The sequence below is a fragment of the Helianthus annuus genome, chromosome 7 (assembly GCF_002127325.2).
Source record: "Helianthus annuus cultivar XRQ/B chromosome 7, HanXRQr2.0-SUNRISE, whole genome shotgun sequence".
Classification (NCBI taxonomy): domain Eukaryota; kingdom Viridiplantae; phylum Streptophyta; class Magnoliopsida; order Asterales; family Asteraceae; genus Helianthus; species Helianthus annuus.
Window position 1 is genome coordinate 120,900,113 of NC_035439.2, and position 72,089 is coordinate 120,972,201.

At 40.2% G+C, this 72,089-nt stretch overlaps 1 protein-coding gene across 1 annotated transcript; it reads left to right on the plus strand.

Moving 5' to 3' along the window:
- Positions 1 to 28,411: 28,411 nt before the first annotated feature.
- Positions 28,412 to 56,719, plus strand: LOC118480249 (ATP synthase subunit beta, chloroplastic-like). Its single transcript, XM_035974999.1, has 2 exons — positions 28,412 to 28,448; positions 56,111 to 56,719. The coding sequence occupies exons 1-2, from the start codon at positions 28,412 to 28,414 to the stop codon at positions 56,683 to 56,685; spliced, it is 612 nt and encodes a 203-aa protein (XP_035830892.1). The 3' UTR covers positions 56,686 to 56,719.
- The last annotated feature ends 15,370 nt before the right edge of the window (positions 56,720 to 72,089 follow it).

A 72,089-nucleotide genomic window follows, 5' to 3' on the forward strand; every position in this document is an offset into this window, starting at 1 on the left:
AGGGTTTGGTACGTCTTTCACTCTGTCCGTCCGTTTGGGAATGGTATGCAGTACTTAAATTGAGTCGGGTCCCCATTGCTTCTTGGAAACTTGTCCAAAAATGTGATGTGAAGCGACTATCCCTATCTGATACAATGGAGAGTGGGACTCCATGTAAGGATGCTACTTCGTCTACATATAACTTGGCTAATCTTTCCATGCTAAAGGTTTCCTTCATGGGTATAAAATGAGCGGATTTGGTTAATCGATCCACAATGATCCAAATCGCGTCGTTACCTCTTCTCGTTTTGGGCAACTTAGTCACGAAATCCATGGTTATTAGTTCCCATTTCCAAACAGGCATTTCTAACTGTTGGAGTAATCCTGAAGGTTTCTGGTGTTCTGCCTTTACTTGCGACCAAGTTAGACATTTAGACACATATCTAGCTATGTCCTTTTTCATTCCTATCCACCAGAAATCTTGGTACATCTTAATGTTTCCAGGATGCACGGTATACCTAGATTTTTGGGCTTCTTCTAAAATTTTATTCCTTAAATTTCCTTGCTTAGGTACCCAAATCCTTTTCTTGTGGAATCTCCAAATTCTATCTGTTCCCTGTTCTAATTTCTTTGTCCTTCCTTTCATTCCTTCAGCATCATCCTTGATTGTTGTTTCCTGAATGTTTTTCAGTTGTTCCATTAAATCTAATTGTAGATTTAACCTAAGAGCACGAACTCGCTTTTGCTTTTCATGATACTTACGACTTAGAGCATCAGTGACTACGTTTGCTTTTCCTTCGTGATTTTGAATATGACAGTCGAAGTCACTTAGAATTTCCATCCATCTCCTTTGCCTCATGTTTAATTCTTTTTACCCAGATATGTACTTTAAGCTTTTTTGGTCTGTATCAACAGTAAACTTACTTCCATATAGATAGTGCCTCTAAATCTTAAGGGCAAAAATTATCGATCCTAATTCTAAGTCATGTGTCGTATAGTTTTCCTCGTGCTTCTTCTATTTTGGAGGGATCTACGTGAATACCTTCGTGATTCACCATGTGCCCTAAAAATTGCACTTCCTGTAGCCAAAATTCACACTTTGAGAATTTGGCGTAAAGCTTCTATTTTCTTAACAAAGTTAAGAGTGCATGTAAATGTTCACAATGCTCGTCCTGGCTTTTGGAATAAATAAGTATGTCGTCGATGAAGACAATTACAAATTTATCCAAGTACGGTTTACAGATTCTGTTCATCATGTCCATAAAAGTTGCAGGAGCATTTGTTAGTCCAAATGGCATGACTGTAAACTCGTAATGACCATACCTAGTTCTGAAAGCAGTTTTAGGTATGTCTTCCTCTTGTACCTTCAACTGATGGTAACTGGAGCGCAAATCTATCTTAGAAAAGTATCTAGCTCCCTGAAGTTGATCAAAAAGATCATCAATCCTAGGTAATGGGTATCGATTCTTAATTGTAACTTTATTCAATTCCCTGTAATCAATACACGTTCGCATTGAACCATCTTTCTTCTTTACAAACAACACTGGTGATCCCCAAGGTGATGAACTAGGTTGTATAAATCCTTTGCTTAATAATTCATCTAACTGCTTTTTCAATTCTAACATTTCGGTGGGTGCTAACCGATAAGGTGCCTTGGCTATCGGTGTAGTTCCAGGAATTAGATGAATCCTAAATTCTACTTCTCTATCGGGTGGTAATCCAGGTAGTTCTTCTGGGAATATATCTGGATATTGTGATACTACTGGAATGTCCTTAAGTTCTTTATTTTTGGTATTGATAACTACCGAAACCATATATGTTATTCCTTGTTTTCTTGAATAACTGGCCACTTTCATTACTGAAATGAATTTCATTGGCTTTCTTGGCTTATCTCCCGTAACCATAATTATTCCTCCTCTGGGTGTATGAATTTCTATGGAATTCTTATAACAGAGGATTCGAGCATGGTTGGCTACCAACCAATCCATTCCTAACACAACATCGAATCCAGCTAACTTCATAGGTAACAGGTTTGCAGAAAATTTATGACCTGAAAGTTCTATCTTACCTTCCTGCAAAACTTGATCTATGCTAACAGAGTTACCGTCTACTGTTTCTACTATATAAATATGCCTAAGTTTGGTTAAAGGTAGCTTAAGAGCTTGGCAGAACGAAGTATTTATAAAACTTTGGTTTGCACCAGAGTCAAATAATACTTTCGCATAAATATTGTGAACTAGGAACGTACCCGCTATCACATCCGGAATCAGATCTGCTTCCTGTGTAGTCAACTTGAAGGCTCTTGCATTCTTCTTGGTAGTTCCTTCTGCAGGTTTAGCCTTGTTGTCAGCTGGTTTGGCCAGTTTAGGGCAGTCTGGTCTAAAATATCCAGCTTCTCCACAATTGAAGCAAATTGTTGATTTCTTTCTTCTGCAATCTTCTTCTTGGTGCCCCGGGATTTTGCAGAAGTTACAGTACCCCTTACATTTTCCAAAGTGCTTCCTTTTACAGGTGCTGCAAAATGGAACAGTGGAGGATTGCCCAGTTCCTCTTTTCTTGAAGTTGTTACTAGCACTACCCCCTCGGAATCCTTGGGTAATCTTCTGAGCCAATTCCTTCTTTCTATTTTCTTCTCGCGTGCGTACCAGTCCGTCGGTCAAGGTGTTGGCTAACTCAACCGCATCGTCAATCGTGCGGGGTCTTGCAGCTTTGAAGATATCACGGATCTCGCTAATCAAACCCCAAATGTAGCGAGAAATAAGTACTGGTTCTGGCGAAGCCAGAGTTGGCACAATTCTGGCATACTCGAAGAATTTCGAAGTATACCCTCGACAGTCAACATCAACCATTCGCTGGCTCAGGAACTTGTTTGCCATTTGTTCCTTCTCATATTCGGGACATAATTTTCCTTCCACCAATTGTCTAAATTCTTCCCAATTCATGGCATAAGCCATGTCACTTCCCTTGGCTTGTAATACCGTATTCCACCATTCTAATGCCTCTTCCTTGAAAAGGTGAGAAGCATACATAACTTTGTCTTCCTCGTCACATTTACTTATTTTAATTACTGCTTCAGTTTTCTCTAACCAACGTAGTGCAGCAGTCGCCCCTTCATTGCCAGCAAATTCGACTGGTTTACAGGCAAGAAATTCCTTATAAGTGCAACCAGGTGTTGCAGCTTTCATTCTCTTGAGTATTGGGGCCTGAATTAAGTTGTCGTTATTGCCGCCTCCGTTAACACTATTACTGAAATTATCGTCGCGCGTGTGTTTACTGGGGTGAGCTTGTGAAGGCTCGACAGGACTTTTAACAACAGCGACGATTGTCGGGATAGCATTGGCTATTCCCTGAGCAACTATTTCTATATCCTGCCGATTTAGAAAGTGATTCTCATTATTGTGTTCCGATTGATTAACTTCATTAACTGGTTCATTAACAGCGTGTTCCATCTGATAATTAACAATCTATGTAAGTTATTGGCACAAATAAATACAACCAAACGCAATAAAATAATCGCACAAAATCATGCACACACGTATAGCCAAAATTGTCGACTTTGCGACTTTTATATTTTATATATTTTAGTATGCATCCGTACACACTAGTAATCTTACAAAGGTTTTATTTTAATTTATTTCACATGATTATATTTTTATTATTTATTATTATTTTATTATTATTAAACACATAACCACACCACACACAACCACAGTTAACCGGCAATTTAGAAACGACGCTCCCTCTCGTCGTATTTCCATGAAATCTGTTCTCCCACTTCCCGGATTCGATTTCCTGCGTCCACCAGTTCCTCGCCATAATGGCGGAGTTCAGCCAAGTTCTTAGTGCTCATAGGTGGGTTTAGTGCAGGCTCGGGATCAAACTGGGGGAAATAGGTGTTAAGGTTATTCAAGAGGTTCTGAAATTGCCAGTTAGTGGTCCACCATTCTTCCAGCTCTCCTTGTAGAGGTCGGTGGTTGATAATGGGATCTGGGATAGTAGGCTCTAGATTAACTGGAAGTTGTGATTCAACTGGATAATTGAAGAGGTTTTCATCGGCAGGTCCGATGAGGTCGCTAAGTGCCAGTTTACGATCCAGTTCCTCCGATGATGGCATTTCCTGGGCTTACCCGGAACTTTCCCCAATCTCTTTTCCTTTCCCCTTATCCTTCGGATCCTTAGTCTTTATAACTTTCTATACTGCAGTTGGGCCTGGAACACCATTGGCTCTTCTGTATCAGCCTGGTAGCCAGATGGGTTTCCTGTGATATCCATATCGGTGGTATGGATAGTGAAATTTCGGAGTGCCTCTGATAGTTCGTTCATGTTGTTTAGCACACATGAAGACACACACAATTTTAAGTTAAAATTTTGTTATTATAAATTAAGTTTCCACAAAATCACAGAATGGCAATCAGAAAATTAAGTATTTCTAAATACTTAATTGGCTTAAATCAGTGGCTCTCATAGCACCTTTTTCTGTCACGGCCCCCGTCCCGGTTTAACCCGGTTCCGGAATCGCGGGACAGAAACCCGTGGTATTTATTATTTGATTTGACAGCGGAAGTTTAACAGGATCTTTAAAACTTGAAAATGCTTCATGTATTTTATTTCACAATTTGGGAGATATCCCCATAATTTACAGTAAAGGGAATTTCACGAGGAAATCCCTTATTTTATAAAACATGTTTATTTATTTTACTGAGCCACTACTTCAAGCTTGTTAGTGCTCCGTAGCACTTTTCTTTGAATTCACAGTAAGTCACCTGAAACATGTTTAAAAAGATTTTATCAGCGGGGAAATACTGGCGAGTCACTCAGGTTACATAAACGACACCTTAGTTATAAATTACAGCAAAAGAGCGATTATAGTGGCTTCTATCTTATTTTTATCTGGCGCCGTGTCACACCCTGGTGACGATGGTCATACCACTATTGAGTCCTTTCACCCAAGTAGTGATGATTATCACTCTTAGGTTGGTGAACCTAACCGTGAGAGATTAGTAATGTGCACAATACCCCACTTGCCAGTGATTCAAGATAACCAAGACTTAATCTCTGTAATTATAAATTTTGAAAATAATTTGAGTACTGTAAAACATTGTTGATAAAAAGAGAATGACTCACATTGCAAGTTTAACCGGACAGAACCTTGCCTACTGGTTTAGCCTTGTAACCTAGTTTAAATAACAATGCACATGAAACTAGGTAAGTAACTTAATACAACATTTATGATAAGCTCACGAAATCAAAACCCTCACGACGAATGACAAAGTATAGCCCAAGTACGGGAAGCACTTAAACATCCATCGGATTGGTTTCAATCGATCGGACATTGTATCATAGCAGTGATCGAGTTAATACCCTGTATCCGCGGCAGCACCTTGACACTTTAAAACTCGTTTTTGGCAGAATTTGGACGTTTGAAACTAAAATTTCGAACACAGAACCAAGTTCCATGCACAGGCAATTTATAGCAACATTTTAGGTTTTACATGGCCCGCGTAAACCTTAACATGAGCTTACGCGGCCCGCGAGGGCCCCCTAGTCTACGTGTAGGGCTAGGGTGTCATCGGTAGGTCCGCCACGTGGTTGACACGTGGCCTGGAATGCTTATCCGGTGAATTTCAATCTGTCGCGGCCCGCGTAGACTACCCTTATGTCTTACGCGGCCCGCGTGAAAACCAAAAATTCAATTTTCTTGATTTTTCCTGAACATTAGGGTTTCAGGAGTCCGGATTTTCACTTACGGGTTGTTTTGGGACATTTTTGCAGGTCTTTACATCCTCCCCACCTTATTTAAAATCTCGTCCTCGAGATTTATTGGAACAAGTGAGGATACTTTTGCTTCATTTCCGATTCCAGCTCCCAGGTGTATTCAGGTCCTCTTTTTGAATGCCACTTGACCTTGACCAGTACTAGTCTTTTGTGCTTAAGAAACTTGACCTTCCTGTCTTCTATTTGAAGTGGTTCCTCAACAAATTTTTGCTTTTCATTTACTTTTATGTCTTGAAGAGGTATTACCAGGGATTCGTCAGATAAACATTTCTTGAGGTTGGATACATGAAACACGCCATGTACTCCAGCTAGCTCTTCCGGTAGTTGTGGGCGATAGGCAACTAGTCCTATGCGCTGAATTACTAGGAATGGTCCTACGTATCTTGGACTTAGCTTTCCTTTCTTACCAAGGCGGACTACCCCTTTCCAAGGAGAAACTTTTAAGAGTACCTTGTCTCCAACTTGAAATTCTAATGGCTTACGTCGATTGTCTGCATAACTCTTCTGACGATCTCGAGCCGTCTTTAGTCTTTCCTTGATTTGAGTTGTCTTGCCAGTGGTTTCTTGTACGATTTCAGGACCTGATAATTGGTTTTCTCCTATTTCTGCCCAGCAAACTGGAATTCTACACTTTCGTCCATACAGTGCTTCGAACGGGGCAACTTTAATGCTTGCATGATAACTATTGTTATAAGAGAATTCAATTAAGGGTAGGTGGTCGTCCCAGTTTCCACCAAAATCTATTACACATGCTCTGAGCATGTCTTCTAGGGTTTGGCACGTCTTTCACTCTGTCCTTCCGTTTGGGAATGGTATGCAGTACTTAAATTGAGTCGGGTCCCCAATGCTTCTTGGAAACTTGTCCAAAAATGTGATGTGAAGCGACTATCCCTATCTGATACAATGGAGAGTGGGACTCCATGTAAGGATACTACTTCGTCTACATATAACTTGGCTAATCTTTCCATACTAAAGGTTTCCTTCATGGGTAAGAAATGAGCGGATTTGGTTAATCGATCCACAATTATCCAAATTGCGTCGTTACCTCTTCTGGTTTTGGGCAACATAGTCACGAAATCCATGGTTATTAGTTCCCATTTCCAAACAGGCATTTCTAACTGTTGGAGTAATCCTGAAGGTTTCTGGTGTTCTGCCTTTACTTGCGACTAAGTTAGACATTTAGACACATATCTAGCTATGTCCTTTTTCATTCCTATCCACCAGAAATTGTTTCTTAAATCTTGGTATGTAGGACCGGTTTTGACGCCGTTCGATTGCGCAACGAACGTTCGACGTGCGGAATCCGTGAACGTGCGTGACCGAACACACAACAACGTACTAGAAACGTGAATCCATTGCAAGATATGACAAATATAGTACAAGAATCACGTGTACAATGACTTTCTCTCTCTAGACTTTCTCTCTCTAGACTTTCTCTCTCTAAACTTGGATCACCAAAAGTACAAATGTGAGAGCTAAAGTCTTCAAAGTCTTCCAAAAGTTCTTAACTCTAATCCTAACTCTCCTATTTATAGGCCAAGGTTTTAATGAAACTTTACATTAATTACAAGATTGCCACCTTGCCTTTACTAACTAATGACATCATCAAGTCTAGATTTCTTCGGTTTCGTGCTACTGCTCGGATTGACGAAGGCGATAGACATTCGTGCACTAACAATCTCCCCCTTGGATATTGCCGCAGTCAATCCGTAGTGAAACTCGTAGCGACTTGTCTTTCTCTTTCTCGAACAGAATCCCCGTGGATCTGTCTTCGATCTTCCGTTGCTCTTCCTATCGATCTGACTTCTTTTCTTCAGGCTCCCCCTTTCGTCAAGCTTCCGTGCTTTGGGATCGACGCCTGGCTTTCCGTAGCAACAGAATTAGAAACCTACACATCTCAAACACACAATTATAACAAACAATATTGTGATTCAACTTAATGAATCAACTACACATTTGAGACTTTTCACATTTAAAACTTTTCAACAAAATTTGAAACATTCCAAATTCTGATTCAACTTACTGAATCATTTTAAACATTTCAAACCATTTAACCAACCTGTTTGTTCATCATGCTTAGCCTTTGAGATTTTGAATATCAGCTTTTCACCATCAGTTGTCGAAAATCTTTTTGGATTTTTCAAAATAAGAAACATAAATGCAATAGCAGAAATTAAATGCAGAAATGAAATATGTACAAACATATTTTTGTGAGTTTGTGCAAGAGGATCATATCAGTTTTTGAGACATATCACCAACACCGTTAAGCTTTTAAACATTTCAAGTTTTAAACAATTTACCTAGATTGTCAGTATATTGGTCCACTTTAAATTTTCACACAAATTTCAATTGATTCGAGATACGATATTAATGTTTTAGAAACTTGAACTTAAATGTGTATCACTCCACTTGAATATACTCCCGTATCCAGATCCTAATGTTCAGTCTTACAGGTGAGTATACCACAGCTGATATCTGTTAAGGAGTAAATTGCGAGGGCCGTGAGAGCTCAGGTCGATACTTCCGTATACGCAGAGAGATGACGGCTTCGACTTTTGGTGGGTCCCCTTTAGAGGATCTTTTGTTACAACAGCAGCGACTATCAATTTTATTATTTCATCAGCATGCTGAGGGCGAGCTTATATTTCAAAGCTTTTGCAGAAAGTATTATCCGGGGACTAGGTCAGTACTTCCATACAGCAGAAGTCCTGGGATAATACCCCAGATATCACTGAGCATAAAGACCTAGTATCTCAGAAAGAGGGACCTTTCAAACAAGATTTCGGGGGTTACCCATATATCCAAGAATAGTTACCCACGAATTAAGCAAGTTTGAATTTAGGTTTATATCTCATTTCAATTTACTAAGTGTGCAAAAATCTACCAACACATCCATAGTAAGATTGTTTATCACTTTTAAACATTACATATCTTTAGCGTGTTGTGATAGACCACTGATGTACTATCATTTCCTCTTCTTTGCAACAAAAACTCATTTTTGATTTTTCCATGTTTTTGACATTTTCAAATTTTTTAATTTTTTTAAAATTTTTCTCCCCCTAAAATCAAAGTATGTTTCAATTTTGATTTTCTGAGAAAATTTGAAACAAAATTGTACAAACTTGACAACTTGATGAGAATCACTTCAATTCTCTATCCACCTGGCATAAACAATCAGAACTCCCCCTGACAACAAACTATTTTCCCATTTAGATTTCAAAACACTTAAGTTTGTTTTAATCAAAATGGTTTTTCCGGAAAATTAGTTTTGGGTGTCATTTCATAAACTCGGGGTTATTTCATCACATTGTTTTCCTTTAATCACTTGTCGGAAAGATGAATCAAGTACAACTTAATGTCCTTAATTTATCTTTTGAAAGTCGAAATATCACCGAAGTGAATTTCTCAAGAAAGATGCCGATTCCTACTCCCCAATTACCAACCTGGGAGTTCCGGCAAGTCAGGATTTTAAGCAACGAATGCAGGCACCCAAGCCTGACCAGCCTTGGGTGTATTTGAGTTATTTTCACTCGGGGTTTGAACATTACTTTTTGTTTCATAAAATTCTTTAACCCCTTTAATCTTTCCCTCAACCATTTTTCCAAAAAATATTTTTCACTTTTCCATTAAAAGCCTTTTCGACATCAAATTCTTTCTTTTCAGAGTAGAATTGATTCAAAATTTTCACTTTACCATCTTTTTGTTTAAAATTTTCAGTTCGCAATGGAGGAAAGTTTGTGTCATCCATTGGCAGAACTGAATTTTCACTTTTGAGCTCAACTTGTGGCTCCTCTGATTTTGACGAATCAGAATCATCGCCTGAAGGTGGCTTGTCTGACTTTGACATGTCAGATTCATCGCCGACCATTTTCTTCTTCTTCCCTTCTTCTTTTGTCCTCAGATTTGTATCCGATGAATTCGTCTTGCTTGATTTTGCAGTCGAGGGAGTCGATTCATCAGAACTCTTATTATTACCAACAGATGAACCCGAGGACAAAATCTTCTCGAGATACTCTCTCGCCTTCTTCCTCTTCTTTCGCAGTCTGTCTTTCTGCCCTTGAGAAAGCTTCACTTTCGTTTCTTGAACTTTAGGTTTTTGAACCTTCTGTTCTTTGGGCTTGACGTTGACTGGAATCTTTTTCATCTGCTTCTGAGATTCAGCTCCTAATATTCTCATTGATCTCATTGAGCAATCTCTAGCAATGTGACCTATGATATGACAATTATAACATCTTCTCGTTTCAAAATTCCTTCTCTGGCAGTTAACAGCAATGTGTCCTTGATAACCGCATCGGTAACACACTCTGTTATCGGTACCAATCACCATTGTCATATCAAACGCTCAGATCAAAGCAATGTTTGGCTTGGTGATACTCTTTTCTCCTCTTGATTGCTGGATTTGACTTTTGAGCACTGTGGTCCGACCTGCACCACTTATTACCAACAATTTTTGAGTTTTCATTTTTCAATTTTTGTGATTTTTCATTGCGATTGGATGATTGATCTGATGAGCTTTTATTTTTGTTTTGAACATTTTTCGGCTTTTTAACAATTTGTTTTTGTTCTACAATCTTCTTAACAGGTTTTTGCTTTGAGCATTCACCTATTTCAGTAGATTGCAAAACAATATTTTTGAATTTTTCTTTTAATTCTAAAAATATTTTTCTTTTCTCATTTTTCTCATTTTCATCATCAGATTTCTCATCACAATCTTCAACTACGACTTTGTCATAGTTTGTGACATCGTCACTTATTGGAATTGAATTGATCGGTTTTGGGCATGAAATATTCACATACGCTGAAGAAATCACAAAACCTTTCAATTTATTTTCAAGCTCGTTGATTTTCTTTCGAGCTTGCTCACCTTCTTTTTCAAGTTGAATAATCTTCTGAAGATGAGAGTTTATTATTTTTTTGTTTTTCGATGTTATTTTTGCTAAACACATCTCTCCCATCTTCAATAATTTTTATTTGACTTTGAAAATCTTTTTCAATTTTTACTTTTTCATTTTCTAAATTTTTTATTTGATTTTTCAAAACATTTTCTGAATTTTTAAGATTTTCGTTTTCTAATGTCAAACTCTCAAAATCCCTCAAGAGTTTGGCATTTTCAGATTTCATATTTTCAAAGTTTGAACACTTCTCTGTCACCTTTTCAACTTCAGCTTTCTTCTCCACCTTGATAGCTGAAATTTCTTTAACCTGCTCCTCTTCCTCTCGAACAATTTCCTCAGATTTGAATTTTGTTTCATCAGTTTCTGCGTTACTAATCTTTTGGAGTTCACGTTCTCGCGCTTCGATCTTCTCGATAAACAAGCTCAAATTCACGTTTAAATATATCTTCTTCAAATCTGACAAATATGTTCTCCACCTATCACCCGATAAAACATTTCCCAACTTGTCAACCCATTCCTCATTAGTCTTGGTTATCTTTAATCTCTCCATCTCCCAATACAACTCGACATACCTTTTGATCAACTCTTCAATTGATTCTCCCTTGATACCTATAAAATTATTGAACTTGTTCAGTGCAATATAAATTTCAGAATCCATCTTCGGTATTAAAAGATTCACAATGACGAATTTTCAATCAAAGATTAGGCGACAGTGGATCGAGTGAGGATTCTCTCAGGTGAGGATCCTATTCTTGACGAATCACCTTGGATTTCATATTAGTGGGTCGGTCATCACATGTAATCAAACAATGATTGGGCCGATTACTTTTAGTGGGCGGTAATGTAGACTTCTTGTAGGAATGCTATAGGGCCACAAAAAGGTTAATGGGTCGGTGCAAATATAGAGACTTAAACTATGATTGGGCCTTCAATTATAAAATGTTCTGATTGGGCCGCTGTAACACTTCACGTGATATCAATAACAACAACCAGCCGACAAACAATCGATTGTAATTGGGCCCTTGTATATAGTGGGACGGTGCAGTATGGGCTAAACAATTTACACAACAGATAGCTCAGCTCAACTTTTGATTTCCGACAATTCAAACCAACTTTTGCGATTGGACCGTTTTTAATGTTCAATTGTGTGTGGCCGACAACCTTTAATGTTCACACGCAATAACCTTGATTGGACCTTAACTAATGATATCACATAAGCATGTGATACAGCCGACCACTATGAACAATCTGAACCACGTGAAGAAGATGACACAAAAGCGAACCACTATCGAAACTTATAAGCGGACCACTGATGTATAATGAGCGGATCTGTTTGTCAAATAAGCGGACCAAACACGTAATTTGGAGCGGATCTGTATGAGCTATAAGCGAACCATCTCAAATCTCAAAAACCTATGAGCGAATCTCCTAGTCATATGAGCGAACCTGTTGTTTAACCGAATAAGCGAACCTCAATAATACCAAATAAGCGAACCTGTTTGATTTTTGACGCAAATTCGAACCGAAAAACCTTGATTTCTCCTAAACGGCTAGGAGATTTGAACTGAAACTTGGTAGGGTTGCAATTCAAGTATTTTCGCACAACATGTTAGAAATTCAGACGAATCGGACCGTGAAATCACGTTCAATTTGACGAATTTCCGTAAAAACCGTGAGAAATAGGTAGAAGATGAAGAAATAGATGGAATCGGATCTGAATCGGCTGAAATCTGGTACAAAAACGATGTGTTTGATCGTGCAATCGAGCTCCTAGCTCTGATACCACTTGTAGGACCGGTTTTGACGCCGTTCGATTGCGTAACGAACGTTCGACGTGCGGAATCCGTGAACGTGCGTGACCGAACACACAACAACGTACTAGAAACGTGAATCCATTGCAAGATATGAAAAATATAGAACAAGAATCACGTGTACAATGACTTTCTCTCTCTAGGCTTGGATCACCAAAAGTACAAATGTGAGAGCTAAAGTCTTCAAAGTCTTCCAAAAGTTCTTAACTCTAATCCTAACTCTCCTATTTATAGGCCAAGGTTTTAATGAAACTTTACATTAATTACAAGATTGTCACCTTGCCTTTACTAACTAATGACATCATCAAGTCTAGATTTCTTCGGCTTCGTGCTACTGCTCGGATTGACGAAGGCGATAGACATTCGTGCACTAACATGGTACATCTTAATATTTCCAGGATGCATGGTATACCTAGATTTATGGGCTTCTTAATATTTCCGTGTTTTCACTTACGGGTTGTTCTGGGACATTTTTGCAGGTCTTTACATAAGAGCTCTACAGTAACCGTGGGGTCCTCCTCTGACCCTATTTTGTACGTCCGGTGCAGTCGTCTCCAAATGATCCGGTGCTAATTCCAGGGTTGGATAATCGGCTGCAGCATAGAATATTTTGTTCTTCTTTTCTAAGTTTCAATCACACCCGGTATTGTAACACCTCGAAATTTTGTCCAATAATGTGTTAACACGTGTCATGAGTTTACACGTGGCATTAAATATTAAATAAAGGACTAAAGTTGACAAACCTTGAATGTATGTAAATTCGAGGGTTATAAATGTCAACGAAGGGTAAATATACTGTATAGTAACCCTAAATGATGCTCGTACCTTCAAACGAATAAATCATGGATCGTACGGAGCGAAACGCGGGAGAAAGTGAGAGATTACGAGCTGCAGGGGTTAATCGTGTCAACATGTTTAATTTATACCTCTGAGTGACCCTTTGACGAACCCGAGGCTTTGTAACAGTAAAATATGCTCACTAGAATATACTATATAAATCTCGCGAAGTTCCGTTTTAAAACGAGAAAGTTATGATCAAATTCGTATGCGAGGGGTTAAAAGCGTAAACAATAAAAGTTAAGGCTTTTAGGATAGTAATTAAACTAACCGGGGACTTAACTATGCAGGTAAAAGTCACGAGGCCCTTAATTGTAAATAATCAAGGGCCAAATCGCAAAGTTACCCCTTCGAAACCGAAAGGTCAGGTTAATCATGACAAAAGATTTGAAAATCTTGAAATTCAGGCCTCAGGCGGCCCGCGTGGGTGAAACCAGCAAGTTAATGCGGGCCGCGAGCCACCTGTTGATTCGTTTACTGACATGAAGATTCAGGCGGCCCGCGTCCATGATGCCTGAATCCTAATGCGGGCCGCGTAAGGACCCCAGATGCAGAAACTTTGGACAGACTTGCTGTTTGAGCTTGTGAACGATCAATGAGGCAATTAATGAAGCATGGGCGCCCTCGACACTACCCCTAGCACCCAGGGCCACCTGCTGAACATCCATGATCCATTGTAGGGTGAGTTGTAATGATCCTAAGCCCAATTTTTCACTATAAAAGGCACTACATTGCACACAATTGAATCACACCTCAAACCTGCATTCCAATTCACTTCTGGAGCTCTCAAGCACTCTTCTAACATCCTAAGTCGTGCACCAAGCTTCTGTAAGTGTGTCTACCCTTTTGTGGCTTAGTTTTTGCTTAGTTTAGCTTAAAAGTCAATCCGTCGTAATTAACGATTGACTTTGCGATAAATCACAAATGGTCCAGTGGTTTGTAGGTCCCTCGGAGGTTGAGGATAAACCTATTCCTTGTTATGTTTAACACTCTAGCAAGTGCGGAATCCAAGCTAGAGTGCAAACCGTAGTTTAGATGAAAGCAAAGATTACAAAGAGAAAGAGTAGATAAGCAATATATCAAAGTTTTCTCTTGTATTTCAGTGGACCCGGTTACAGCCCTTGACCAAACTGAAATGCTCTCTTACAAGACCTTGGGTTCACTCACAAATGCTCTCAATATGAACTTGAACAACTGCTAAAGAACTTGCTGTGAAGTGAAACCTACATGGGATATATATACCCACATCAGTTAACATGCACGAAGGATAGGGATTTCTGGTCGAAGGATCATCTATCGACCAGAATGTCCATCGAAAGATATCGAAGGATCCATATGTACCTCGAAGGATGATATATCCTTCGAGGTCCATAAGTATCCAACGAAAGATCATCTTTCGAGGTCATCGAAGGATACAATCCATCCTTCGATGACATCCTTCGAAGCATACATATTAAACACAATGTGTTGACTGTTTGGCCAAGTCAAACCAGGAGGATGGTTGACTTGGTCAAACATACATTCCAACACTTAAACAAATACAACAAAAGACGTAAACACAACAGACAAAAGACATCGTTTTATACATTACAAAATACAGACAAAGTACAGACACAAGTGCACCAACAAACTCCCCCTTGGCTGTAGCTTTGTCTCGGTCTTCGTGTCTTAAGTCTCGGACGTCCTTTCCACTGTCAGATGATGTGATGACCATGCACTTCCTGCGTTGACCAGCAGATTGAAGCAGTATCGGGCCATCCTTTGAAACTTCATAGCTTGATCTCGATCCTGAACTAAATAGTTTATCTCATGATCCTTCAGAACAATAATATCCGATCTGGACATGTTAGTAATCCACATCGGATCTATTATCCTGAAGTTCTCCTGACTATCTCTGAAGAGGATCACCGCTTCTCCAGTATCAGCATCGTAAACCCAGCAACGAAAGTTTCCAAGAAAGTCGGTCTTCATCTTCAGCAAGGGTATCTTCTTCATCACCTTGGGAGGATCATATACCAAATGATAACGAGCTGTGTTTGTTTCTGGATCAAGTGTAAACCTGATCTGCTCGTATCTGGGAAACTGTGGCTTGTACAGAGGATCCTTCCAACCCAATCTCCTTTCCAACCTGATTTTCTTAGCGAACAGATCCACCATCTTTTCTTCGCTCCGATTGATGACATCTAGTTGGGCTAACACTGCAACATCATAATATGGAAGTGTGAGAATACTGAGGAGAGTTCTGAAATACTGAAGACCCGTTTCTCTTTTCACGACCATGCAGTGAAGATCTTTGACAAACATCCAACTAATAATGCGACCCCGAGCCCGATTCTTCTCCAGCATCATATAGTTAGCCTGTTCCAGAGGAGCGAGCGGAGTAGGATTCCTAGCAAGGAAATCCGCTCGCCATTCATTCACGGTTTTCTCACGGTTTTCTTGAGCTGATGGCGAGTCAGAAGAAAGATTGGCGAACTCTGCAGTCTTTTCAGCCACAAAATCATCATCAAGGGCATTCACCTCCGCATTGTCCTTTCCAACATATACAGGACGATCAGGATCCGAACCGATGAAGATTTCATCTATTGAAGAGAAATCGGTTTGATCCTGAACTAACGGAGTGTTATCAATCATGCTTACTGCAACATCATCCAATTCCGTCAGAGCCAGTATCTGTTCATCCGACATTTCAGAAACATATTCTCCCTCTTCTAACATTTCACCCGTAACTGGATGAAACTTCTGAGCACCTGAGGATTCAGGGAGATCTGTAAACGTTTCTGCTTCAATACTAATATGTTCAGGCCCTGTAGATGTTTCCAGTGTCTCTGTCTGCTCAGATGGCCCAGTGGTAGCTGTTGGAGGAGCAGAAGGAGTGTCTTGAGGTGTACCAGATCCACCTGCAGCACCGGATGCAGTTGCACCGGAACCTGAGGCAGTTGTTTGATCTGGATTAGCAGCATCATCATCTTGATCATCCTCACGCCTTGAGGGAACTATCCCTAAGGTTTTACACCTTTCACTCCACAGTGTACCAACCCTCGAATGAACCTTATTGAAGTTTGTATACATGGGTTTGAAGGCTTCCATCAGTCTATCATCACGACTACTTACCTTCTCCCTCAATGCTTTCGCCTGAGTCTCCAAATTAGTACTATGCCTTTTCATAATTTCGACTTCCCTATCTCTTTCCTTGTTTGCCTGTTTTAACCTTTCAATTTCCTCGGCCTGTTCCTTGATCTTGATATTCTGAGCTTCAACAATTGAACACAGCTGGTTGTGTGCCATTACATCTTGTTTTCGCTGGACACGATATTCTTCCATTGTTCTTGTGTGTCGACCAACTATAGAACCCAATTCACTGACTTGTTCAATCAGGAATTGTATCTTGTCAGCTTCAGAAAATCCAGACAAGGTTTCTGCCAGAGTTGGCCTTGAAGGCTCAGGTCTTGAAGAACCAGACTGACCAGCCTGACCCGAGGCACCTGTAGGACCAGTAATAGTGAGAGGGGGTCGAGCATGTGTACCTGAGGTGGGAGTTGCAGACGGCTGTTGATCAACAGTCACCGTGCGTGTCCCAGAAGACCTCTGAGGAGAAGACATTAGCTCCAACGTCTCTTTTTCAGTAAATTGATCACCAGAGGAAGGAAACTGCTGCTCAGGAGCAGATGAAGGCTGGACAGAGACAGGAACAGAGGAATCACCAGCAGCTTTCTTTGACGCACGAGTACCTTGTCGTTTAGCTTTCCTCTTTCTGATAAAACCCGGAGAAGTAAGGACATAATCCTCATCCCTGTCAGATTCTCCAGTTCTAGCTGTCTTCTCTATTCACTCAAACCGGGGATTCCCGCGTCTATCAAATACTTTCATCATCCCTGGAGGAGGAGGATTATCATCCTCAGACGATGAACCACCATCACCCGAACCTCCTTCCTCTTCAGAAGATGAACTGCTTTCATCAACTAGCTTCCTCGTCTCATCTACTTTGCCTTTTCCCTTGTCAGTCGCAACAGTACCAGACTGACCAGCAACACCACCAGCATCACCAGCACTACCACCCGTTTCAACAACTACAGCACCACCATCACCACCAGTACTAACACGAGCATCAGGATCTACAGACATTTCCTGAACCTCTTCAGCAGCAACATTTACGTCAACCTCAACATGTGCTGCAGCACTAGAACTGCCAGCAGACCTTCTAGTTACCTTGATTCCATGTTTAGCCCCAAGCTGCGTGTCAGCCAAAGCAATCAACCTTGGTTCTTCATCGTCGGAATCACTTGCGTCATGTCGCCATTTGTTGTGCTGCGGTGCCTCATAGTTAGGAATATTAAGATGACCAAACAGTTTCCTAATTGGGTCTGATTCCTTATAGGCGGCCATAGACTTGAATATCAGCAGAGTGCGTTCGATCATCGGATTCACAGGAAGAACATCTGCCTCGGCTTTAGCAAGTTCAGGAATCTGATCATCTATCATCATCTGCAGAAACCTGGGATATAACCAGAACTTGGTGGATGTTCGCTGTGTTGCAGACGGAAGTGGCCTTCGAGCGTTTTCCTTTAGGTTGTCGAAGATATAGCGAGATATGTTAAACGGCTTGTTCAGAATCAACGCCGTAAACAATCCAGTCAAATCGATCGGTGACAAGTCATACCCAGAACGCTTGTTGCTCAGGCAATGAATAAGAATATGCAGCAAGAACTTATACCGAAGTGGCATATACTTCTTGTTGATTTGATTAGCCAGAACATTGTCGCTGTACTTAATCCTCATCAGTAACCCCCGCTGACATTGTAGATCTATAGAAGTAGGATCTTCCGGTTGATCTCCAAGCTGTAGACGTTCTCTGATAGTGTTTTCAGTAATAACCACAGGTTTTTCAGCAACAGTAGCCCTGATCACTTCCTTATTCTCCATCGTTTCTGTTAGGGCTGGATTTTACTGTAGGTAATCCTTACACATGATCCTAACCAGTGATCCTTGTTTCTGTGGCAGACAGTGATCCTCAGCAGAACTTCAGGATCAGGATCATGGGACATTATGGTGATCCTCATACTAACGGCTACTTCCACTCAATACAATATTGTTTTGCAGGAACATCTAGCAGGATATGCTCTAGACATCATGATCCAGGAACGCGTCTTCACAAATATGGCAAGAGCTTAATCGAAGAAAGACGTTGCACAGGATATGGAAACTAGGCTTGATTTATGGGCAGCAATTTAGGCTAGATTGTCTTTATTTCTAAAGGGGTAATGAGCTGATATTTAGTCATTTTACCTAAAATAAGTCACCCACACATGTATAAATACCCATCTTCCTCATTCGGAAGAACACACACGACATACGACACAACTTTCAAACACTTAGACACTCAGTGATCCTTGTACTCAGCTCATTACTATCCGAAGTTGTAATCATATTCTTGTTATATTGAAGTTGGTGATCGGTAGTTGCCATCACCCGAGGTTTTTTATGCCGGAGATCATTCATTGATCAAGGGCTTTTTCCTCGTATAAATCATTGTGTCTTTGCATCTTTTATCACAGAAGTGATCCTTTATTTTCATAATTAACCAAGCATCATACCCCGTTTACATAAAGTTTGGTTACATTATCCTTGTGTGATTTTTGACCAAAACAGTTTGGCGCCCACCGTGGGGCAATTGGTGCTTCATTCATAAGAAAATCTTTTGTTCGAAATCATCTCAGAGAGTAACATGGCTTCATCATTGAAGAACACGTCCACAACGATGTCGGCGGTCACTTCATCACAGATCACCTTGCCTCCTCCACCGGCAGGATCTCAGGGAAATACTGAGAAGAGATCAACTCCCACTTCCTCTAAACCTCTATCTTCTTCTGCTATGAATTCTTCTATTCCCAGTACTAGTGATGTATTTGCTTTAATTTTGCAGATGAAGGATCGTATGCAGCGGCAAGATGAAACTAACGAAAGGATCCTCAGGGAAATTGGAGATCTCAAAAGACAAAAGAAAGCGGCAGAGGATCATTCTCCACTGATGCCCAAATCCTTGAGCTTTGATACTCCAATGATCACTTCCCAGCCATCGGGGATCCCGGACGTGCAAATTATAGGGGAGTCAAGAGGATCACATCTCAACTCGGCAGCAATGACTCAGACATCAGGCTCACATTTTCAGCCCGTAGGATCCTATCCTCAGTACATGGGATCCTTCAGGAATTCGGGAGCCTATCCGGAGACACAGCAGTTTCCAGGATCCTACTTTGTTCCAGGATCATCCCAGGTTCAAGGATCCTACTTTGTTCCAGGATCATCCCAGGTTCAAGGATCCTCCTTTGTTCCAGGATCATCCCAGGTTCAAGGATCCTCCTTTGTTCCAGGATCATCCCAGGTTCAAGGATCCTCCTTCGTTCCAGGATCATCCCAGGTTCAAGGATCCTCCTTCGTTCCAGGATCATCCCAGATACCAGGATCCTTACAGATGCCAGGATCCCTAAAAAGTTTGCAAACAGGGAGTCTAGATGTCCATCAAGGGGACTTCATTCCAATGCAGACCATTGCTTCCACTGGTCCCTCGGTTGTTCCAGAATCCCAGCAATATGGATTCCCTAACTTGAACCCAATGGGAGGTAACACTTTAAATAATTATCCTACTACTAACCTTGGATTCATGCAGGATACAGGTACCAATCATGCTATGGCCAGGGAATTACAGAAACTAAAGGACATGATCTCAAGTGTTCCAGGGGTAGTCAAGCCTATCCCAGAGATTGCGGATGGAAGCCACAAGGTATCCCGTTTTGCACCACCAATTTGTGATGCAGAGGTACCCAAAAGGTTCCATATCCCTACCATGAAGCTGTATGATGGCACAACGGATCCAGAGGAGCATATAGCACAATACAGGGAGAGGATGGAGATCAATCCTATCCCAGAAAAATTGAAGGAAGCATGCCTATGTAAAGGATTTGGATCCACTCTTACTGGATCAGCTCTTAAGTGGCTGCTAAGTCTTCCCCCTTACTCTATTACTTCATTTGCCAATTTAGTTAATTTATTCAATAACCAATTCTCTTGTAGTAGAAAATTTGAAAAATTAACTAGTGATCTGTACAGGATAACTCAAAATCATAACGAATCATTAAGGGATTATATAACTAAATTTAGTAAAGAATCCTTGGACATTCCCAACTTGGATATGGCTACGGCTGTTGAAGCCTTCAAAATGGGACTGCTTAAGGATTCATTATTCTATGATGATCTTGTTATGACACCATGCAGGAATTTAGATGAAGTAAGAACTCGAGCACTCAGGTTTATCCGGTTAGAGGACGACAAGAGGATCCAGGAAAGACAAGTAGGATCCTCAAAACAAGATAAGCAAGGATCCTCCTTCAAAAGCAACAAGTTCAAATCCTACCATAGAAATGAGAACAAGAATGTGCATGCTGTTGACCAAGAAGAGGATGATGAAGAATATCCTCCAATCTCAGAATATTGTTTTTCCGTTGATAATCATGAACTGATCCTTGCAATGCAGAATCTAGGTGAAAAAGCTAGATGGCCCAGGAAGAATGATAAACCATCCGGGACTAAAGATAAGTCCAAATGGTGTGCATACCATGAGGATTTCGGGCATCTAACTAAAGATTGCATAGCCTTAAGAAAAGAAATTGGATACCTACTAAGCAAAGGGCATCTAAAAGAATTGTTGGGGAGAAAAAAGCAAAGGACCCAGGATCCTGAAAGGATCCCTGAAAAAGCTCCGGCACCTCCAGCAAACGCACAAGTGATTAACTTTATATCCGGAGGATCAGACATTTGTGGTACATCCTTTTCAGCGGCCAAAAGACATGCAAAAGAATCAAAAATGGATAATGGAGAAAGGCCTATTAGAACCTCAAGTGTCTCAGAAGGGAAGATGATAACATTTGATGAGGACGATCGCATTAACATTCAGGATCCTCACCATGATAGTTTAGTTATCACTCTCTTTATCTCTAACCATTTTGTCCGCAGGATCCTTATTGACGGAGGGAGCTCAGTGAACATTATCCAGCTTGATGTCTTGAAGAAGATGGGAATCCCAGAATCAGACATCACACCAAGATCCTCCGTGCTTATAGGATTCAGTGGGGAAACAAAGAAAACTCTGGGGGACATCAAACTCCCAATCTACGTGGAAGGATTACATAATTATCAGAAATTTTGTGTTATTGACTGTTTATCTTGTTGCAACGTTATCCTTGGCAGGCCTTGGATACATGATATGAAAGCAGTCCCATCTACCTACCATCAATGTGTGAAGCTCCCTAGCCCATGGGGAATAATCAAGATCGATAGTGACCAGCAGGAGGCTAAGGATTGTTATACCTCATCTATGAAGCCAACCTCGAAGCCAAGGGAGCAATAGCAATTACAGTATCCTCCAAGGAATGTCTTGGAGGCAAGGGAACAAGATGTAGATGAAATCCTCTTGGATTCTAGTGATCCTGAATCAAAAATCTATATCGGATCAGGGATCCTTGGCGAGATGAAAGAAGACATGATATCCTTCCTCAAGAGAAGAAAATCTACCTTTGCTTGGAAACATGAAGATATGACAGGTATATCTAAGGATATTATTACTCACAAACTTGGCATTGACAGGTCTATCAAGCCAATCCATCAAAAAAGGAGGAAGTTTGCACCAGAAAGGAATGCCATTATCCAAGAAGAAGTAGAGAGACTACTTCGAGCAGGTATGATCAGAGAGGTAAAGTATCCAAAATGGTTAGCCAATGTGGTTGTTGTCCAAAAGAAAAACGGAAAGTGGAGGGTATGTGTCGATTTCACTGATTTGAATAAGGCATGTCCCAAGGATCCTTTCCCATTACCCCACATTGACTCTATGGTGGATGCAACAGCGGGGCATGAACTGTTAACTTTTATGGATGCATCATCTGGATTCCAACAAATCCAGATGGAACCATCTGACCAAGAGGATACAGCCTTTATGACCCCAACCGGTTTATATTGTTATATTGCCATGCCTTTTGGACTAAGAAATGCAGGTGCAACATATCAAAGGCTGGTAAATATGATGTTCAAAGATCAAATTGGAAAAACTATGGAGGTGTACATAGATGATATGGTGGTCAAGTCGAAGAAAGCTGAGGATCACCTAAGGGACTTGGAAGAAGCATTCGATATCCTTGATAGTTACAACATGAAACTTAATCTGTCACACCCCCAAAAATCCACCTGCGGAGTATCACCGCTTGGGAGCGTGACTGACCAGGATCAAGCCACCAATCATACAGAACATTGTATAAAGTAAAAGTAATCACATTATAATCCAAACCATTTCCATATGAAAGGTGTTTCCAAAACATAAGTAAGTTAACATTGTTTAGCGGAAGCGTATTATTGTAAAACCCATAGCAAATAAGTATCAGACATCAAAAGTGTTTAACAAGGTGATCACGATCCAAGCCCCACAACGACCAGCTCCTCCGTGTGCAAGCTCCAAGTACCTAACGATCTGCAAGGCATGTAACAGAATGATCAACAAACTAGTTGAGCGAGTTCACATAAAGGAAATGCGTAATAGTAAGTTCGTTTGTAATAGGTGGCTCTACTGGGCCGTTTGTATATTTTACTGTGGTGGTGTTCCACGTTTTCCTGTGGTGGTGTTCCACGTTTTCCTGTGGTGGTGTTCCACGTTTTCCTGTGGTGGTGTTCCACGTTTTCCTGTGGTGGTGTTCCACGTTTTCCTGTGGTGGTGTTCCACGTTTTCCTGTGGTGGTGTTCCACGTTTTCCTGTGGTGGTGTTCCACGTTGTATAACCACTAGACTACTCGTAACTATAGGTATCCTTCACAACCGAGGATAGTAAAGTGGTAGTCTAGGCATAGTGTCAATAATGTATCTAATCAACCTTTCAATCCCATTCCCAACACCCCGGGAACCCCATGCCTTGGTAAGAGTGTGAACTCACCTTGGTTTGCTCGGTATGCTAAATAAGTACACGCGCTCACAGTTAATCAATCACGTCCTATTGTATACACGTATAGCAAATCAGTTCATGGTCGGAATATTACGCATGCAATTAATTGTTCACACAGCAGTCAGTTTGCATATCAGCACAACACGTAGTATTACACAAACATGTTCATCACCAAGCATGGCATGTCAATTAATTCAACATATGTTCAATTGTTCAAGACATTATGCAAAACCCTAGTATCTTTCGATCACAATTATCCTAATTATCTATCGAGTCCAACACTTAACTTTCGGACCGAAATGCTTTGTTTCGAACCATTGTTATCTTTCGACCAAAACCATCTTTCGGTCAAGGGTATGGTTCGGTCAATGCTATCTGTCGGTCAAACATCTGTCGGTCAATCTATCCTTCGGTCACTAACGCTATGGTTCGAAGGATAGGTATCTTTCGGTCCAACAATGGTTCGATCAATAAGTATCCTTCGGCAAATAACAGTTACGTTGATCCGATTAACCATTAACACAATTTTCACAAATCTGTTAACATCAACAAGATCAAACAAGCATGCATCTCATGTTTATCAAGAACCCTAATCTTGAAACAAGGTCATTCAAACTATTCGATTAACACACATAAGCCGATTACATAAGCGTGTCCGATTACAATATCTTAAATCACAAGTTATCATCGAATCGTATCACCAATCATCCATTAAACAACATAAATTTCCTATCCGATCGATCACCCTGACTGGATTAACTAACCGATTAACAACACGATTCGAAATCATGAAATCATTTAACCATAATCACAACATATCCAATGTGCATACAAATTCGATTAATACCCATACGCAATCATCATACAAATCAGTTAATATACAACCAGCCTATTTACATACGATTTGATAATTCCAGAAATCATGTATTGTGGACACTAACCGGGGTAGAAAATAAGAGAATCGATCAGCAAAAATCTTCGTATGAGTTGTGGTTGCCGTCACAGATCAAAAGTGTTCTAGGGTTTTTCTTAGAATAATAACTATCAGTTTACATGCATCCTTATATATACGTATCACAGTAATGGGCCAAGCCCAACAGAACAACTGGGCCGAAACATATCGAAGGATATGTTTCGTGATCCTTCGGACCGAAACAAGGTCGAAGGATATGTTTCGGAGTCTTCGAGTCGAAGGTTATCCTTCGAGGTCCTTCAAGTCCTTCGACTGTATTTTATCTTTCGGACAAAATGTTATTATGATATTTATGATAATAACAATAATAATAATTCTAATATTATTATCTATCACAGCAAATAATCACATATAGGCAAAAATGACAATACATTTCAGTAACACACAATTCGTACAATTTAAGTCTACAATCCAAACAACTAAACAGTCAAAGTCAATGCGCATTTAATGTGAAGGTGAAAGTCAAAAACTCGAGTTGTCACATTATCCCCAACTTAAAAGAAATTTCGTCCCGAAATTTGGTATGCACTCACTGAGGAAGCTAGGTAAGCTGTATCGTTTACTGGTTTTCCTGGGGTGTCACATCATCCCCCCGTTGATTTGGAATTTCGTCCCGAAATTCAGTAGTAGTAGCTTCAGCCTCAGTAGTGGTTGCATTGGTTCCGAATAACTGGGGGTACTTTTCTGTCATCCTATCTTCGCGTTCCCAGGTGTACACTGGGCCACGTTTGGAGTTCCAACGAACTCGAACAAGAGGGATTCTCTTGTTTTTGAGGACCTTCACATCCCGGTCCGTGATTTCTACTGGTTCCTTGACGAACTGTAACCGCTCGTCGATAGTGGGTTCCTTACAAGGAAAGATAAGGTTTTCATCTGATAGGCACTTCTGTAAGTTCGATACATGAAAGACATTGTGAACTGCCCCGAGTTCAGTTGGTAGATTCAATCTATAGGCTACCCTGCCTATTCGTTCTATGATCTAGAATGGTCCGACATACCGTGAATTTAGTTTGCCCCGTTTGCCAAAACGTACTACACCCTTCCAGGGTGAAACTTTTAGTAAAACCCGGTCCCCGACCCGAAATTCCAATGGCTTTCTACGCTGGTCCGCGTAGGCTTTCAGACGGTCGCGTGCTGCCGCCATGCGTTGTATCTGTGAAATCTTTTCTGTGGCGTCCACTACAATCTCTGGACCCGTGATTTGACTATCCCCCACCTCTGCCCAACAGAGAGGTGACTGGCATTTACGCCCGTACAATGCCTCGAATGGAGCGGCTTGAATGCTGGTGTGATAACTATTATTGTACGAGAACTCCACCAAAGGGAGGTGCTTTTCCCAGCCGTTGCCGAAATCGATAACATACGCTCGAAGCGTGTCTTCTAGAGTTTGAATAGTTCGCTCAGACTGCCCATCCGTCTGAGGGTGATATACTGTGCTCATGTCTAATTCTGAACCGAAGGATTTGTGCATCGCTTGCCAAAGCTCTGTCGTGAATCGTGCATCGCGATCCGAAATAATAGAAATGGGCACCCCGTGCCTCGAAACAACTTCCTTGAGGTAGATATCTGCGAGAGTGGAGAACTTATCCGTTTCCTTAATAGCCAGGAAGTGTGCAGACTTGGTGAGTCGATCCACGATCACCCATATTGTGTCGTTCCCACGCTGAGATCTCGGTAGGCCTGTAACAAAGTCCATGGAAATTTCTTCCCATTTCCACTGTGGTATCGTAGACTGTTGAAGTAGGCCAGCTGGTTTCTGATATTTGACCCTGACTCTCGCACAGGTCAAGCATTTTCCAACGTACGTAGCAATGTGGGCCTTCATACTAGGCCACCAATATGCAGTGCTGATGTCGTGGTACATTTTATCCGACCCTGGATGTACCGAGTAACGAGACTTGTGTGCTTCGTCTATTACGAGTTCGCGTAAACCGCCATAGAAAGGGACCCAACTCCGGCCCGTGACATAGTAGGCGCCGTCCGCCTTTTGTTCCATTTGTTGTCGTGAGCCGCGTAAGGCTTCAGCCTTGACGTTTTCGGGCTTCAGGGCTTCTGTCTGAGCAGCTCGTATCTGAGCAGGAAGGCTAGACTGAATCGTAAGCTGTAGCGCTCGCACGCGCCGTGGTAAAGTGTCCTTTCGACTAAGGGCATCCGCCACAACATAGCGCATTCGTAATCGTTAAGTAACTCGACCCATCGTCGTTGACGCATATTCAAATCCTTCTGCTTAAGGATATGCTCGAGACTCCTGTGATCGGTGTAAATCGTGCACCTGGTACCGTACAGGTAGTGTCGCCATATCTTAAGCGCGAAAACAACAGCTCCCAGCTCTAAATCGTGCGTCGTGTAGTTGCGCTCGTGAACCTTGAGTTGACGAGAGGCGTAAGCGATAACCTTGTCGCGCTGCATTAACACACATCCCAGTCCCCGAATGGATGCATCACAATAAACCACGAAGTCGTCTGTGCCCTCTGGCAATGAGAGGATAGGTGCACTGCAAAGTCTATCCTTTAGGTGCTGAAAAGCAGTCTCCTGGGGCTCTCCCCAGCGATAGGTAACACCCTTCTGTGTCAGTAGCGTAAGTGGTTGCGTGATCTTTGAAAAGTCCTTAATAAACCGTCTGTAGTAACCTGCCAGACCCAAGAATTGACGTATTTCTGTCGGTGTACGCGGTGCAGGCCAGTTTCTGATCGAATCTACCTTGGATGGATCGACATGTATCCCATCCTTGTTCACTACGTGGCCTAAGAAGTGGACTTCACGAAGCCAGAAGTCGCATTTTGAAAACTTTGCGTACAGTTGCTCCTTTCGAATAAGTTCCAAGATAAGACGTAAGTGTTGCTCGTGCTCCTCCTGACTCTTGGAGTAGATCAGAATGTCGTCGATAAAGACAATAACGAACTTGTCAAGATAAGGTTTGCGCACCCTGTTCGTAAAGTCCGTAAATACGGCAGGTGTGTTCAATAATATCAACCCATCCATCACATCAAACATAAAATATAGTAGTTAAAATAATTCATAAAACCCAAGACATTTGATGTTCAAACCAAACTTTGTTCGAATAGCGGAAACATAATAATGAAAAAAAAACCCAAAAAGAAGTTATAAGTTCAAATATCGTTCATTGCGTCTCCCTGACCAATCATGTACACGCTGCCCCGGCGTCATGGTTTCCATTGCTTCCCCCAACACTTTCCCCGTTGTCATCCCTGTTTCCATGGTCGTGGTTTTGAGTCTGATCCTGGTTTAATTGAGGGCAATCGCGTTTAAAATGACCTTCAGCCCCACACTGGAAACATCCCCCGTTTCCACGCTGTGGCTGCTGCTGTGTGCTCTGTGGAGCTGGTAGTTGCAGTTGCTGGTTCTGTGAAGGTTGAGGCAGTCGTTGTTGTTCTTGGGTTACAGGACGTGAGTTTCGACAATCCTTTGCTTCATGACCAATCTTGAGACACCGCTGGCAACGACCCCTGTTGCACTGGCCACCGTGGTGTCTGTTACATTTGTTGCACCATGGGTGAATTCCTCGATATCTTTTCTGCCCATGACTACTAGAAAACTGCTGTTTGGGGCTCTGGTAGTCATCTATCTCTTGCTGCTGCGTCAGAGGTTGGACCAAAATTAATCCCGTGCTCAGGTTTTCATCCCACTTGCGTTTGTTATCTCTAGAAGCACATGCAGTATCAGTCTTAGCTCGTTTCGGTAGTTTGTTCTGTTCTACAGCCTGGTCTGTGAGACGATGAGCCAATCGAGTGGCTTGCTGGATAGTGCCAAGGTTAGCTGTGGTCATATGATTCTGAATTTCGGGCACCAGACCCTTGAGATACAGTTCGATGCGTTTGGTGGGAGGGTCTACCATAGTAGGACAAAATGTGGCTAATTCATTCGATCTCCTCGTATAAGCTTCAATTTCAGACCCCACCATCTGTAGGTTGAGGAACTCTACCTCTAGTTTGTGGATGTCTTCACGACTACAAAACTCTTCCTTAATCAGTTCCTTGAACTCGTTCCAGGGGGTGGCATTAGCAGCTGCCAGCCCTAACATCTGAACCTGTGCTTTCCACCAGGTAAATGCAGCACCTTCGAGTGCTCCAGCAGCAAACTTTACCCTACGTGACTCAGGGCAATCATGCACCTCGAAGTCAGTTTCGAGTCTCTCGAACCAATGGAGGAGGCCTTCAACCCCCTCAGTTCCGCTGAAGGTACAAAGCTGGCAATCCTTGAGATTTTTGAAGGTGTAAACAGGGGACTGAGCGTGTTGACCTCCCGCTTGTATGGCTGCAAGTGCCGCAGCAATTCGTTCGTTAATGAGAGCCGTCAACTGGGCTTGTGTCATGTTGATATATTCGGCCATGACCTTTATGGCAAATGTAACGTAAGTGAGAATGGTTCGCGAGTAGGGCGATGACAGAAAAGTGTAAGCACATAAGTATTCTCATGCAATGACAAGTTGTGAGCAAAGTAATGTAAGCATACTACGAGCAAAGTTCTATGCAATTCTAGCATGTAGGCAATAAACATAAACCTTATTACCTAGGATGTCGAGTCTTGCACGTGGAGCGAAGCGTCGTTGTGGATCGTTGAGAGCACTGTTCTGGTTATAGTCTGGTTTTAATAAAAACGTTTTCCCATATTAAAACCAAGTTCTCTATAACCAATGGCTCTGATACCAATCTGTCACACCCCCAAAAATCCACCTGCGGAGTATCACCGCTTGGGAGCGTGACTGACCAGGATCAAGCCACCAATCATACAGAACATTGTATAAAGTAAAAGTAATCACATTATAATCCAAACCATTTCCATATGAAAGGTGTTTCCAAAACATAAGTAAGTTAACATTGTTTAGCGGAAGCGTATTATTGTAAAACCCATAGCAAATAAGTATCAGACATCAAAAGTGTTTAACAAGGTGATCACGATCCAAGCCCCACAACGACCAGCTCCTCCGTGTGCAAGCTCCAAGTACCTAACGATCTGCAAGGCATGTAACAGAATGATCAACAAACTAGTTGAGCGAGTTCACATAAAGGAAATGCGTAATAGTAAGTTCGTTTGTAATAGGTGGCTCTACTGGGCCGTTTGTATATTTTACTGTGGTGGTGTTCCACGTTTTCCTGTGGTGGTGTTCCACGTTTTCCTGTGGTGGTGTTCCACGTTTTCCTGTGGTGGTGTTCCACGTTTTCCTGTGGTGGTGTTCCACGTTTTCCTGTGGTGGTGTTCCACGTTTTCCTGTGGTGGTGTTCCACGTTTTCCTGTGGTGGTGTTCCACGTTGTATAACCACTAGACTACTCGTAACTATAGGTATCCTTCACAACCGAGGATAGTAAAGTGGTAGTCTAGGCATAGTGTCAATAATGTATCTAATCAACCTTTCAATCCCATTCCCAACACCCCGGGAACCCCATGCCTTGGTAAGAGTGTGAACTCACCTTGGTTTGCTCGGTATGCTAAATAAGTACACGCGCTCACAGTTAATCAATCACGTCCTATTGTATACACGTATAGCAAATCAGTTCATGGTCGGAATATTACGCATGCAATTAATTGTTCACACAGCAGTCAGTTTGCATATCAGCACAACACGTAGTATTACACAAACATGTTCATCACCAAGCATGGCATGTCAATTAATTCAACATATGTTCAATTGTTCAAGACATTATGCAAAACCCTAGTATCTTTCGATCACAATTATCCTAATTATCTATCGAGTCCAACACTTAACTTTCGGACCGAAATGCTTTGTTTCGAACCATTGTTATCTTTCGACCAAAACCATCTTTCGGTCAAGGGTATGGTTCGGTCAATGCTATCTGTCGGTCAAACATCTGTCGGTCAATCTATCCTTCGGTCACTAACGCTATGGTTCGAAGGATAGGTATCTTTCGGTCCAACAATGGTTCGATCAATAAGTATCCTTCGGCAAATAACAGTTACGTTGATCCGATTAACCATTAACACAATTTTCACAAATCTGTTAACATCAACAAGATCAAACAAGCATGCATCTCATGTTTATCAAGAACCCTAATCTTGAAACAAGGTCATTCAAACTATTCGATTAACACACATAAGCCGATTACATAAGCGTGTCCGATTACAATATCTTAAATCACAAGTTATCATCGAATCGTATCACCAATCATCCATTAAACAACATAAATTTCCTATCCGATCGATCACCCTGACTGGATTAACTAACCGATTAACAACACGATTCGAAATCATGAAATCATTTAACCATAATCACAACATATCCAATGTGCATACAAATTCGATTAATACCCATACGCAATCATCATACAAATCAGTTAATATACAACCAGCCTATTTACATACGATTTGATAATTCCAGAAATCATGTATTGTGGACACTAACCGGGGTAGAAAATAAGAGAATCGATCAGCAAAAATCTTCGTATGAGTTGTGGTTGCCGTCACAGATCAAAAGTGTTCTAGGGTTTTTCTTAGAATAATAACTATCAGTTTACATGCATCCTTATATATACGTATCACAGTAATGGGCCAAGCCCAACAGAACAACTGGGCCGAAACATATCGAAGGATATGTTTCGTGATCCTTCGGACCGAAACAAGGTCGAAGGATATGTTTCGGAGTCTTCGAGTCGAAGGTTATCCTTCGAGGTCCTTCAAGTCCTTCGACTGTATTTTATCTTTCGGACAAAATGTTATTATGATATTTATGATAATAACAATAATAATAATTCTAATATTATTATCTATCACAGCAAATAATCACATATAGGCAAAAATGACAATACATTTCAGTAACACACAATTCGTACAATTTAAGTCTACAATCCAAACAACTAAACAGTCAAAGTCAATGCGCATTTAATGTGAAGGTGAAAGTCAAAAACTCGAGTTGTCACATAATCCTTCAAAATGCCATTTTGGTGTTAAGGCAGGAAAGTTCTTAGGATACATGGTAACCCAGAGGGGCATTGAAGCAAGCCCGGAACAAATCAAAGCATTAATAAATATCAAATCTCCTGCCAATGCCAAGGATGTCCAAAGACTGACAGGCAGGATAGCAGCTTTGAACAGGTTCATATCGAAATCCTCAGAAAAATGTAAAGAATTCTACGATATCCTAAGGAAGAATAAGAAGTTTGAATGGACTGAGAAACATGAGAACGCTCTACAAGCCCTCAAAGAATATATGTCCTCAGCACCAGCACTAGCAAAACCGGAAAAAGGAGATGTGTTATCCTTGTACCTGGCGGTATCCTCAACCGCTGTAAGTGCAGTCCTTGTCAAGGATCATGAAGGTACACAATATCCTATCTACTATGTAAGTAAAAGTTTACTTGATGCCGAATCCAGGTACTCACACCTCGAAAAACTTATCCTTGCATTAATCATGGCATCCACTAAGTTAAGACATTATTTTGAAACCCATACTATTATTGTTAAAACTAATTTTCCAATTAAGAATGTCCTCAGGAAACCAGATATGTCAGGGAGAATGGCTAAGTGGGCAGTAAAGCTTAGTGCCCATGATATAAGATACGAACCAAGAACAGCTATTAAATCTCAGGCACTAGCTGACTTTGTGGCTGATTTCAGTAGTGATCTACAAAAAGAAGCAGAATTGGAGGTTCAGCAGTTGGATGAGACCAAGGATCCTTGGATACTACACACTGACGGATCCTCAAATATCAAAGGCACAGGGCTAGGGATCCTACTAAAATCGCCACAGGGGGACATAATACCCCACTCCATAGCCTGTGAGTTCCAAGCAACTAACAATGAGGCTGAGTATGAAGCCTTAATTGCTGGCTTACAAATTGCTAAGGATATGGGGATAAAGTATCTCAAAGTATATGTAGACTCATTATTGATCACTAATCACTTTAACGGATCCTATGCTGTTAAAGGTGAAAAACTAACCAAATATTTAGAGATAGTCAAAAAATTGGCACTCTCTTTTGTTTCTTTTAGCTTAACACAGGTACCAAGGGAGGATAACACGGAAGCTGATGCATTGGCCAACCTAGGATCATCCTTGAAGATTCCAGAAGATATAAGTATCCCTATCATCCATATCCTGGCTCCTGCTATTGAAAATCAGGTGGCCATGGAAATAGAAGAGGATACTGCAATGATCCCTAGTGAAGAAGCCCAATCTTATTCAGGATCATGGATCTCACCAATCATGAGATACTTGCAACATGGGGAGATTCCAACGGGAGAAAATCCTAGAGCTTTCAGGATTAAGGTATCTCAATTTGCAATCTTAAATAATGTGCTATATAAACGATCCCTTGCAGGACCATATTTAAGATGTATTGAAGATCCTGAAATTGAAGAAGTGTTGAGAGACTTCCACGAAGGAGATTGTGGAAACCACACTGGGGGCAGGGCATTATTCTCAAGGATCCTTAGAACAGGATACTACTGGCCAACCATGAAAAGGGATGCTATAGAGTATGCTAAGAAATGTGATCCTTGCCAAAGACATAGCAATATCCTCCACCAACCAGCTGAATTACTACACCCCATACCATCCTCTTGGCCATTCATGAGATGGGGAATGGATATAGTTGGCAAGCTCCCTAAAGCACCTGGTGGAAAAGTATTTATGCTTGCCATGACTGACTATTTTTCCAAGTGGATAGAAGCTGAAGCCTTCGCTCAAGTCAGAGAAAAGGAAGTCATATCCTTCATTAAAAGAAACATTATAACTAGATTTGGCATTCCCTCTGAAATTGTATGTGATAATGGCTCCCAATTCATTGGAAGCAGAACCACTAACTTTTGTGACAGTTGGGGAATCAAGATGATCACATCAACACCAGTTCACCCACAAGCCAATGGTCAAGCAGAATCATCCAACAAGATCATCATCAACAATCTGAAAAAGAAGCTAGGATCCAAGAAAGGGAAATGGGCAGAAGAGTTACCTTATGTCCTATGGGCTGATAGGACAACTCCCAAGAATGCCACCGGTCAAACACCCTTCTCTTTAGTATTTGGGGCAGAAGCAGTGATCCCAACAGAGATGGTGATCCCAACTGCTAGAACAAGTGCTCGTGATCCTGAAGAAAATGCTACAATCCTAGCTCAGGATTTGGATACTATTGAGGAAAACAGGGATCTAGCTAGGATAAGGATGGCAAGCTACCAACAAAGGATGGCTGGTGCCTACAACAAGAATGTCAGGATAAGGAAGTTCCAAGTTGGAGATATGGTGTTGAGAAAAGCATTTCAAAATACTATCAATCCTGCTGACGGGAAGCTAGCACCAAAATGGGAAGGTCCCTACTTGATTGAAGCTGAAGCAGGAAAGGGGGCATACAGGTTGCTAACCATGGAAGGAAACTTGTTACCAAGAGCCTGGAATGCTGTTCACTTAAAGAAATATTTCATGTGAACATGATCCTTCCTGCATGTGAAGTATCCTTGAAGGATCCTGGAGATATCGGTGATCCTTATTCTGGTAATATGCTTATCCTAAAACTATTGCATTTTCTTACTTTTTGCCTAAGGATAAGGATCATGTATCCTTCATCCTCTACTCACAAACCATTTGAGTTATGATAGTTCAGGTATCTTCCGCAAATCGTCAAAGATCTCCAAAAGCACCACAGATCCTTGGGTACAACCCCAGTTATCCTTGGGATTATCCCCAGTTTCCGCCAGCAGCGCACGATGATCCTGGTATAGTTCACGTCTTTGGGACCAGTACCCACTTTCGGGGCTGACAACCTCATCGTACTGGCTATATTTAGGATCCTACGTATAATGGTGGACGCACCATACATCCGTTCCTAAGGTTTCTAACGTTTTCATGTTAGCTAAGGTTTTGACATTTTCATGTCACTAAGTTTGGATAGTTGCCAGAAAGGGCCATACTCCAGTTTACATACGATCCTTTGGGCTTGTCCCCAGTTATCCTTTGGGCTTGTCCCCAGTTATCCTATGGGCTTGTCCCCAGTGATCCTCTGGGATCATTCTCAGTTATACTTTGGGCATGTCCCCAGTTACTAATTTATCTTTTACATTGGCTTAGTCCCAAGTTATATCTCACTTTTCAGGTTTTGGAAGTCTAAACATATAAGGGTCCTTAATCCTTATTAACTATCAAAGTCTTATCTATGATTGTCTTGATTGAAGGTTTGGATCCTAACGTGGATCCTCAGGTATGATCCTTGACTATTTTTGATTATACTCTTTATCCTAACCAACCCTTATACTTTGACAACCGAACCTATGATCCTTGAACTAAAACACTTTGAGAATTTTCAATATAAGGATATTTGATCCAGGATCATATCCTAAGTTTATTAAACACTTTGTCAACTCTTGTTATTTTAACAAATATAGCAATTGAGAAATAAGAGGATTATTGAAGGATAACAACACAAGATAAGCCAGAAAAAGTTAAGTTATATTATTAAACAAAAGGATCATTAACCCTTTCAAAAAGTTGTCAAAATTGCCAACCCACATTTCTACCAGCAAAACGTGGCCCGTCCACATGGGTTGGCAAAGGGTGTCCATTGTCTATGCGGTCTTAGCATTTTGCAGGAAATAAAGGCGGCAGGATCACAAAGGCTTCATCCCCCAAACAGAGGATCCCTCCACCTTTTGTAATCCTACCTATTGTTCAAAGGATCCAGGATCCTTAACCCTAAGAAACTATTGTTCAGAGATTACAGACCATAATTGTTTCAAACATCAACAACCACAAAAAAACACTACCAATCCTAAAAAATTGGGCTCCGGCCTAGTCTCGAAATATCCATCATCGCCCAATCATGCAGCCTACACCTTCGCTGCTTCATCACCACCAGCATCTCCACCTTGATCCTTCTCAGCATCACCACCTTCCAGCATGGGGATCTCCTCAGCCTCATCCTCGTCCTCCAGGTCTGCCAGCCTTGCCTTCCAACCTTCAACATCCCACGAGCTTTTGTCAAAGGTAGGATCCTGAGCCTCCTCGGCCATCTGAAGTTGTATCTTATACATAGCAATTGCCGCGGAGACCTTAGCATCTTGGGTGATCTCCTGCTTCTCGTTATCCATATCAATCAACCTCTGAGCAGCCTCAGCCTTCATGACCCAGAGTTCTTTCTCAAGATCTCCTATCTTGAGATCCTTAAGCACGCCCATTTGTTGAAGGTCAGCAATCTGGCTCTCTTGGTCCTCAACATGGCCAAGATAGGTCTCAATCTCGGCAAGTTTCTGCAACAGGAGAAGAAAAAGATAAGCATAGGATCAAATGATCCTCAAGAAAAGCAGAATACACAAACAGGATATGTGAAACGGATAACCAACAGGGGCAGTGATCCTTACCTCATTCACGTAGTCGAGGAATTGCTGACGGAGGAGGGGAAATCCTTGGGGATCTTCAGAGGTTTTCCTCTTTTTTCCCTTGCCCCGGATAGATGCTTTGGGAGCTGATGCTGAAGGACTAGCAGCAGGAGCCTTCTTCTTCTTTGAAGATGTGACATTGGCAAGATCACTTATCCCAAATATGGAGGCAGATTTAACAGATCTGGCAGATTTTCCAGCACCTACACAATTCAAAAACAAATAAGTTCCCTTATTAAATTAAATACTTTTACATAAAACTTACTTTTTATGAGGATACTTACTTGACATTGTGGCAGATGCAGAAGATATCTCTTGAGAATCTTGGATAGTGATTTGGAAGCTTCTAACTTCAGGATCAAGCTTTTTAAAAGCTAACACTCTTTCTCTTGCAGCAGGGGTCAATTTTAGGTGAGCAACGGAAATAGCTGCATAAAAGACAAAGGAAAAAAGGCATTAGTGATCCTCATCATATGAGACGGGACTGATGGTGATCCTTCGAGGATCCTCTACCCTACCATGAGTGGCCCATTCCTTGGGCAGATCCTTCCCATCCGGGATGGAATCCCTCTTAACAAAGAAAAACCGACGTTTCCAGTTTGTATCATTCTTGGTAACTTTGAAGATAGGGTGATCCTCCCCAACTTTCCGTTTCAGCAGATACCGATGTGATCCAAACGTAGTAAGATCATAGAGCTCAGCTAGCTCCGCCATCCCCAGGTCAATTCCTTCCTGCTCAATGATCCTCTCGAAGGTATAAAGAACCCTCCAGATCATCGGCATAGCTTGAATGTAAGAGATGCCGGTTAAGGAAAAGAAAGACTGGGTAAAGTCTGGAAAAGGATATGAGTAACCTATAGCAAACGGAGTAGCAGGAAAAGCCACCCAGACATCTGAGACAAAGTCGCTCAAAGCAGTAGGATCAAAGGATTTAAAAACAACATTCGCCGGAAAGCAATGGCGAATCTTGTCTACGTGAGCATCACTAAAGCAACACCTCTCCGTAGGAGAATCCTTGATAATCCCCTGGCTTTTTAAAGGACTATCCTTCTTGGAATCCTTGTGTGGGGAGCTCCGGAGCAGCATGATTGTGATCGAGTAAAAAGAAACAGAGCAAAGAAGAATAGAGAGAAGAAGAAAGAGGAGAATACCTGATCGATCTTCGGTGTAGAATATGAAGGAAGTGTATCTCGAATTTAAATACAAACTGATCCTCACCCTATCTCCTATTTATAATCATGATCTGCAGGATTGTCACATCTCTGACGTAATGATCATAACGGCTAGTCCGAGCATAACGGCTAGTTTCTTGGAGTCGCCCGTTAGAGATAAGATCAAAACAAAATATAACTCGTCTATTTACAATTAACTCCTTATATTTTGGGGGCAATTGTTAGGGCTGGATTTTACTGTAGGTAATCCTTACACATGATCCTAACCAGTGATCCTTGTTTCTGTGGCAGACAGTGATCCTCAGCAGAACTTCAGGATCAGGATCATGGGACATTATGGTGATCCTCATACTAACGGCTACTTCCACTCAATACAATATTGTTTTGCAGGAACATCTAGCAGGATATGCTCTAGACATCATGATCCAGGAACGCGTCTTCACAAATATGGCAAGAGCTTAATCGAAGAAAGACGTTGCACAGGATATGGAAACTAGGCTTGATTTATGGGCAGCAATTTAGGCTAGATTGTCTTTATTTCTAAAGGGGTAATGAGCTGATATTTAGTCATTTTACCTAAAATAAGTCACCCACACATGTATAAATACCCATCTTCCTCATTCGGAAGAACACACACGACATACGACACAACTTTCAAACACTTAGACACTCAGTGATCCTTGTACTCAGCTCATTACTATCCGAAGTTGTAATCATATTCTTGTTATATTGAAGTTGGTGATCGGTAGTTGCCATCACCCGAGGTTTTTTATGCCGGAGATCATTCATTGATCAAGGGCTTTTTCCTCGTATAAATCATTGTGTCTTTGCATCTTTTATCACAGAAGTGATCCTTTATTTTCATAATTAACCAAGCATCATACCCCGTTTACATAAAGTTTGGTTACATTATCCTTGTGTGATTTTTGACCAAAACAGTTTCAATCCCAGCTGAACTCCAAAATGCCTTGATGTGCGACTGATAGGCAATGTATTGCGTTGTGATAGCATAGTTGATACGCGAGCGGTGAAGGTACTCCATGATGCCAGTGAACTCCGGACTGATACTGCCTACCGGTTGTAAATATGCAGCCATATTATGTCTAGATTCAGACATAGCTTCAAGCTCCGATTTCACCTTCTTTGTTGGCTTTGCCCGCTCCTTTTTCACTTTCAATGCCATTTCTGCACATCACATTGACACGTAATAAGAAAAGGTCAAACAGTCAACAATGGAATTCCACACTTAGAAAATTTCCAATTTCTTGAAAAATTCCAAGTGTTGAACTCTTCGAAGGATCCATATATCCATCGAAAGATTGAATCATGGCACGAAGGATGGCAATCTGTTCGAAAGATGTTAGTCAAGCTCGAAAGATGTCACTTATCTTGAAGGATGTCAACCTTATCGAAGAGTTTTGAAAGATATCTTGATCATTCGAAGGATTGATCAATCGAAGGATGATCCTTCGAGATATCTAACATCTTTCGAGACTCACCTCGAAGGATGTTGTTCAGCACATCTATCGAGGTGATGAGTCATCATCTTTCGTTTTGACTACCGGCATCACTGTTCAACGGCAAGTTTTCCGGTGGGTTTTAAGTGTTTTCTGGTGATGTTTTAAATTTTGTTCAAGTGTGTTTTATGCCAAAACAAGAACAAAACTACGAACCATCATTTCAAACCATCAACAATTTGACCCAACCCGGATATGAACACAGACACATGCATCAATTTTGATCATGAACCCTAACCATTCCCCTGTTTAACCCAAACCAAACATTTAGACAACAAGATTCAAACAAAAACCTGTTATAAACATTACAATCATAAGAATCTTATAACTATCATGCTTATAACATCTGTTCATTACATTCACCATATATCATTCAGATTTTCACAAACTGAAAATAAGAACACTAATGTATAAAGTAACATGATCAATGAAATGTTCATGATGTTGTTTGTTTTGATGTTTGTTAAAGGATTAAAACATGATCATCCTACCAAGTGTTGTTTAAGAAATCCTGATACTTTAACAAATTTTGAAAATTTGGGCAGAGGTTCGAGAGGGTGAGAGGTTTTTGAGATGAATTTTTGAAACTGATAATGATGAATGAAGAAGAAGACCCTTTATATACCCTGACCTCGAAAGTCCAACCGCCTCGAAGGACCCAAAACCATTCGAAAGATGTAAGACTGTCTCGAAGGATGACCTTTGGGTTCGAAGGATCCATATATGGTTCGAAGGATCCAGATATTTGAAAGATCTGGATCGAAAGATACCAGATATTTTGGAATCCTTCGAAAGGTATCTTTCGACCTAAACAATCGTTCAAAGGATCTGGTCAACTCGAAAGATCAATTGGTCAAAACTTTCGTTGACCAGAACATCTTTCGACTGAGACAGTTGACTTTCATTGACTTTCTTGACCATCTGATCTTTCGAGGGCCATTGCTTCCTCGAAGGATCAGATTTCCCACCAACACTTTGGATTTTTGGGAATTTCAATTTAAACCCTTCAAATTTTGGAGGTTTTCAGAAATGACCATTTTGAAAAGTTGTTCGTTATGAAGTTCTGCAAGGTTATTTTTATGAAGTATTTCGGCTTGTCAGGTATCGGATCGAGCACCAACATCAGTTAATCAAAAATAATATTAAATGAAAAATCTTTTTGGATTTTGTGGTTTGATAAAATAAAAGGCAACAATTTTAATATCCTTTGAATGTTATCAAACGACATCACCGCTAATGTCGTGCTGATATGCACCAAACGACAAAAACTGTTTAAAATTAAAGCAGTAAATAAAGCAGTAAGTAAATATGTACAAACACAACAATATTTTTGCGAGTTTCTGGCGAAGAGAATCATATCAGCTTGCGGTCTTTTGTCAAAACACACTTCCTTTTAAAATTCTTTTGCAGAAGTTGATAAGTATTCTACCACAATTACCGATATTGTTATCCACTTAAACTCAACAATCAAGTGTAATCATAATACAATGAGATACGTTTAAGGTATGATTTATACTTACCGACCGGTGTTCATCCACTCACGACACATTCCCGTATCAAGGTATGCACGAGAGTTCATCTTACTGGGGAGTATACCATTTATCATCCGTTTTTAACGTATATATATATACAATGTGAACAAGTCACTTATTTGTGTTTGAAAACAAGCCCTATGTGATAGAATCACTTATTGATGAGGAACTTGATTTTCGATGCATGAGGGCACAGGAGCAAGTCCGTGAACAGGTCAGTACTTCCGTACAGCAGAGAGACGAACTTGACTCCCGGATAAATGTGATATTTTATCACTTATTTTGATGGACATGTGATTGTTTATCACTTATTGAGGTCGAATGCAGTATGAGATATGTACACGTATGTATGGTATCATGGAAGAACTTAGACTTTGTCTTTTATAGAAACAACCATGATACCCAGATGATAAAAAGCATAAACCCCGAATATCTCAGAACCTCGGCAATCTATCAAACGAAATTTCGGTACCAAGACCATATGCCAATGAGCGGTTCCCACGCGGTTTTCAGTCTGTTATGTTTATATCTCCTGCATACTTTAAAATGATCGTGAGTCTACCGGTACATCATTAGTAGAGCTACTTATCATTTTCTTTTTCTTTTGATTTCTAGAAACATGTTTCAACCGACCTCTGATGTAATATCACTTTCTCTTATATTACCAAGAAACTCATTTTTGTTTTTCTATTGTTTTTGTGTTTTTCTGAATTTTCTCCCCCTTAAATGCAGAAAGTAAATAAATTAAAGACATATTTTTGTATTTTTGTGGTTTTTCAATGTTTTTGTATTTTTCTTGAAACTTTCTCCCCCTAAAATTCAAAAATAAAGTAAAGTAAAAATATTTTTGGATTTTTTTTTTTTTGTTTTTTTTTTTTTTGGAAAATATTTACAAAAACGATTTCCTGATGTCGGTTACTCTTGCTTCACCTTAATGTCGTTTACCAAAAGTAAATAATCAAATCTTGATTTATCAAATGCTTTGGTAAAAAGGTCGGCACGTTGGTGGTCGGTATGAATATGAACCACATCGATAAGTCTCTTTTCAAAGCAATCACGTATGAAGTGATATTTAATATCGATGTGCTTCGTTTTCGAGTGCTGTACAGGATTTCTAGTGATCTGTAAGGCAGCCTCATTATCAACATAAATAGGAGTAGTTAGGAATTCAAAACCGTAGTCCCGCATCTGTTGTTGGATCCATAGAACCTGGGAGCAGCAACTAGACGCAGCAATGTATTCTGCTTCACATGTAGACGTAGCCACACATGTCTGCTTCTTGCATTGCCAAGTGACTAGGCGATTGCCTAAGAACTGACATCCTGCTGTAGTTGATTTTCCATCTTTCTTGCAGCCGCCGAAATCAGAATCACTGAAAGCTTTGAGATCGAAGTTATCATCCTTAGGGTACCATAACCCGGTGTCAGGGTAACTCTTCAGATAACGAAAGATCCTTTTGACAGCAGCATAGTGAGAGACCTTCGGATTCGCTTGATACCTAGCGAGAAGACAAGTTGGATACATAATGTCGGGTCTTGATGCGGTGAGATACATTAAGGATCCAATCATAGCACGATAGAGTGAAGAATCCACAGCATCCCCTTCTTCATCCGGAGTAATCCCGTGATTCTGCGGAAGAGGAGTAGAAATTGGCTTCGTATCGGACATCTGGAACCGGCTCAAGATGTCTCCGACGTACTTGGTTTGATGAATAAAAATTCCAGATTCGGACTGATTAACTTGCAAACCCAAGAAGAACGTCATTTCACCCATCGCACTCATCTCGAATCGATCTTGCATCACCTTTTCAAATTCCTTGCATAACTTATCATCGGTAGAACCAAAGATAATATCATCGACATACACTTGTACCAACAGAAGATCTTCACCTTTTTCTTTGATGAAGAGGGTACAGTCGATCAAACCCCGTCTAAAACCATTGCTCAGCAGGTAGGTAGACAACGTTTCATACCAAGCCCGAGGTGCTTGATGAAGACCATATAACGCCTTGTTAAGTAGTAAAACCCTGTCAGGATGTAATGGATCTTCAAACCCCGGCGGTTGCTCGACATATACTTCCTCTTCGACTACTCCGTGTAGAAAAGCACTTTTAACATCCATCTGGTACACCTTGAATTTCTTGAAGGATGCGTAGGCTAGAAAGATTCTAATAGCCTCCAGACGAGCAACAGGTGCATACACTTCATTGTAGTCAATACCTTCGATCTGACTGAAGCCTTGAACCACTAACCTTGCTTTGTTTCGGACAACAATCCCACGGTCGTCCTTTTTGCACTTAAACACCCAGCGAGTTCCGATCTTTTTGTAATTGTCGGGCCTATCAACCAATTTCCATACGCCCAACTTCTCGAACTGCTGAAGTTCTTCTTGCATGGCTTCCACCCAGGAATCATCTTTCAATGCCTCCTTCCAAGATTTAGGCTCTTCTTGGCTAACATAGCAGGCGAAAGACCAATCATTTTGTTGTCCCGATTCTCGTATCTCAGCATACAAGCCAGCATTTTCATTATTTCTGATTTGATTTCTTGTCCTTACACCACTGAGAACATCACCTATAATATTCTGCTGAGGATGAATGTTATGAATTCGGGTTTCAGAAACTGGAGGAACTTCAACATTTGACCTCAAGTTATTGATATTTAAATTCCCGATATCATTCTGAAGCTGGTGAGTTGTAGAAGATGATGCATTTTCTTCTTGGATAATTGGCGCAGACACTGGATCCGTTGCTTCTGAAGTACCTTGAACCGGACGCAGTGCTTCACCATCATTTGCATCAACATACTCCTCATCTTCCGATGACAAATTGTAATCGACAGCATCATTAAACACCTCATTTGAAACGAGATTGTTGACAGAAGAAGATGCTTGTGAGTCAACAATGATTGGACGAGCTAACTGAGAGCCAGTCGCATTCTCGCTTTCAGACAACATTTGAGCAATTGCATTGTCATCATCAAATGTCGGCAGATTAAATGAGTCGAAAAGACCATCATAATCGAACATCCATGGATCTCCAGAAGGCTTCGGAGGATTAGAATATCTTTGAACTCTTACTTCACCCCATTCTTCAATCCTTTTGGTAGTCAGGTTCCATACTCGCAGATTAGGAGTAGCATACCCAAGGAAGTAACCTTCGATAGCTTTGGCACCAAACTTCCCGTCAGGCTCAATCATGGTACATGGTGCACCAAAAGGTTCTAGATATTCCAAGTCAGGAGTCTTCTTGTGTAGGAGTTCGAAGCACGTTTTTCCATGTCTTTTCACTGTGAGAACCCTGTTTAACGTGTAGCAGGCCGAGGCAACAGCTTCAGTCCAAAATCGAACTGGAAGCTGAGACTCAACCAACATGGTTCTTGCAGTCTCAATTAAGGTTCTGTTCTTTCTTTCAGCGACTCCATTTTGTTGTGGCGTGTACCGAGAGCTGTATTCATGAAGGATACCTTTGGCAGTGCAAAACTCATCCATAACCCTGTTTTTGAACTCGGTACCGTTGTCGCTTCGAATTCGCCTCACCTTTAGATTATACAGATTTTCCAACAAGGTGATCAAATTCTTCAGAATTTCTGGAGTCTCGCTCTTGTGGACCATGAAGTCAACCCATGAAAATCTTGAATAGTCATCAGTAACTACCAAGCAGAAAACTTCTCCGTGCACACTCTTGTGTTTGACTGGGCCGAAAAGGTCCATGTGCAAACGCTCGAGTGGCATGTTGACAGTGTTAACCTTCTTCAATGGATGTGATTTCTTGGTCTGCTTCCCTTTCTGACACGGCACACAGACATCTTGAAGTTGAAAGTTCTTCACATTGACACCTCTCACCAAGTTGTTTTTGACGAGGTGATTCATTTTTCTGAGGTGAATATGACCCATCCGTCTGTGCCAAGAGATCGTCTCCTTTTCAGTGGCTTTTGAAATAAAGCAAGTAACTTGTTTTGACTGAGTTATTGCTTGGCTCATATCAAGGACATACAAATCATTAACTCTTGGTGCTGATAAGAGAATCCATTCTGCGGGAATTTTGAATCCTGGCTTCAGCACATAACAACCGGCATCATCAAAATGCACGGTGAACTTCTTGTCGCAGATTTGAGAAACACTCAGGAGATTGTGATCCAACTGTTGCACATAATTGATTTTGTCGAAACTCACAATTCCATTTGAGATCATTCCCTCGCCGGTGATATACCCTCCTTTGTCTCCAGCAAACGCAACATATCCTCCTCTTATACTTCGCACATCGAAAAGAAGACGATAGTCGCCTGTCATGTGCCTGGAAGCCCCACTATCAACAATCCAAAGACTATTAATAGTTCCTCCTGGAGCCGCCTGCACATGCAATTAACACATCAGTTTGAGAGGGGGACCCAAGCCTTTGTTGACTTGGGTCGTCCTTGATCATCAAGGAAAGTGATCTCAATCACTTGATGATTAGGAAATAAAACCTCTGGTGCTCCCCCTGACTTAGTTACCTGTTTTTATTTCCAAGCTTGTTGTCCTTTACCAGTATTTGAATTAATTGTTTTTGTATTTACTGGTTTTACATTTGTAGGTTTAGCTTGTACAGGTTTTTCATCCTTGACCTCTGATTTTAAGGCCTTCTCAATTACCTTTTTGTTCTTTTGTTTTACCTTCTTTTCCCTTTCTTTCAAGACACGTGGGTCTTGTTTCAGGGAAACCGGTTGTTTTTGGTAATTGGTTTCTTGGGGAGCACTTGTTTTTCCTTTCAATTTTTGCACGTATGGGCAGTATCTTACAATGTGCCCAACTGTTCCACATTCAAAACACATTCTTCGCTCTACAAACCTCGGAGAAACGTGTTGATGACCAGACGAAGAACCAGACACTGAACTTTGTGATCTAGATGTGCTTGGACCTAAGTCACATCCATTGGTGTGTTGGGTATAATTGTTCTGATCATTTCGTTTTAAAATTCTAACTTGTTTTACAAAATCAATGTTAGATTTATTTTGAAATGTTTCAAGTTTGTCCGTACCCTTTGATCCAACAAAGTTCACTTTCTGTTCTCTTTTCTTAGCTGGAGCCCTTTTGTTTTGCACCCTTTGAACCTTAGGTTGCTCAACCTTAGATTGTTGAATTTTAGGTTGTGCAGCCTTAGGTTGAGGAGCCTTAGACTGCTCAACTTTAGGTTGTTGAACCCTTGGTTGTTCAGTCTTAGGCTGCTGAACCTTTGGTGCTTGAGCATTCTTGTTTTGAGCCCTCTTTTCTTGTACCTGGCCCTTACCCTTTCCAGAATTCACTTGTTGTTTTCGCTCAACTGGCAGTTTTTGGTTTCCGTATTGTTTTCTAATTAGCTCACACGGAATTGGTTCACATTGAGTGACCGTCACTTTGTTACCTTTGTTTCCCAAAAACTTATCAGTTCGTCCTTCAAAAATTTTCTCAATTAAATCTTGATTTAAATTTTTGATTGGAAAATCTCTGTCAGAATAAATTTTGCTATCTCCCTTGAGCGTATACAACAAGTTATTCTTTTCAATGCTAGGTACACTGGGCTTCATTGCCTTTGGTGTTTCAGCCTTACTCGGTTTCACTGGTGGATCACACAGGATGTGATTCTCAATTGGAATGTCTGGTGTAACCGAGTTAGACTGTGGTTTCTCATTTTCTTCAGATTCATCGTCCGAAGAATCAGCATCCTCAATAATCGGAGAACTCTGTTCCTTAACAGACGATGAATTTTTCACATTCTCAGATTCAGATTGCCCCGAGGATGATGTACCTGTTGTGAACCCGAGGCCTACTGCAAAGTCATCTAGACCAAGTGGCACAGTAGGTTCAAAACGGGGCATATCCTCGTCATTAGGCAACTTGGAGTAATTGTGATTCATCGGGGGAGGGCATGATTTGTAACCAATACATTTTGCATCCCCCTTTTTCCTTTGAACATCAATAATGTGATCCAAAACATAGCGGGAATTGGAATAGCTTTCCAATTTCTGCTTAATTGTCTCACATTCACATCTAGCTGTAGCTAACTCTACCATCTGTTTTTCAATTGTGTCAATTAAATTATTGTTTGCATGTTGTTTTCTCAAAACAGCCTTTTGTAGTTCAGAAACATCATGTTTTAATGACGCAATTGTTGCTTTAAATTCCTTTTCATTTCTGGTTAAAAACAAGTTAGCCTCAGTTGCTTTAGACAGATCAACAATCAATTCTTGATTGTGTTTGTGTGTGATTTCAAACAGACTTTCCTTTTCTGCATATTCTAGACATTTAGCACATTCAACAGCAGCAGAAATAGAGTCAGGTTTAGAATCACATACCTGAGAGGTTTGTCCTTCAACATGAGCCATAAAGGCTGTATGAAAAGAAAAAGATCCATCTTCAGAGAAAAATTGAGAAAGCTTCTCGGAAGTTCCAGCAGCTTTCTGGCAAAGAATAGATCTTCTCTTGCATAATGCTTAGCATCAGCCAATAACTCATCAACCTCCAAGTCTAAAGCCTCACTTGATAAATCACCTGCATCAAGTGATTCCCCATCCAAACTTCCACTATAACCCGAGCTATCTTCATCTTCTGAAGATTCATCAGCAGACACGGGTTCTACAACCTTTTCAACCACCTTGGCGTAACATGTTGTTCCACCATTTCCTCCTTCACCAAGCTGAAGATTCCAGTTGCAAATCTCATCAGCTTGAACAACTAATCCTCTGTGGGGATTAGAGTTTGTGGTTCCAGATGTATTTCCTCCCACGGGAACTATTTGTCTGTCAGAATTGTTCTGTTGTTGTTGAGGCTGTCTTTGATTCCTGAAAGGATTCTGATTGCGTTGCTTGGGTGGCTTCTGACATTCCCGCTTGAAATGACCCTTTTCACCACAGTTGAAGCAGGTGACAGCATTCTTATCAAAATCATACTTGGTGTTGTTGTTGCTTTCCAAGTTGGTTCTCCCCGTTCTCTCCATAAACTCTTTAGCTCTACGAATAGCACTAGCAAGAGCCCACTTTATATCCATCATCTCAAACTCTTCTTTGTCAACTTGCTGGTAATCTTCGTTGGTTAGATTGATATTTCCAATCTGACCTGCAACCAACCCACAGTAAGCACTAACCAAGGTATTCAACATCTCCATATGCTCCTTGGCTATCTCGACACTGACTTTTGAAAAGTTTGAAGTGTCCAATCTGACAGTGTTCGGATTGGAAGTAGCTTGAAAGCTTGAAGAACTTCCATAAAATCCTTGCTGTTGTGGTTGTTGCTGTTGAGCTCTGTTAGGATCCAAGAAAGGCGGTGGTGTGAATTGTTGAGCTGTCTGTTGTTGTTGTTGTTGTTGAGAAGAAGAATCTGGTCTTGAATACATCATCGTGTATGCTGAAGGATCAAATTGATTTGCTGTTGAAGGTCCGGTGTTGGAGATGAACGCTGTTTGAAGCTTAGCATGCTGAGAAGCTGGCTTTTCTCCAGTAATACCACCTGCAATCCCAAAATACATCTCTGGATTCTGAGGAGTGATTGTTCTTTTCGCCCTGAGCTTTTCTTCCACATCTTTGTTTTCCAATTTCTGTATAAGCTCATAAACGGTAATTGTATCCAGAACACCGTTTTCCTTGAGAATCTCAAGATAACTGCTCCACTTTGCTGGTAAGCCATCAGCAAATCTCTTCACCATTTCTTGTGGAGTGGCAGTGACTCTGAAGGCAAACATTTCACTCAACAGATGGTGAAATCTTGTAGACAACTCTGCTAGACCTTCATTCTCCATGTAGGTAAAACCTTCAAACTCTTTCTTTAGCAGCTCCTGCTTGATCTTCCTTGATTGAGCATTTCCTTCACATCTCAATGTAAGCATATCCCACAAGCTTTTAGTTGTTGTACAGTAAACAAACTGGTGGTATATATCTCTGTGAAGAGCTTGCGTGAGAATCATGAATGCTTTCTTTTCCAACTCAAATTTCTTCTTATCATCATCAGACATTGTGCTGTAAGTTTCTGGATTTGATCCTGCAACTTCCAACTCATTTTCAAATGGAGTGAAGAAACACGTCCATAGATCTTGACCTTGCCCCTGAACATAAGTTCTCAGCCTTTCTTTCCACCATCCCCAATCATTGATGTGATTTAGTTTTGGCGGTTTTGTGCTTGTACCAGTTTCACTATCGTTCTGCATCATTGCTTGAATGCTGCTGCTTTGATTAGTGACCAATGCCCATTGATTTGCAGTTATCATTGCAGCTTGAGTTGGGGCAATAGCCTGCATCCATGCAGTTTTGTTGAACTCTGGCGCAGATTGCGTGGTTGATGATTGCGTAGATGATGACTGTGGAGTCAAAGTTGTTGTAGTCCACGCAGATGGATCCCATTGACCGTTTGTTCCCATTTTATAATTAATATATTAGGTGAAAATTAATTTTAAAAAAAATTGATTTTCACAAACTATGTTAAAAATTGAAGGATAACAAACTGTCGAAGGATCTTGGATCGAAAGACCTGAAAATCACAAGTTGTTAAGTTTAAACAGATAAGACTCGAAGGATGCTCGAAAGATGACACTTGTTCGAAGGATCAACAGTGTTCGAAGGATCACTGCTGAGTTTCGAACAATCACTTCGAAAGATTCTCCTACACGAAGGATCCTTATCTTTCGAAGGGAAACAGTAACTCGAAGGATGTATCTTTCGAAAAGATTCCTTGACTCGAAAGACAACACACTGACTTCGAAAGATGTTCGAAGGATGGTTATCTGTCGAATCTCCTTGATCGAAGGATGATCTTTCGAGTTCGAAAGGTATCTTTCGAACACGTCTGACACACAGACAGAAAGGACGAATGGTTGGTGAAAAGGTGATGTGGTTGGTGAACCAACTTTCGGCAGAAGGGATGTTTCTGCACCAACTTTTCACCAAGTCAGATTTGACTTTCAAAAAAAAATGCCCAAAAAGGAAGTTTCTTATCCACAACCAAGCAACCGGAGTTAAGCCGGAAATTTGGCCGGAAAATAGCAAACCTTTTCAAACAAGATTTTCAGTTACCCAAACCTTCCCGTAACACACCCGGTTAGTTTAGAACACGTTTTTATGGTTAATAATGCAAGAAACACACTAAAAACGGGTGCTAAACCAAGAAAGTTTTTGTCCAAACACAACCAAAGTCTTGCACAAACCCGGTTTTAACAAGGAAAAGAGCCACGGCTCTGATACCACTTGTAGGTCCCTCGGAGGTTGAGGATAAACCTATTCCTTGTTATGTTTAACACTCTAGCAAGTGCGGAATCCAAGCTAGAGTGCAAACCGTAGTTTAGATGAAAGCAAAGATTACAAAGAGAAAGAGTAGACAAGCAATATATCAAAGTTTTCTCTTGTATTTCAGTGGACACGGTTACAGCCCTTGACCAAACTGAAATGCTCTCTTACAAGACCTTGGGTTCACTCACAAATGCTCTCAATATGAACTTGAACAACTGCTAAAGAACTTGCTGTGAAGTGAAACCTACATGGGATATATATACCCACATCAGTTAACATGCACGAAGGATAGGGATTTCTGGTCGAAGGATCATCTATCGACCAGAATGTCCATCGAAAGATATCGAAGGATCCATATGTACCTCGAAGGATGATATATCCTTCGAGGTCCATAAGTATCCAACGAAAGATCATCTTTCGAGGTCATCGAAGGATACAATCCATCCTTCGATGACATCCTTCGAAGCATACATATTAAACACAATGTGTTGACTGTTTGGCCAAGTCAAACCAGGAGGATGGTTGACTTGGTCAAACATACATTCCAACACTTAAACAAATACAACAAAAGACGTAAACACAACAGACAAAAGACATCGTTTTATACATTACAAAATACAGACAAAGTACAGACACAAGTGCACCAACATGGTTTGTCGAATCAAAGATAGTTATATGTTGGTAATCATGTGGGCTTTAAACCCCTGAAAGGGCACCCTCTGATTCCCACTCTAACTAGTCCAAATGTCGAGTCAAACGTGCTTAGAAAAAGTCAACAGAAATGCTATTTTGCGATTTCTTGCATAATCAGTAATGTAGATGATATGTAACCTGTTTAAACACTCATAGAACATAATAATAAGTATATTAAGTAGTCTAAGCTTGTTTGTTCCGACCATTTACTGTTTTGACCCGGTTCGGAGCCGAAAGTCGCAAAAGCTTTGACTTTTGCTTTGACTTCAGTTCTGACCCGTTAAAGTTTGATTTAGACATGCCTTAGGACTCTCTAAGGACCAGGTTACATTATGGTATAACCCTCTGTGGCCGGTTCGTTGTTTGTCCGAGTCTTTTACACATTTCCGTTAAACGCTTAAAAGTTGACTGTAACGCCCTTTTTTATTTAAAACAAGAGTTTCGGACATGTGAAAGAACCATAACCTTATTTACTGATTTCTAAGCATGTCCCTAAAATTTCACATCAATCCGAGGTCCAGAATAGGAGTTATGCTAAATAGCGCAAATTACGGAAACTTTAGTAATTTAATAGCGCAATTAGCATAACGCCTATCTAAACCCGGATTTCGACACCAAACCTTTTACTCACTGATGTAAAATAATATTTTGGGATTTTTAAAGATTTTTAATTATTTTTAACCTGCTCATAACCTGCGGTTATGGCAACGGTTCGGTAAATACCGAATATACCCTTTTCGGCCATAACTTGAGTTCTACAAGGTCTTTTGACCCGATTCCAGTTGCTACTGATTTTAAATAATAAATAAAGTATTTTAGACTTTATAAACTGTTCGGGAAACTCAGATTTCCTGTAGAACTCAGAAACCTCTTTTATAATCTTTAAAAAGACCAAAATACCCCCTACGGGGCATAATATGAACTTAAACTCGTTACGGGCATTATGGAAGGTGTCCTACTGATACCACAACCTCTTTAAAGCATATTGACTTAGGAAACCAGTGTAGGACTCTTACGGTTACCCGTTACGCCTTTTGCGCGCACGGTTCGGCTTATGTAACTAGTTTACATAAATTAGCCGAAACGGGTCAAACCATATTGTTTTGACCCCAAAATACGGAGTGTGATTATTATACCCCTATAAAAAAAGTCTTCAAACTTGTTGGGTCAAGATCACATTCCATTCCCGGTTTTCGCCTTTCACGCGATTAAACCGTATCTATCCTTTGAAACTGACCGGTCTAAGCTACGGCTAGATTAAAGACCCGTTAGGATTCTAATAGGTTATTTTAAAAACCTTCGTTCCAGAATAGGAGGCCAGTAAAAGCTATCTGCAATTTATTTCGATTAAGGATTTATACTTGCAAAGGTAAATACTTTTAACTTATTTTCCGTTATACGGGCTTGGATTACGGTATTTAAAATACCGCTTGGTCGGGCAATTGACCCCAACCCATTAGTAGTTGGGTATTATCAATGTGATCCGTTTAAAAATTTGTTTTGTTTGGCTTTACGCCTTTGGGGGCTTAATGACCATGTCCCGGATATCCTTGGCAGCATTTTACGAAATGGCCACGACCTTGACATCCGGGTGTAGGCGTACACCCGGCATTATGTCCATGACTATAAAGGTATAGCCGTCGGTTTTTCCCGCCACGGTTTTATGCTATGTGGTGTGTCTATTAAACTTTAACCCGGCACGACCCGGGTGACCGAACGCATAGTAAACATGTAATTCTTTACAAGATTTTATTATAAATTATCCCAAGTTATAAAGAGTTTGTGCCTTGTGCATTTAAACCAATTTTTATTAAACATTTTACAAAAGTGTCAGTTGAATGTATTTACCAGTGTAAACTGACGTATTTTCCCAAAAAGACTAAATGCAGGTACTATGCGTAATTGGCTGGATTTCTCCTTAGCATCATTAGAAGTCTCGCAAGCTTAAGATGCCTAAAGTCTATTTAACAATACTTTATTATTATTATTGATCCCCTGTGGATTTTATTTCAACAATGGTGATACTTTGATATTACATTTAACGTTGAAATATATCTATCTTTATGCTTCCGTTGTGCATTCACATAATTGTGTGGTTTGACTATATTGTTGCCAACTACGTCACGGTAATCCCCCACCGGGCCCACCGGTGAGACACGTGGAAATCGGGGTGTGACAGGTTGGTATCAGAGCCAACACTGAGTGAATTAAACACTAGCCTTTGTGTTTAATCTCAGTTACACAATTGCACATACTTGAGTCTTGACAAGAACATAGGACAAATTCGAATTGTTATTCCAGTTTGTCTTTTTATTGTTTATTGTTATTTAAAGTTTTGAAAGCAGGAAATATGCCGCCTGCAATCAGACGAGGAAGAGGAGGAAGAGGCAAAGGGACAATCATTACTCACAATGATCACGAGGCTGGACCTTCGAACATGCGAGCTCCTTCCAGTACAAGGAGTGAAGAACCACAGAGACGAAGAAGAAACCTCTTTGAACCTGCGAGACATTCTACCTCGCATAGCTCAACACCCTCATACCGTCATTCGTTTGGACCAGATTCGGAAAACAATCCCAATAACCCTCAACCATCCTTTATACCTCTCCAGCGATCTGCTTCGCACCGTTCTTATGGCGATCCTTCACCTTTCTTCGTAGGACAGTTTAACCCGGCAGATTATGTCCAAGAGCCAATAGGGTATAACCCTTTAGGACCAGAGGATCACTTTTCTGAAGACAATGCAGTGGATATGGACGAGGATACAGACCCCGTCGAACCTGCAAGGGGTACTCCCAACCATCCAATCGAGATTTCTGATGGGTCATCCTTCCATGGAACACCCTATCAAGGTCCTGACAGCTACCAGGCGAGGTTTGACCAATGTAATTGGTACTTTACACCTTCACATCATTTCTCGCCTCACGACCAACAGCAACAACAGGATCCTTCTGAGGATTCGCGGTTCGTGGCAGTTACGCCACCGCCACCGCCACCGGTTCAACCAGTAATTCCAGATCCGCCAAGGCGTAGAAGATCAGGCGCACGGATGTCCACCCGAGGAGGGGAATTCCATTTCAGCACCCCTCGCCACTCGAGTGCGAGTCATTTTCCGTCAGTGCCTGAAGAAGAACCACAATTAGGGGAACCATCTGGTCACCCTGCAGAGGTGAATTCTGCACCAGTTGCACCACCTCCGCCACCATTCGGATTTGACAATCCGATACCAGCGTACGGCGCTTCCACCGCGTACAACCCGTTTGAGCAGCCGACTCACACGCACTACAACTATAACTATGATGCCGATCCATATGTGGTAGCGGCTAATTATAATGCGCTTCATGGAACCTCTTGGAGACCAGATTACTCAGCTCATGGGTATCCAATACCTCCTAGACCTCCGGTTCAGCAACCGTCGCAGCAGCCACGTTTTTCTCCACCGGAGCAAGAAGAAATACTCCACCGTTTAAACCGTGTGGAACGAGACTTCGAACAAGAACGAAAGAGTAATCGTGGATTTCTCAAGGGCCTAGCAAACCTACTAAAAGGGAGGAAGAAACGAGATCATTAGTCTCCTTATGTATTGTTGTATTACTATTACAATTTTGTCCCTGCGTGGACATGTATCGTATTTCAGTCCCTACGTGGACTTATCTTTTAGTCCCTGCGCGGACATCTATCCTGTATTTGATCCCTGCGTGGATATGTTTTGTTATAAACCTCTGCGTAGGTAATTATTTATTTTAAAAAGTCCCGTTTAGGGCAGCGTCTAATCATGTTTGAAGTTTATGGAATGTTATGTGATAAATTTTATTTTTGTTATTACTATATATGAAATAAATCAAAAATCGTTCCTTTTAAATTTAAATCTGCCTAAATAAAGAATCTTAAGAGTGAAACCTAGCCAGGTGTCTTTATAAGACCCGGCCAAGATGGTAAGACCTGATTAAAAGATTCAGATTCCCTGTTAACCTCTGTAATCATGTTAACATTCATGGCAGATGTGATTCGTTAAAAAAAATCGCACGCGTCATTCTTGTAAAAATCCTTCTAACGATTCCAAAGCCTAAATTAATGATTTATAAATCATGGGTTAAATCATCAATAAAGATGATCATTTATTAAACATCCATTAGCGATGTAGTGCCTACGGGCCAAATTATAAAACATCCATTAGTGATGTCGTGCCTACGGGCCATAATTATTGTCATATAAGACAAAAGGCAGTGGTAGTTTATGACTCCCTGTCAGAAAAGGTAAAAGGACTACGCTTCAAACCTTCATGCCTTGATTCTCTGTAATCCCGGCTAATATTATAAAAACGTACTCGTGACTAGGCTTTTATGCCAATAACAATATTATTTGTAATTAGGATAAGTATGTTCAAATCCTAAATAAAAGTAAGTAACAAATTAACCAGATATGGTCTCTGTTTACCATGGTTAATGAATTGTCATAAAAGACAATTTCATAATAAACTCCTAAATAAAATTTTTCGTTATCTTCTGTAACAGATTCAAGTTACCATGGCTGATCCTAGTGGGGAGAATAGTCATACGAAAGAAGACGAATACGATAACGCCCAGGTTCATTTGACGGGCGCATAATTGAAAGCTCTTGTCGACAATGCTGTTAAGGCAGCCCTGGATCGACAATACGAGGAGTATACTGAATCCCGGAGCAGAACCATATCCAAACCTCACTCAAAGCCGAAAACCCACTCAAAATCTCACAGCAAACCACCGTCTAAGCCCAAAAAGGACGATGATAATCACTCATCCAATGAAAACAGTGTCCGTCCAGAAAGAGTGTATACTGATGCGTCTCGCGCCAGGGGTTGTACCTACAAGTATTTTGTATCTTGTAAACCCCGAGATTTCACCGGGGAGAAGGGCATGGTTGATTGTATGACGTGGCTAGACGAGATGGACACCGTGGTGGACATCAGTGGTTGCGCAGAGAAAGATGTGGTAAAGTTTGTGTCATAATCATTCAAGGGCGAGGCCCTGGCTTGGTGGAGGTCCCTGGTTCTGGCCTCGAGGAAGTCTGTTTTATACAGCATGACATGGGAGGAATTCATTTATCTCATCAAGGAGAATTACTGCCCTCAACATGAGGTTGAAAAGATCGAGACCGACTTTCTATCGTTGGTTATGACGAACCTTGACTGTCAAGCTTACCTCACGAGCTTCAACACGATGTCCCGATTGGTTCCGTATCTGGTAACCCCGGAGCCAAAGAGAATAGCTTGTTTTATCGGTGGGTTAGCCCCCGAAATAAAGGCAAGCGTGAAGGCCTCTCGGCCAGCGACCTTTAGATCTGTAGCCGACATATCTTTGTCCCTTACTCTTGATGCGGTCCGACAAAGATCACTGAGGAACAAAGAGGCTGAGAAGAGAAAACGTGAAGAGGATACTTCACGGAGGTCGAGCAAGAAACACCGTGGAAGCGGTGACAACAAGAGAGGGTCGGTCAAGGAAGGATGGGAAACAATCTGGTGAGAAGCCCAAGTGCAAGAACTGCAAGAGACATCACTTTGGAAAGTGTAGACTCGAATCAAACTCGCAGACTCAGTCGAAGTCGTATGCTTGCGGGTTATGCAAGTCCAAGGACCACAAGACCGTGGATTGCAAAAAGATAAAGGATGCAACCTGCTACGGCTGCAATGAGAAAGGGCACATTAAAAGCAACTGCCCTAAATATGCCAAGAAGCCTGAAGAGGCCAAGAAGACCAATGCAAGAGTCATCAGGATGGATGCGAAAGAAGCAGTGCTAGACGATAACGTGATCACAGGTACTTTCCTCGTAAATGATATCTTTGCAAGAGTACTTTTTGATTCGGGCGCTGATAAGTCTTTCGTAGATCATAAATTTTGCTAATTGCTGAATATGCCTGTCAAAACCTTAAATGTGAATTATGAGGTAGAGCTAGCAGATGGCACCATAGAAACCGTCTCCACTGTGTTAGATGGATGTGTGATATCCATTAAGAACCACTCTTTTCCTCTATCTCTACTTCCCTTTAAATTGGCCGGTTTTGACCTAGTATTGGGTATGGACTGGTTATCTCACAACCAGGCCCAAATCGTCTGCAACAGAAAGCAAGTGGTGATAAAGACTCCGTCTGGTGAATCGCTTACCATTCGGGGAGATACCCAGTACGGATTGCCTGAGCAAGTGACTATGCTCAAGGCTTCAAAATGTCTAAAGAAGGGTTGTGTCATCTACATGGCACAAGTGATTTTTGAAGAGCCTAAACCGAGGATAGAAGACATCCCCGTCATTTCGGAATATCCAGAAGTTTTCCCTGAAGATCTACCTGGTCTGCCACCGGATAGGCAAGTGGAATTCAGGATTGATATCATCCCTGGAGCAGCACCTATTGCTAGAATTACTTCTACCAAAGAAGGGTCCATAACTTCTATTCAAGCTGTTTATGTACCTGCAGATGATTTGACCAACCCTGCTCCTGCTACGACATTTGCACATTTAGATGCTACGACCGTACTATCAAGAGGATTGGCCGCCAAAGGTATCTATCCAGCAGTAGATCCTTTAGATTCAACGTCAACTATGCTACAACCCCGGATCGTTGGTGACGAACATTATGAAACTGCACAACAGGTTAAGCAAACTTTACAACGTTACAAAGAACTTCAAGATATTATAGCTATTCTTGGATTAGACGAATTATCCGAAGAAGATCGTTTAACCGTAGCAAGAGCGCGAAAAATTGAGCGTTTCTTATCACAACCTTTTTTCGTAGCAAAAGTATTTACGGGTTCTCCGGGAAAATATGTTGGTTTAGCAGAAACAATTAGAGGCTTTCAATTAATCCTTTCCGGAGAATTAGATGGTCTTCCCGAACAGGCCTTTTATTTGGTAGGTAACATCGATGAAGCTACGGCGAAGGCTATGAACTTAGAAATGGAGAGCAATTCGAAGAAATGACCTTAAATATTTGTGTACTGACCCCTAATCGAATAGTTTACAGGCTGGCACCAACCGAAATGAAGGAGTTGAGGACCCGGCTGGATGAACTGCTAGCTAAAGGTTTCATCAAACCTAGTTCGTCTCCCTGGGGAGCACCTGTCCTGTTTGTAAAGAAGAAGGACGGATCGATGCGTCTGTGCATCGATTATCGCGAGCTTAATAAGGTCACGATAAAGAATAGATATCCGTTGCCGAGGATCAACGATTTGTTCGATCAGTTACAAGGGGCAAGTTATTTTTCGAAGATTGACTTGAGGTCAGGCTATCATCAACTGAAAGTCAGAGATGAAGACGTACATAAAACCGCATTTAGGGCTCGTTACGGTCACTACGAGTTCCTAGTGATGCCTTTTGGGCTCACTAATGCACCGGCTGCGTTCATGGATCTCATGAATCGCGTTTGCAAGCCGTACTTAGATAAATTCGTCATCGTTTTCATCGACGACATTCTTATCTACTCGAAGAACCGAGCTGACCATGAGAAACACCTTCGTTGTATTCTCAGACTCCTACATCACGAGAAACTCTATGCCAAATTCTCTAAGTGCGAATTCTGGCTTCGAGAAGTCCAATTTCTAGGACATGTTGTCAGCGAGCGTGGTATCCAAGTGGATCCCGCTAAAGTTGAAGCTGTCATGAATTGGCAAGAGCCAAAGACGCCTTCGTAGTTTCCTGGGGTTAGCGGGATATTACAGGCGATTCATTGAAAATTTTTCAAGGATTGCTGCGCCCTTAACTTCTTTGACCAAGAAGAAAGTAAAATTTGTTTGGGGTCCCAAGCAGCAAGAGTCCTTTGATATTCTAAAGCAGAAGCTGAGCAACGCTCCTGTGCTGACATTACCTGAAGGTACCGAAGAGTTCGTAGTTTACTGCGACGCATCACACACTGGCATGGGATGTGTGCTCATGCAGAAAGGCAAAGTTATTGCCTATGCTTCGAGACAGTTAAAGGTGCACGAGAAGAATTACACCACCCATGACTTGGAGCTGGGTGCCGTTGTGTTCGCACTAAAGTTGTGGATCTGTATGGTATCAAGTTTGTGATCTATTTTGATCATAAGAGCCTTCAACATCTGTTTAATCAGAAGGAATTAAACATGAGGCAACGCCGTTGGATGGAGACTTTAAATGATTATGATTGTGAAATCAGATATCATCCCGGCAAGGCGAATGTAGTCGCTGATGCCTTAAGTAGGAAGGAAATGGTGAAACCCATCCGAATCAATGCCAAGAGCATTGAAGTCAAGAATAATTTGATTGAAAGGTTGTTAGCTGCACAGCGAGAAGCTGTGTTGGAAGCTAACTATCCTAGGGAAAAGCTAGGAGTAACTGAGGAGCAGTTAACTCTTAGCAAGGACGGAATTTTACGATTGAATGGGCGAATATAGGTTCCAATTTATGGAGGACTACGAGATGTTATCCTCCAGGAAGCCCATAGTTCCAAATATTCTGTTCACCCAGGAGCTGATAAGATGTATCAGGATCTAAAGGCAAATTATTGGTGGATAGGCTTGAAAAAGTCTGTAGCCGCTTATGTAGCCAAATGCTTGACTTGTGCGCAAGTTAAAGCTGAGCATCAAAAGCCGTCTGGCTTACTTCAACAGCCTGAACTTCCCGAATGGAAGTGGGAATGTGTAACTATGGATTTTATTACCAAGTTACCCAAGACGAGGAAAGGAAATGACACAATATGGGTTATAGTCGACAGACTGACAAAGTCAGCTCATTTCTTACCCATCAAGGAGACTTATAGCTCCGACATGTTAGCCCAGTTATACATTGATAAGATTGTAGCCTTACATGGCATACCTGTGTCTATTATCTCCGACAGAGATACTAGATACACGTCTCATTTCTGGAAAAGCTTCCAGCAATCTTTGGGCACACGTTTGAATTTTAGTACGGCTTACCATCCTCAGACAGACGGTCAGAGTGAGCGTACTATTCAAACGTTGGAAGACATGCTACGTGCATGTGCTATCGATTTGGGTGGTAGTTGGGATAAGAACCTACCACTAATCGAATTCTCCTACAACAATAGCTACCATACCAGCATAAAGGCTGCGCCTTACGAGGCATTATACGGTAGAAAGTGTAGATCGCCTGTTTGTTGGGCGGAAGTTGGAGATGTCCAATTATCAGGACCAGAGATAGTCTTCGAGACGACGGACAAGATTGTCCAGATTCGAGACCGTCTCAAAGTTGCCCGAGATAGGCAGAAGAGTTACGCAGATCCAAAGTGTAAAGATTTTCACTTCGAAGTAGGTGAAAAAGTGTTACTTAAAGTATCACCCTGGAAGGGGGTGATGCGTTTCGGTAAGAAAGCAAACTAAGCCCGAGATACATAGGACCTTTCGAGGTTATCGAACGTGTCAGGTCAGTTGCCTACAAGTTAAACTTACCGGAGGAGCTCAATGGAATTCACAATGTGTTCCACATCTGCAATCTAAAGAAGTGCTTCGCTGATGAATCACTGGTGATACCACACACAGATGTGCATATAGATGAGAGCTTGAAATTATGGAGAAACCTTTGTCGATTGAAGATCGACAGGGAAAGAAGCTTCGAAGGAAGCATGTACCTATAGTAAAGGTCAAGTGGGATGCCCGTAGAGGTCCCGAATTCACGTGGGAGGTTGAAGCCACGATGAAAGAGAAATACCCTTATTTATTTCAGTAAATCTCGGGTCGAGATTTATTTTAAGGGGTGAGGATGTAACACCTCGAAATTTTGTCCAATAATGTGTTAACACGTGTCATGAGTTTACACGTGGCATTAAATATTAAATAAAGGACAAAAGTTGACAAACCTTGAATGTATGTAAATTCGAGGGTTATAAATGTCAACGAAGGGTAAATATACTGTATAGTAACCCTAAATGATGCTCGTACCTTCAAACGAATAAATCATGGATCGTACGGAGCGAAACGCGGGAGAAAGTGAGAGATTACGAGCTGCAGGGGTTAATCGTGTCAACATGTTTAATTTATACCTCTGATTGACCCTTTGACGAACCCGAGGCTTTGTAACAGTAAAATACGCTCACTAGAATATACTATATAAATCTCGCGAAGTTCCGTTTTAAAACGAGAAAGTTATGATCAAATTCGTATGCGAGGGGTTAAAAGCGTCAACAATAAAAGTTAAGGCTTTTCGGATAGTAATTAAACTAACCGGGGACTTAACAATGCGGTAAAAGTCACGAGGCCCTTAATTGTAAATAATCGAGGGCCAAATCGCAAAGTTACCCCTTCGAAACCGAAAGGTCAGGTTAATCATGACAAAAGATTTGAAAATCTTGAAATTCAGGCCTCAGGCGGCCCGCGTGGATGAAACCAGCAAGTTAATGCGGGCCGCGAGCCACCTGTTGATTCGTTTACTGACATGAAGATTCAGGCGGCCCGCGTCCATGATGCCTGAATCCTAATGCGGGCCGCGTAAGGACCCCAGATGCAGAAACTTTGGACAGACTTGCTGTTTGAGCTTGTGAACGATCAATGAGGCAATTAATGAAGCATGGGCGCCCTCTACACTACCCCTAGCACCCAGGGCCACCTGCTGAACATCCATGATCCATTGTAGGGTGAGTTGTAATGATCCTAAGCCCAATTTTTCACTATAAAAGGCACTACATTGCACACAATTGAATCACACCTCAAACCTGCATTCCAAATCACTTCTGGAGCTCTCAAGCACTCTTCTAACATCCTAAGTCGTGCACCAAGCTTCTGTAAGTGTGTCTACCCTTTTGTGGCTTAGTTTTTGCTTAGTTTAGCTTAAAAGTCAATCCGTCGTAATTAACGATTGACTTTGCGATAAATCACAAATGGTCCAGTGGTTTGTCGAATCAAAGATAGTTATATGTTGGTAATCATGTGGGCTTTAAACCCCTGAAAGGGCGCCCTCTGATTCCCACTCTAACTAGTCCAAATGTCGAGTCAAACGTGCTTAGAAAAAGTCAACAGAAATGCTATTTTGCGATTTCTTGCATAATCAGTAATGTAGATGATATGTAACCTGTTTAAACACTCATAAAACATAATAATAAGTATATTAAGTAGTCTAAGCTTGTTTGATCCGACCATTTACTGTTTTGACCCGGTTCGGAGCCGAAAGTCGCAAAAGCTTTGACTTTTGCTTTGACATCAGTTCTGACCCGTTAAAGTTTGATTTAGATATGCCTTAGGACTCTCTAAGGACCAGGTTACATGATGGTATAACCCTCTGTGGCCGGTTCGTTGTTTGTCCGAGTCTTTTACACATTTCCGTTAAACGCTTAAAAGTTGACCGTAACGCCCTTTTTGATTTAAAACGAGAATTTCGGACATGTGAAAGAACCATAACCTTAGTTACTGATTTCTAAGCATGTCCCTAAAATTTCACGTCAATCCGAGGTCCAGAATAGGAGTTATGCTAAATAGCGCAAATTACGGAAACTTTAGTAATTTAATAGCGCAATTAGCATAACGCCTATCTAAACCCGGATTTCGACACCAAACCTTTTACTCACTGATGTAAAATAATATTTTGGGATTTTTAAAGATTTTTAATTATTTTTAACCTGCTCATAACCTGCGGTTATGGCAACGGTTCGGTAAATACCGAATATACCCTTTTCGGCCATAACTTGAGTTCTACAAGGTCTTTTGACCCGATTCCAGTTGCTACTGATTTTAAATAATAAATAAAGTATTTTAGACTTTATAAACTGTTCGGGAAACTCAGATTTCCTGTAGAACTCAGAAACCTCTTTTATAATCTTTAAAAAGACCAAAATACCCCTACGGGGCACAATATGAACTTAAACTCGTTACGGGCATTATGGAAGGTGTCCTACTGATACCACAACCTCTTTAAAGCATATTGACTTAGGAAACCAGTGTAGGACTCTTACGGTTACCCGTTACGCCTTTTGCGCGCACGGTTCGGCTTATGTAACTAGTTTACATAAATTAGCCGAAACGGGTCAAACCATATTATTTTGACCCCAAAATACAGAGTGTGATTATTATACCCCTATAAAACAAGTCTTCAAACTTGTTGGGTCAAGATCACATTCCATTCCCGGTTTTCGCCTTGGACGCAATTAAACCGTATCTATCCTTTGAAACTGACCGGTCTAAGCTACGGCTAGATTAAAGACCTGTTAGGATTCTAATAGGTTATTTCAAAAACCTTCGTTCCAGAATAGGAGGCCAGTAAAAGCTATCTGCAATTTATTTCGATTAAGGATTTATACATGCAAAGGTAAATACTTTTAACTTATTTTCTGTTATACGGGCTTGGATTACGGTATTTAAAATACCGCTTGGTCGGGCAATTGACCCCAACCCATTAGTAGTTGGGTATTATCAATGTGATCCGTTTAAAAATTTGTTTTGTTTGGCTTTACGCCTTTGGGGGCTTAATGACCATGTCCCGGATATCCTTGGCAGCATTTTACGAAATGGCCACGACCTTGACATCCGGGTGTAGGCGTACACCCGGCATTATGTCCATGACTATAAAGGTATAGCCGTCGGTTTTTCCCGCCACGGTTTTATGCTATGTGGTGTGTCTATTAAACTTTAACCCGGCACGACCCGGGTGACCGAACGCATAGTAAACATGTAATTCTTTACAAGATTTTATTATAAATTATCCCAAGTTATAAAGAGTTTGTGCCTTTTGCATTTAAACCAATTTTTATTAAACATTTTACAAAAGTGTCAGTTGAATGTATTTACCAGTGTAAACTGACGTATTTTCCCAAAAAGACTAAATGCAGGTACTATGCGTAATTGGCTGGATTTCTCCTTAGCATCATTAGAAGTCTCGCAAGCTTAAGATGCCTGAAGTCTGTTGAACAATACTTTATTATTATTATTGATCCCCTGTGGATTTTATTTCAACAATGGTGATACTTTGATATTACATTTAACGTTGAAATATATCTATCTTTATGCTTCCGCTGTGCATTCACATAATTGTGTGGTTTGACTATATTGTTGCCAACTACGTCACGGTAATCCCCCACCGGGCCCACCGGTGAGACACGTGGAAATCGGGGTGTGACAGGTATTGTACATGTAACAAAATGAAACGACCCGATACCAACTGGAAATCTTCAATACCCGTAACGATTTTCGTTTTTTTTTTCTGTTCTATGTGAAACACGACTCTATATCATTTTGGTCGTACCACAAATTTTATTGTTTTTGTTTCTCTTTCGCTTGTTATAGCGAGTGTCAGTATCTTAACGAACCGCTAGCTATCGAATTCCCGACACGTAGATTTACAAATCTTTAAAGCTTTAGTTTTTTATTACTTTAAAGCCTTAGTTTTTTTATTATAATTAATTTTGAGTATATTTTGTTAATTTTATATAACTTTTAATATACGATGTTTTTTTTTTGAAATTTCGAGTATGTCATTGCTACGTGCCTATTTATATCTATGTCTCTATAAGCGCAAACGTAAATATGGTCAAAGTGTCCTTACGTCTCGAGTATGTCATTGCTACATGCCATTTACTATCTTCGTTAATCTAACAATAATATAAAATATTTTTTATAAAGTTTTGAATATACCGTTTCGGCGTGCTTATTTTATGCATGTATAATGTGAATGTTATCAAAGTGACCTCACATTAGATTAGTGTCACACCACAACCGATGGCGGAAACATCTGAGTGAGACGAAAACGAGATTGCAGGAGACTTCACAACGACTAAACGTGACAAGTATTCAAAAAGTAGATTTTCATTTCATTGCTAACGGTTCAAGTACATGATTTGGAAACAAAAGTACAACAAGTAATATATGACTAATCTAATAAACATAAATTAAAGGTTGGTGCGTTTTTAGTCCTTCCTACTAGATTCTTTTCAATGTGTCACGATCACTATCCTGCAATATATAGTAAAGTAACATGTCAACACATAAAGTATTGGCGAGTATACATGTTTATGTGTACTAGCATAGGTATAAAAGAGTTTAACGAAATCCGCACGACAATAACGTATACTAAGGCATAACATAACATAATCTAGCTTGCATCACATACTTGTCAACCCGAAGATTCCCCCTAGCGTAATCTTGTCATAGAAACGATAAGACCGTTTTGTTTAACTTAACATAACCTCAAGAATACGGGCGGTGCGTTACTCCAATAGCGCTCTACATCTTAAGGGAGGCTTATACGAAATTAATGACAAAGTATTGTGCAAGTAAAGTTTCTAGCATGTATGTATTTCTAAGTATAAACGTATAAATCATGTATATTGGATTCGATTGCATGAATAAAGTGTTTGCATATAAGTGTTTGTGTGAGTTTTTGTATAATGTATATATTGCACCCAAAACTGATAAAACGAAAAGGGGGTCATGTATACTCACGGTTTTGCTAAGCTTTCCTAGTAACCGAGAGTTTGACGAGCATTTAAGTGTGTAACACCGAAGTTACCCTACAAGGGGAAACAGAGGTGTGTGAGTATTCGGATTTGGTGAAGGATTCGGATTCGGAATTTAAGTATAATAAAGTATGCGTATGCGAAAATATATCTTGTCTTAAACACTCGTTTTGACACTAAGCTTTTATGTGATTTCATGAGTCCAAACTTGCCCATTAGAATCATAAACGAGGAATTTAGAACAAGATAAGTTAACCTATTTCATGACATATAACCATGACCTGGTCATCATCAAGAATTCGGCTATATATTATATAGTATATAGATTATATTATAGGTCCATCATGTATTATCATGTAATGTCATATAAGTCAAACATGGAGGTATGATTACCTCATTGTATGATTACTCAAAGCACAGAGTTTACTAACATAGTTGGTAAACCCGGTTGTTCATGAATGACAAGAATATAAACTAATCTACTAAGATACTAAGTAGCCAAATAATCATAACCCGGGCGTGTCATACCCAACATGGAAAATGTTGGAGGCAAGACGAGGTTAACTTACTTTGGGTCTTGGAAACTACTTAGTTGAACATGAATAAAAACATTAAGTGAGGTGGTGGAACAAGTTTGGAAAGCCAAGGCTTCCATAGTTCACATCTTTACCAAAACATAGTCTTGCCATATGAACTATGGTAAACTTGGATGGTCTCAACACTTGTAGGTTGTCTAAACCTTGTTAAAAATAGAAAGTTTAGAGGGTTTTTGCACCTCTAAACTCATGATAATCAACCCCAATCAAGTCCCGTAACCATAGGTTTGGTTAGAAGCAAGATGGGTGTAAGCTTGAATGAGTAAAAGCAAGTTTATAAAGATTTACATAAAGATTCTTCCAAAACAGAAAGTTTGGACCTCAAAATGGTGATGTTCCATCTTATTTTACCATGGTAAACTTGTAAAAACACTCCTAGAGGTGTTCCAAGCTTTCTAGTGGAAGAAAAGGTGAAGAAAAGATGAAGAAAGTGAGGTAAATGCTCACTTTCGGCACTTAGACAATTCTGCCTTGAACTTGGATTTGCAACTGATTTGAGAGTGTTTGGGAGTGTAGGACAGTTGGAAAAGTGAAAATGAGGTGATAGAGATTTGGTTTTATAATAGTGAAGTAGGGTTTAGTGTTAAAGAAGGTTTAAAGATGACTGGGGAAGAAGGGAGGTAGAAGAAATGGCCAATCCTTGGAGCTGAAACCATTTTCTGTGGATTAAGGGGCTTGGCGCCCCGCCAAGCTAAATGGGGTGAGGCGTCGCGTAGCGCCACGCCTCATTTAGCCAACAGTTGCAATTTTTTGCAATTTGGCCCCTGAACCTTCATTTGTTTATCATTTTTATGCAAAAACTTTGTAATTAACATGTTTTAAAGTATGGAAAGCGTATGTATGCACAAATTTCGTATCGTGAATGCATGAATAGCGTTTCGAATGTATAACAAGTATTGAATTGTAAGTAAACACGTAATTAACGATTAATTGTATTAATTGTATGTATAACACGTATGTATAAAGTATGAAATTTTATTACGATCAAGTCTCGGGTTACAAAGTGGGAATTGAATACGAATACAAGTTTCAAAAAATAGAAATACGATTACATCATTTTAATTAAGGAAAGTACAGAAATGCGGAGCGTTACAATTAGCGCCGTTTACTATCTTCGTTATTCTATAATATAAAATAATTTATATAAAATTTTAATATACCATCGCGACATGCTTATTTTTATGTATATATAAATTTCGTTGAAAAACAGAGTTTTATTCGCAGTAGACTATTTCTTTTTTTATCGTAAGCCATAATGAGTGCTGGTACGGTTCCGGTAGCGGTACCATGACGAACCGAACTTTTGCCAACGACTGAAAACATCGATATTAATCGGTATTAGTACTATCGGAACCGTTAGTGGTATTTGTTTTTTTTTTTTCAATCAATGTAAAACACGTATCGACATACTTTTGGGCTTACCACAACTTTATCTTTTAATTTTCCTCTTTCGATTGATATATTGAGTGACGTTATCGTATCAATATCATAATGAACCGAACCAATATCGAACGGTGTTCTGCCAATAACGTTATTTTTATCATTGTGTCTACGTTTTCATTTGAAATTTGTTAAAAATTGAGTCACCCGCTGCGAAGCACAGGTGTAACGGTGTAACCTACTAGTTAGTGTAATGTATGTGTAATTCATAAAAGACAAAAGGCTATAAAATAAACATAATCAGACATTAATTTGCTATAAATTATATTAAAAAAATTAAAGAGGTCAGAAAGTTATATAAGTTCACCTAAAAGTATTGATGAATAACTCTAAACAATATAAAGGTAGTTTAAAAGCTAACAGTCTCAACAACTAAGCTATACAAATATAGTAATTTTTACTTTTTGACGAAAAAACCTATCATCACCTACTTCCATAAATCGTTAAAACAAATTGAAGAATTTCGTCGATTCGCTAAAACAAACAAAAATTAAGTACACCCTTTTCTATATGTACGTTACAATAATCCAAATAAAAATACATATAACGTGCAATATAATCATTTTTCATATTACAACGGCTACTTCACATATATAATAAATATATAATATTCTTATATCTTACAAATACAAAGGACATGTACAGTAGCTAATTTTAAATAGGTTTTTTTTTTTTCTTTTGGTTACTTTTTAAAAATAATTAATACAAGAGTCTATTAAAAGTTTTGTTTTTAGTTTTTCTTTTCCTAAAATTATTTTTTATTATAATTCTTATAATATTTTATTGTTATAATTTCTTTTGAGTAGATTTCGTTTTTTTGTTTAATAACTTAAAAATATGATATTTCTTAAAATTCTAAGTATGTCATTGGGATGCCCTTATTTTTATCTATGCTTAGACATGAAATTTATATTAAAAACTAAGTTGTATACAGTAACATAAAGTGATGTCGTTTACTATTTTCATTATGTAAGGAATATAATATAATACGATGTTTTATAAGCCGTTTACCCTATTCGTTATTTGAGTAATATAATATAACGTTTAATAAAATCTTGAATCTACCATTGCAACATGTTTAGTTTTATCTACGATTTCATAATATTCAAACAAACATCGATACCAGTGTTATATTCGGTTTTATGGTTTTCTCAGTATGGTGATACAAAATTCGTTGAGGTATATAAATAGCTACACCGTTTACCTTTTTTTTGTTACTTGAGTAACATAATATAAAATTTTGAATACACCATTGCAACATGCTTATTTTTATCTGATAAAACTTTTAATCGAACGAGTAAATATAGTTAACTTTTTTTTGTTCTTTACTGTGAAAGATCTAACCAATACTTTTCGAACTACATCGGTACCAGTATCGTATTCTTTTTTATGGTTTTCTTGACATGAGTGTATAAAAGTGATTGAATATAAAGTTCTATTGGCAATAAAGTTTTATTTACCATATACAATAGTGAATGCCAGTGATGGAACCGATGCTCCGCCGAACAACATTGGCACTTGTACCGGTATTTGTTTCTATATATAGTTTTCGATAATTGTAAAACATGTTTTAATATCCTTTTAGATTTACATATTTTGGTTACAATACCGAGTACAAATATCACACTGATACTTTAACAAACCTAAAAATGCACTCACCACCTTTCTTACGAGATACCCCGCCGCGTAGCGCGGGTATCTCACCTAGTTTATTTATATTTACAAGTTGAAAAATGTCACCTTCCATTTCTTAGGGGGCCTACAACTTGACAAAACAAATGCGTGACTCCTACTCTTTCAAGATTTACACAAAAATACTAAGGCTTTTAATATAATTAAACAGATTGTATAAAAACATAATTCTATGTACTTGTTATTATATAATATAATGTTTATCGGGTGATTCAGTTCACCGTTAAAAAAATATATAAGTTTTATGTAATATAAGTTTTCAAGACATAAGATAACAAAACAGACTATAAATCCATACAGCTTGAAATACAGTATTGACTTAACATAGTCGGGATTCAATAAGCATTTCAAAGATAATTCATTATTAGATAAAATATCTAAAAATTAATTTGGCATATATAAAATAAATTTAAATTTAATTGCATAAAAGTTGTCAACATAAAAAAACAAAAGTATAAAAGGCAAAAAAAAAAGTGAGGTAAGAAACACTTTACAGATTAATCATGTGGTTTACCAAACAAATTGACAGGGGTAGACGTGATTGGCCAAAGAAATTTTATAAACAATTAATTTCTCACATCTTATTTTCCCTTTTTAAACTGTCTTTTAAAAATGTGAAAGAATTAGATTTTGTTAAAAATAATTATTTGTATATTTCATTAGAAAAACTAAAGAAAATGATTGAGTTCAAGTGTTTTAAGGATTGTCACTTTGAAGATTGTAGCAATTGAAACCGATTTTTTGCGTTCTTTAAAATGAAGGCCATTGTTGAAATTATATTAGGGTTTTGTTATGTAAAATCGGAAGATGAACATTTATATAAGATTAATGTCACATATACTGAAATAATTATAGAAGCTGTTTTTATAATCCAAGTGAATCTTTTCACAAATTAATTTTGTAAAAATTCAATAAAAGCATGTAAAGATGAAGGTAAACATGTTAAGATATAAGGATTCCGGTGACAATCCTAAAAATGATTTGAATGAGCTTGGAAGTGTTTTGGTTAAGTTAGCTATAAATTATAAACATGACCAGTGCTTGGTAGTTTTCATCGCGTGTTCAGAGTTAACGATGAACATGCTAGTAATGTGTAAGACCAGACAGTATGGGGGCCGGCTTAGGCCCGGCGCCGGTCCCCCACACCGCCCCCCTCGGTCCGGCCCGTCCCAAACGGCTCCCACTCATCGGTCTTGCCGTGCCTCCCTTCTCTCACATATACCTATACATACATACATATATATACATAAAGGGGCTCATCCCCCACCCCCCCTAGGTCCACCCTCTTCAAGCCCCTCCTACATGGCAGTGACGTGGCGGCCCATCCCCTTGGGGATGAGGCTCTCCATACCCTCCAGCCTAAGAACCTAGCAATCTAGCATTTGGAGGAGAACAAGAGATGGAAATTGCTAGTAGTTGATGATACTTTGTTGGCTCTAGAGTAAAAAGGAGGAATCCGCTCGAAAAGGGGCTCGTAATGTAGGAATGTAGGATTGTATCTAGAGGTGTACAAATCGGTTAATCGGTTTTTAAAAAACTGGTTAAAAAAAAACCGGTTTTTTTCACCCAAAATAAAAACCGGTTTTTTTAATAACCGGTTCGGTTAATAACCGGTTTTTGAGGTCCAAAACAATAACCGGTATAACCGGTTGGGACCGGTTTTTAACCGGTTGGGACCGGTTTTTAACCGGTTTTTCCCAAAAAAACCGGTTTTTTTCCGGTTTTAACCGGTTTTTTAATAACCGGTTCGGTTAATAACCGGTTTTTGAAATCAAGAATAGTAACCGGTATAAAAACCGGCGGTTAAAAAAAACCGGTTAAAAAAAAACCGGTTATAAAAAAAACCGGTTAAAAAAAAAAACAGTTTCGGTTTTTTTTCCGGTTTCGATTCTAAAACCAGTTTTTTTGTACACCTCTGATTGTATCTACACGATAGTCAGGGGCGGACCCACATGGTGTGGGTCGGGGTCCACAGACCCCAATATTTAAAAAAAATAGTAGAACCGGTGTGTTAAATTTTTTAAGAACCCCATAAAATAAATTAGTCGGACCCCTAGTATTAAAAACAAAGATGGTGTGGTGGTAAATCTTCTTGTGTTCCAAGAAATAGATCCCAAGTTCACGTCTTAATGTAACAACTCTCAAAATGGTCCTAAAATAACCTGTAATCGAAACCCCAAACGTGTACGACGAGAACCAGCACGAAAACAAGAAAATCTAATTCTTGTCACCGTCGCGCATCGCTACAAGAATCAAGAAACCCATCGCTTGGCAGACGATGTCAGATCCTCCGGAAGACACATGTTGCCTCGTGTCGCCACGTGGCAAGCCTACATGGTGACTCAGTATACCTAAACCCTAGCTCACCCTGTTGTGTGTCGCGACAGGGACTCTTGTGTCCATCGCGTGGTGCGAGGGCGTCGAATTCCAGCTATAAATAGAGCAGTTCTTAGGCATTCCAAATTGCTCATATTCGATTTCTGAATCTCTACATTTAACTCAGTCACTACTTATTCCAACTCTTCACAATCTCCTTGCAATTCTATTGGAAACAGGTGTTTAAACTTGCACTTATGAGTTGGGGTAAACTTTTCATTACACCAAAAACAATCCCCTTTTATCCACCATTTCCTTACTGGTCAACATCTTAGTGGGTGGCTTATAAGAGTTAACTGGATTCGCCTGAATTGGTGGTGTAAGTAAAAGTGGAGGTTTAGTTGCATTAGTGAATGTGTTGGTAGGATTGTGATGTTTAGGGAATGAAGATGTGAACTTAGATTGGTAAGTGTCACACCCCAACCGATGGCGGAATCATCGGGATGTGGCATGATGCGAATAGGTTGCTCGAGAGAATCCATAGCGACTAATTTAATGACAATATTTAAAAAGGTTCAATATCCCATACTATTAAACAAATATCTCAACAAAAGTCATCACAGATTACGAGTTTCTCAAACAACAAACAAACATAACATAACAAAACTTCAATTTGATCTAGGTGGGTTTCTAGACATCCTAAACCATTTCCAGCAGATAGATCCATCAACCTGGCACATACGTTAAAATAAAGTCAATACAATAATGTAAAGGTGAGTACATAAGTTTGCATAAGTATAGTATAAAAGCGTTTACGCATAACCAGCATATAACACGTAAAGAGGCGAATCAAGTAAGCTATCGACAACAATACAGCTAACCAACATGACTGCGAGTAGAGTATGCGCGATACATGTTCACCAAAGTGAGCACGTAAAGTAAGTAAACCTTAACAAGCCCTGAATAAACAGGTGCTGAGTCCAAACTATAGTACTATCGTTGCTAAGGGTGGTAAGGCAAGTCATCACTGTGTAAACATAGCAAACAAGCATTCAACTAGTCACGTATAACATGCGAGAGCGGTTAGCGTTTAAAAGAGTTTAAGTGTTGTGTTTTTGATATAGAACGTATGTAACACCCAAAAGTGCGTTAAGCGAAAAAGGGTTCGAGTATACTCACAGTGCGTGTCTGGCAAGTAAACACGGTCTGGAATGGATTGAAGGGGGCGCCTGATCAGCCTGCGTACGGGAACAGAAGCGTAAGTCCTCCAAAGTGCTGAAACAGTCGAAATCGGAGCGTCGGGTGGGAAACAGAGGCTTCGTACAAGTGATGCTTCCGTTGTCCAAAATCGAGTGTTCTTCGCGTCTTTCTTCGGGAAATCGAGTGTGCATCCCTCCAGCCTAAAGCTACTGATTAAACTTAGAGCCATAGAGGTTTTTGAGCATTTGAGTCACATACGGGAACATAGACTGGGCTATACGAAGCTGGTGCCTTCGTACGAAGCCTGGCTTCGTACCAACCAGTCTGGTTCACGTAAGTGGCTGTTTTCGGCGTTCGGAGCTGTGTTTTCGCCTGAATCAGATGTATTTTCGAGTCCTTTTCATGACGGTTTCGACAACACTTCCTCCTACTATCCAGTGAACGAAATATGTGTCGGTTTTGGTCCATTTTTTGTGTGAAAATCGAGTTTTAAAGGGTTCTCACTTAGATTAACACTTAGTGAGTGTGAAATCTGCAAATTTCTAACTTGGGAAGCCGAAGCTAGGCCCAATACACTCGGTTAAGTGTAGATCCGTATTAAATAAGAAGATTTGATGAAAAAGATGAAGGTTTTTGTAAAAAGAATGGAGGTTTTCATAAAAATAAAGAAGTTTAGATGAAAAGATGAAGTTTAGGTGGAAATAGTGAAGTTTTGATGAAATCGGAGC

Excerpts from the sequence above, each read along its gene's own strand:
- LOC118480249 (XM_035974999.1), top strand. The coding sequence starts at position 28,412 with ATGGAGGAGGCCTTCAACCCCCTCAGTTCCGCTGAAG. Across the intron at positions 28,449-56,110 it reads CCCCCTCAGTTCCGCTGAAG|CACCTATTGCTAGAATTACT; the intron begins GTACAAAGCTGG and ends TCCCTGGAGCAG.